We start from the raw sequence: 72,089 nt of genomic DNA, 5'->3' as shown, positions 1-72,089 counted from the left end.
CTTTTTAACCATTAGAACTTATTCAATAAAATTGACATTTCAAATTATAACAATTATAAAAAGAAAACAGCATGCTCTATTGGTTTTGGTTAACACTCACTTCTTCTCTCATTCTTTCACATATAAAGCCTATTGGGTTTTTGTCACTTTTTTTTTGTTTTTTTTTAAACCAGCGTTCTCTTTTTGGTTTGGTTAGCCCTCTCTTTTTCTCATTATTTCACACATGAAGTCTATTGGGTTTTTGTCACTACATGCACAATTGGATGCTGATTTTTAATCAATACATATGCTGATTTTTAATGGGTAAATTGTATTGATATTTGATAGCCTGAAGAGTGGTGGTTTTTCTGGGACATATTATTGCTAGGACTAATAAGAAGACTTGGGAATAGTTGCATTTTACATTGAGGTTGGTCTGAGAATTTTTTTTTGTCAGAATTATATTTCACGGGCTATGTTTTATTGGATTGAATTGTTCTTTTATGTAACAGTTACCATAAAGTTACACTCTATTTATAAGGCATTGGTTTAAGTTTGGATTAGAATATATTTGGGAATAGCTTTAGTCACAAGTAATTTATCTATTGGATGGCTTTGGAAGCCTTTTACTTTGGCCATTTTTTACTTTGTCCATTTAAAGTATATATGGGAGTGCCTTTCTCCCTTTAATAATTAGTTTTCCTAAATTTCAGTTTGTTTCTTTCTGCCATTTTCATGTTGTGTTGTGTCTTTTTGTTGTAGGTCATCAATTTATGGGTTTTCGATATAATCAAAGGTATAAACTCTAAGCGATTTTTTTTGTTTTTTATTATATCTGTTTCATTACTCAAAATTTTAGAAAATTTATTTTTTTGGGGTCTATTACGTATTGGGTCTTTTGTTGGATCTTTTGGTATTTTGTACTTTTTTCCCCCTACACCCCTCTCCTCCTCTTCTCTCCTTAATCTTTCTTTCTTTTGAATTTATTTGGGTTTTTGGTTTATATCCATTTTATTTACAGAGAAACTATAAATTGCAAATGTTTTTTTCCCTTCCCCGTCTCTATCACATTTGTTTTAATCCCCATTGGAATAAAAGTTAACAAAATCATAGTGTATTGCTTTTGTTGTCCCATTGTTCTTCCTACATGTGAGCTCATTTTTTTCAAAATATGATTCAATTGGTAAGAGAAAATATGTGTGCTTATTTTTTATCAAGTGCTTTAGAGAAGATAGTAAAAGTAGATGAGGAAAAAAGGTGAAGAACATGGGAGCAGGTACCACAAGAATTAGCATATTTTTTAGCAGTTAGAAAGTTCATTGCTTACTATGTGATGTGATTTGGAAATAGCCAAACATTAGTTATTTTTTATTTCAAAATGACTTTAATCCATCTGACTTATTCTTTTCAAATCCTTTTAATTTGGCTATTTTTTAGGGTTTTTTATTTTTTATTTTTATAGAGAGTAAATTTCACCATTTAAGCGGTCTTTATATGGGAGTGCTTTGTGGTTAAAAAAATTATAGCAGTGCATTTTTTTTTCTCTATTTTTCTCACTATATTTCGGGTTTATAATTTGCAAAGAACTGTTAAAATGTGATTGGCAGTAGTAGCACTAGGAGGTATACATTGTTTGGTGAGATTGTAGAGCACTAACTAATGTGCATTTTAATTTTAATTTTTTTGAATTGTAGAGTATTGGTTGGTGTCCATTTTAATTTTAATATTTTTATATTGCAGAGTATTGGTTGGTGTGCATTGTTTGGTGTTTAGTTTTAATTTTTGTGGGATTGCAAAACACTTGCTGGTGTGCTTTATCTGGTGTTTAGTATTTTTTTTTTGGGGATTACAAAGCGTTAACATGTGTACAATAGCTTTGGTTTGTGTGCTTTGTTTAGCAAGCGATTTACACTTCAGTGTTGATGTGAAGCTTACACTTTGGTTTTTGTTAATAGAAACCAAATGTCTATAATAAAATTAAAATATATTCTTAAGTTTTATTGGGCGTGCCTTTAGGCACGGGCTATCAATAAAGTTTTATATTCTTAAGTTTTATTGGGCGTGTTTATAATAAAGTTTTATTTTTTCACTTTTCTCTATCCTCACTTAATAACTAGCATGTTATCAATCACCTACAAATCATACAAACTAACTAATCCCTTTTTCTTTTCTTTTTTTTGGTAGGCAGGTCAATTAATTGGTTTGAGGCAAAGGTGGTGTTGGGTATGAGGTGAGTCAATTAATTGGTTTTATGTAATGATTTTTTGAAATGGTTTAGATTTTAGAAACCTATCTTCATGTAATGATTTTTTAAAATGGGTTAGATTTAAATGTGTTTCTAAATGGTTTTGATTTCAAAAATATGAAAATGATAAATGAAATTTATAAATGCTTTCGCTAATTCAATGTGTAGAAACAATTTCAGTTTCTTATAGGTGAAGTTTTAAATCAGAGTAATATTATCATTTTGAATTGATTTATTACCACTGAGTTTCGTAGCACGTGATATCAAAAAAAATTGTTGTCAGTGCCTTCAGGAACGCACAGGAACACACAAACTGCCATAACTTATGGCCATTATAGACACTATAGATTCTGCATCAACATAACAGGAACACACAAACTGCCATAACAGGAATGTTACAAAATGCCATTCATTTTAAAATAGAGGTGACAAACAAATATGATTATAATAAATTAAAATTTTGATTGGATGGGTTAAAGTCAATTTTTTTTTTTCTTCTTCCCTTTACCCCTGTGACTCAACTCAATATATTTTTGTTTCGTTGGGTGAAAATCATCTCTTATTTTGTACAAGAGCTGAACCTATTCTTTCCTTTATTTATTTATTTTCTTTTTTTTCTTTCTTTCTTTCTTTCTTTCTTTCTTCTCCTCTCATTTTTTTTATTTTACTTTCAAAGTGAGGATTGTAAGTTGTGATAAAAAAAATAAAAAAATTATACTTTCAACTTTGCCAATTATTTTGTAAGACTCTATGAACAATGCTGAGATTGGCTCAATGTGGACTAGAAAGAATTTGTAAAAGAAAAACAGTAAAGAGGTTTAGAGTAACAAAAAGCAGTTTTAACCCTATTGGTTGTTTCTTTTTTTTTTCTTCAAATATTTGGCTGTTATTAGTTAGTCATCTTGGAGTAATGAGTGATAACATAAACTTACTTTATGCTTGAAGTAGTTTAAACCTACTTTATACTTTTAATTGGATGATTATGCATAATGGTACCTCATAAGTGAAGAAGAAAGTGGTTTCTCTTTCAACCCTTAATGTTGGTGAAGTGCCCTCTTGAATGTTGTGGGCAAATTCTTGGTGATTGATTTGGAGTATACAACATGTTATCAATCACTTAGAAAGCATACAAACCAACTAATCCATTTTTCTTTTTCTTTTTTTTTTAGTAGGCAGGTCAATTGATTGGTTTGAGGCAAAGGTGGTGTTGGGTATGAGGTGAGGAAAAGCCGTAAATTTCATGTAATGATTTTTTGAAATGGTTTAGATTTAAATGTGTTTCTGAATGGTTTTGATTCCAAAAATATTAAAATGATAAGTGAACCAGCACAATTATTAAAATGGGTTTCTGAATGGGTTTCTAAAAGCAATTTTCATGTACTGATTTTTGGAAACTTATCTTTATTTTGTTTAATTTAGTTCCCCTATGTAACTATTCTGTTGATATGATTTGGAGTATTAATTATGTTTCTCTCATTCTCTTTTTAACTGTTCCGTTTCTCTACTTAATTATGTTTAATTATGTTTCATTCTCTCTCTTTCATTTTTCAGTTATGGTAAGTATCTTTTTTATGTATTTGGTTGTAATCTTTGTTTAAAAAAATAGTACAATTAATTTTATTTAATGAACCTTGGGTTTAATTTTCAGTTTGATTCTTTTTTTGTTGCCTACTAATTGTTATACATAATGCTTCAACTAGAAAATGAGTTATGCATTATCATAGGGATGGAAACTCAAAGGAACATGATCAGCCAAAAATGGATACTTCACACAAGGTAAGCTTTAATTGTTTTAAAATTTAATTTTGTTTGGTTTTACAGCCTTCAAAAATTCTTCTTTCTTATAACAAGACTCTCTTAGTCTTAATAAAGAAAATTATTCGCTCCCCTTACAAAATATGAGTTTAATTCTATTTGGAGGTTTGTATGATTTCGGTCGCTGTTGATTATGTTGTTTCTCTCATCTTCTCTTTCGAACTGTCATTGATGATGTTGATTGTGTTGATTTTCTCCTCTCCTCCTTCAAATTGGCTGATGGCTTTTTCATGGCTGTATCTATTTTTATTTTTATTTTTGGTTGTGTTGGGTTACCATTTTTACGTTGAAGTTCCCTTGCTGACGCTGCTCCTCCTTCGGCTCTCTTCAACTCCCTTCGAACTTGCACTCGCAAGGTAAGACTTCGAACTCACTACTCTTGATCACTGTTGTGTTTTCCCATTTCTCTGCTCTTGATCGCTGTTGTTGGTTTATTATGTTGTTTGGATTTGTCTAATTCTCCAGCTTGAATGAGTAATTTTTGGTTTTGTAGTTTAGGTGCCTGACAAAATGTCTGTGAGTCCTTCATATTGGTTTGGAATTTTAGGAAATTAGGAGACATGAGCATCCTGAAAGAGTTGGAAAACTTTGTTCTTTACCTGCTTGCAAAACTTTTTGCTTTATTGTTGACTATAAACTATGTTCACACCAATATTTTTGTTCATGCTTTATGCAAAAAAAAAATAAACATAAATTTCTATTTCCTATAAACAAAATACTAAAACTAACACATTACCAAACAAAATGTGAGGTACACTCTCTTCAGTTCTCCTTGCAATATTTGTTCCAGAAATGAAAAATAATACATGGAAGTGTAAGGTATGCATTCCTTTTAAGCACTAAATTGTATAGATTCAGTCAGTTTGTTTTTTATTTTTTTGCCAGGAAATAACAACCACTTTTTTATAATAGGAATGCACTTACAAATACTTGGTAGTATGGGATCTGTTACATTTGAGAGGGACACAAATGCCTTGAGAGACAGAAAAGTATTGAGGGATCTGTTAAACTCCAATTCCCTCTCAAAACAAGAATGAAATCAGAATCCAGAAAAGCCCAGAGTGTTGCTATAAAAAATAAAGAATAAAAAGACATCCAGAGGGATTGCCCCCATTTTGGTCTAATAATAACCCTGACGCCCTATAACATCAATGGGCAATTTTGGCCACAATTTTCTCCAACTAAGAAAGCAATATCAGAATAATGGTTCCAGACCTTTCTGTTCAACTCAAATATCAACTAAGAAAGCAATATTAGATTTTGATTTCTGACAAACAAATAAGGTATGTGTACAGTACTTTTGAGATCACATAGTTATGAACAAAAATCAAAGTTCTGCTTCATTCAAACTAGAATAGGCTCCTTTTGCTTAGAATAAACATGTTTATAAACCAAATTCAATATTTTATCACATAATTCTTGACCATATAGTCAATTTTCTGTCAGGAACATAACCCCAATTTAAAACAACATTATGCCAAGAGGTGTTTAAACAATCATCTAAATATCGCTGACCTCTAATTCCGGTTCTGCATGCCAAGCTGTTTTGGAAGATGATGAGCAGAAACTGGTTCAATGAGAGAAGAATAGTGTTTGGACTCGGAGAAAGAGGATGACTTATTGAGAGAGTTCATGAAAGGGCAAAGAATCAGACATTAGTTAAGAATTGGAGGCAAGTAATCTTAGTGACATTTTTTTTTTCTTTTTTCTTTTTTATATGTTGTGACTGAGGAGGATGAACCAGACACTTCCTACTATTTTTGGGTCTCAAAGGTACTGACTCAACACACACACACAGAGTTAATGAAATGTTTGATTCTTTAATGAGAAATGGGTGTTAATTTTTGAAATGGGTGCTAATTTTTTATTTATAAAATGGGTTTTTCTATATTATGAGTTTTGCTATTGTTTGCTAAATACTCATAAATGTCTACGGATCTATAAATACTTCTGAGTTTGCTAAATACTCTTTAAATACTGATATGAATTTTCCTATATTTATTGGGCTTTTTGTGTTTTTCTATTTTTTTCCCCCTTTATTTGGGAGTGGGGATTGGTAAGCTGTGATAAAAAAAATATATATATAGTTTTCGCATTGCCTGTTACTTTTTTAAGACCCTGTAAACAATTGTCCCCTTACTGCATGTTGTTGATTTGTTGTTTTATCCATTGAATTTTATTATATCAGTTTAGTCTTATAGTTTATTTAATTTCAATCTAAATTTTGTTGGTTGCTACCCATGAGCTAACTAAATAGATCCAAAGGGGTTGGTTTGATATTTTGCTTATGGTCATGTATTGCTAACAAATATTCAAAATTAATTTAAGGTTGGAAGCAAAATGAATCTGAATCGGTCTAGGTGAAGATTGAAGAAGGTGATGGAGGGTTACATACACAAAACTGATAGGACTAAATTGATATAATTAATGGCTTTGGGTTTTTGGACAAAATAAATGGGGTTTTTTAGGCTGTATTGATTTGTAAATGATGGAGGAATTAAGTTAGTTAGAATTTGTTGTTGAATTACCAAGTGAAGAGTTTGCTTTTTGAATTTTATTTTATTAAATTCTCTCTTCAGAACACTTCTTTCTTAAATTTTCCCCATAACCTTATGTGATCAATTAAAGGAAGTTCCAAAAAGAAAGAGTTGAAAAAAATAAAACCCAAAGAAAAGATTGATTGATTTTTGTAAATTAATGTTTTTATCAATCATTAATTTGAATCTGTGTTGACAATGTGTTGTGTTTGTTCGTAGTATATGCATTGGGTAACCAATTATTATTTTGCAACAATGTTGGTGTTTAGTTTGAATTGGGTGGTCTATAAAAAACCTTTTATTAGTGCGACAGTGCACGTGTTTGTTTTGAATTGGATAGTCTCTTTTAATTATCATATTGGCTTTTTTCTGTATTTTATAGGTAATATTGACTTATATTGGCTTTTTAAATTGAAGACTAGAAGCGAATGATAATATTAACTCCTTTTTTACAGGTCTACATTTTTTTAAGCTTAAGTTTTTCTTATCTCTCTAATGATTTTGTATTTATTGTTGTATAAACTAAACGTGTACGTCTTTGATTGATGAGTGTTGAAAAAGGGGCAATCTCGAGTGAGCAACAATCTCGATGGCAGAATTTACACTATTTTTGGTTTTATCGTTGACAAACTTTGAAAATGATTGACGTTGTATAAAGTTAACGATTATTTAGAGGCAGATTGACGTTATGTAAATTTATATAGATTTGGTTTGGTTTGAGAGGTAGACATTTGGTGGTGTTTGTTATTTAGATTTTGATCAAGAATACTATTTTCGTATTGGCATGGTGCGCTCGAAAAGGAGAACACCATTTTATTGTTCCTCTTATTTTGAAGTTGTGTCTATAATAAAGGGGATCCTCTTGCTCAAATGGATGTTATCTATTAATTTTTTGTATGTCATGGGAAAACAGAATTTTAGGTATCCTTGATTCTCAATGTTTCTAGCTTAAGAGAGAGTGATAAATGAAAATTATTCAAACAAAACATTATTGACACCGTGCCTTTAGGCACGGGTATACACTAGTATATATATAAAACAGATCAGTAAAATATTTTACAGAAAACACTAAAATAAATAAATAAATAAACTTAGAGAAAAATAAATAAACTCTGATATAAATATATCTGTAAACCCTAGTAGATCGAAATCCCTAGAAAGAGAGAGAAAGAAAGAGATACCCTAAACAACAGTAGTGAGTGAGGATGATTGGCGATGAGCAACGAGAAGCGGTGAGGGAGGATCTGCGGTGACGGAGGAGTGGCAACCGTCGTTCGTTGTGTAAGAGAGAGAGAGAGAGACAGGGGGGATGCGAAACCCTAAACTTATTGGCAACGGCGAAGAGAGAGAGAGAGAGAGAGAGAGAGAGAGAGAGAGAGAGAGAGAGAGAGAGAGAGAGAGTGAAGGAGGATGATCGATAGTGAGCAACGAGCAACGGTGATGGAGGATTGGCAGTAACGGACAAGCGTCAGCCGTCGTTCGTTGTGTGAGAGAGAGGGAAAGACAAAACCCTAAGATCTTGGCAACGACGGGGAGAGAGAGAGAGCGTGTTTTGTGTGTGAGATGAGATGAGAGCACAGTGTTTCAACCAAACCCTAGACGCGCACTGTAACAAGCCCGCGGGGGACCTCGCCACAGCTCGGACTCGACTTTCGTTAGTCACGGTTCTAAGTCTGAACCAAAGAGTCCAAATCCGGCAAATCGTTTTAAGAAAAACAGATTTTTTGAAAGAAGTGCCAAACATGGATTGCTTTGCCAGATACAGAGTCGCCACCTAAATATTTTATTTTGGGAAATTTAGGAAACCCTGACTCGGTGCCAAAAGGCCACGTGTCCGTCATCACCAAAGTTGCCTCGGCTCGGGAACTTGGGTACGATTAGGGAAGGTCACTTCGTGAGCACCCCCACTCGCCCGGTCATAGACCGGCCTCTACTAACCATGATATCAATTTTTGAAAACATTGTGAGTTCTTATTCCGGTTTATTAGCCTAGGTTACTATGTGATGCGCACAGCATACAAATATAGACCGGGTCGCCTGAATTGGAACGAAACATTTCATGTTTGTTTTTGAAAATGGTTTGCTACCCGCAAGTAGGCTTTAAAACATTTGATGATTTATTCCAATTTAAGTAACCCAACCTTCACCCACAGGCATTCAGGCAGTTATATCAGATAAGCACATAGCCTCATGGTAAGCATGCTATTCATGGCAGTCACTCACACGCATGCAAGGATGCTAAAGCATAAAGCTTACCGAGTACTCCAAGCCAAAATAGGAATTCATTAGAAATCATGCATGATCCTAACTATACAGAAATGCCTAATGCAACACATGCAAAATGCAATTATAGCAGGCTCGGCTATTCTAAGATGGCATATGAAATGTTACAACTATCATGTATTCAACTTTGAAATTGAAAGTACAATGCAGTTAGTATGATGCGCCGAGCCCGGTGCATGCAATACAGATGAATGAATGCAAACATGCTGTCATACTGTATGCTAATTTAAATATGCCCTAATCTAACCATCATAAGCGGATAAATAAAAGGGAGAAAGACGTGGGGTTGGAAGACATACATCACAGTCACGCACACTTATTACAGTTGTGCCCTCGCGCAGAGGGTCCGAATAAATATACAGTCCCGAATAAAAGAATATTACAGTCCAAAATATTACAAAATCCTAATTAATTAACAAATTAACTAAGAAAATAAATAAAACTGGCATGCAAGCCAGGGACTGCCTTGCTTCTGATGGATGATGCATGTCCGGGTTGTCTTGCGCGGAAATCCACCGGAATGCCCCAATTAGCCTCTGTTTACACCTGTTCTTGAAATGCGTGCCAAGCCCCAAAAAAGTTGCTGATTCTTCGTTTTGCTGCAACAGAGAGCAGGAAAGGGGCATAGCAATGTATTTGCACAGATATATGCATGTCTCGGTCCTCGTGCCACCAATCACGCATACCGAGGCATGATGGCCGAGGAGTCGAAATGCACAACTCAATATAGGATGAATGCACATGAAGCTACAGCTAAAACCTAACTCCATCATGGATAATCCGGAGTGTCGGTGACTGGGGAATTGAGACACGTTCCGTCACTCGAAGTACGAAACGCACCTCGTTTCCCGTGCCCGGGCTAACTCCTATCCCGAACACGATGCAATATGCATGATATGCATGAAATGCGACTAAGATACAATCCTAACATACACCATGCTATGAAAGTGAGATGCCTCGAAATGCGTGCACACGGGCACGCAAACTGAGAAAATGACAGAATGTGATCTAAGATACAACCTAGTATGCACTATGCTATGAAAATGAGATGCCTCGAAGTGCGTCCACACGGGCACGCAAACCGAGAAAATGACAGAATGCAATCTAAGATACAACCTAGTATGCATTATGCTATGAAAATGAGATGCCTTGAAGTGCGTGCACACGGGCACGCAAACCGAGAAAATGACAGAATGCAATCTAAGATACAACCTAGTATGCACTATGCTACGAAAATGAGGTGCCTCGAAATGCGTGCACACGGGCACGCAAACCGAGGCAATGGCATACACAATGCGAATGACATGAAAATGTGATATGGGCTTATACTAACATGAGTGAGCCTCAGCCACACTCACATAGGATGCTGACGGATGAAAATGAAGTGCCTCGAAATGCGTGCACACGGGCACGCAAACCGAGGCAATGACGGAATGTGATGTAATGACATGAAATGATGATGTGGGCTTATACCAACATGAGTGAGCCTCAGCCACACTCACATAGGATGCCGACGGATAAAAATGAAGTGCCTCGAAATGCATGCACACGGGCACGCAAACCGAGGCGATGACAAAATGCGATGCAATGACATGAAATGATGATGTGGGCTTATACCAACATGAGTGAGCCTCAGCCACACTCACATAGGATGCCGACGGATAAAAATGAAGTGCCTCGAAATGCGTGCACACGGGCACGTAAACCGAGGCGATGACAAAATGCGATGCAATGTCATGAAATGATGATGTGGGCTTATACCAACATGAGTGAGCCTCAGCCACACTCACATAGGATGCCGACGGATAAAAATGAAGTGCCTCGAAATGCGTGCACACGGGCACGCAAACCGAGGCGATGACAAAATGCGATGCAATGACATGAAATGGCATGCAATCATTCTAATGGAATTTCAGCACTAAAATATGGGGGAAAACAGTCCCGAAATGAGGCGAAATGACACCAAATGCATGGAATTGTCCCGAAATGCGAATTTAGGCACCCGAAATGGCCTATAGCTATGCCAAACATGCACAATATGGACATGCAATGCAAAGACAGAAGCTAGACAGTCCCAAAAAAGGCACTTTCACAGTTATAAACATGGCCAAACAGCAAGCATAGGTATGGCAAAAATGGCATGCAAGAATAGGGGCCAAGAGAGGGGTAATGAAGCAAGTGATATAAGAAAAATCCAAACTGAAAAATTCCCTTCTACAACACTGAAGAGGGACCAAAAATATGAATATTTACAGTATATGGCAGTCCCAAAATCAGTATACAAACATGATAGAAATGTGATGCAAAATGAGGCTCAAAAGTGGCTATAACATGAGGTATGCAAAATATTCACCAAACAGCCAAAGACCCTTAATAAAATATGTAGAATGGGCCAAAATAGGACTATTTTCAGAACTGTAAAATGGCCAAAAACAACAGCATGATAGGCTAACTAAACATGCAAGAATGGGGAATAAAAGAGAGATATAACATGAAGTGGCATATGGAGGTCCCAAACCATGAAAGGACCTAAATGAAACATGAATAATGGACCAAAATAAGCACTTTTTCAGAACTGTAAAATGGCCAAAAACAAAAGCATGGTGGGCTGCCATTGCATGCAAGAATGGGGAATAAAAGAGGAGTATAAAGGTAAGTACAACATGGAAGTCCCAAATGGTGTTGAGCCCTTCTTCAATGTTGAAGAGGGGCTCAAAATAAGCCTAATATCAGTTTACAACATGCTCAAAAACAGATTACTCATGGGCCAAAAATAGCATGCAAAATTATGACATATAAGAGGATCAATGAAGCAAGTGCATCATGGAGGGCTCAAACAGGGTTGAGCCCTTAATCAAAAGTGAAAATGAGCTCAAAAGAGGGCCCCTTTAAGTTAGGGCCAGAGCTTGAAACAAAAAGCATATGAGGCTTACAAATGGATCAAGAAAAAGGGTCAAAAGAGGAGAAGTGTTACTCACCCTTGAAGATCAAAGCTTTTGTTGCTTCTTGGATCAATTTGCAGCTCCTTTAGACTTTGAGAAGCCTTCCTTGTTGCTGGAAATGAAGTGGTGATGGTAGAGCTTGGTGGTGTAGAAGAAATGGTGCTTAGGGACTTAGGAATATTCAAGGAAATGAGAGGTATAGAAAGGGATTTGTGTATGGAAGCTTGAAGAACAATTTTTCTAACCCCTACAAGTGAAGCCACCAGCTGGTTATAAGGGCCAAAAAGGGGGTGTAAAGGTGGGGGAAAAGGAGAGCAACTTTCCCCCACAAAATATCCCCCGGATATTGATATTTTCTGGGGGATAAAGCTCCACAGCTATAAAGTGCACAGTGCAAGGAGCTCGGCTGGCCTGTTACTTTTGCTGCAGGTGGCCGGCCGGCCACACCCCCTAGCCGGCCGGCTAGGGGTCAAAAGGGTCAATCAGATTTAGTGGCCGGCCACTAACTGATGGTGTCCTCCTATGTGTGTACATCACAAATATGTGGTTCAAAGTTCGAAAAAATGGGCCCAAGGTGTTCAACATTAGCCCGGAAGGAGGGGGTCAAAAGGGTCAAGTAACATTAATGGCCGGCCACCAACTTTTAGGGTCCTCCCATGTGTGTACATCACAAATATGTGGTTCAAAGTTCGAGAAAATGGGCCCAAGGTGTTCAACATTAGCCCAGAAGTGTGAAAAACAGGCGCCGGAGGGCGTCGGAGGATGTATAACTGGTTGCTGCAACAATTACTGGCCTCCCACCCTTCAGTGACCTCCCTAGTGATAAAACAGAGGTACCTGCCAAAAATGAACGAAAACCGTTGCAAAACGAAAGTTCGGGGGCCAAAACGCGCAGTTCGAGGTCCCGAAAATGGGCTGTTAAGCACCAAAAGTGGCATTCGGCCACGAAGTGGGTTTCTCAGACCCCAGTGTCCCTCAAAAGGGAGAAAATAAGGAGTATGCCAAAAATTAGAGCAAACGGAGATGGTTAAGCGGTCCCGAACCGAGGCACACGGCCAACGGTCCCGAAAAACCGGAAACCGGACTCCGAAATAGGAAAAATGGCCTACGGCCACCAAATGTAGCCTACGGACATTGAGAGATAGTCTACGGGACCTCTCCCTTCCCTCAGGAAAAGAAACAAAGAAAATCGAGCCTGGTTCGCAAACCGAGACAAGGCACAGAAGAGGGTTCGAAAGTCCGGAGGCAGGGCTCACGGCCGTGACTCTGAAGTTTCTGAATAAGCACATTATGCAGTATCACCAAGCGCTCAATCAGTGACATCTGAGTCTTAAGGTCGGTCAAAAATGGGGTGTCTACATGCACATATATATAAGGAGGGGCAAAATAGTAATTGCACATCGGGATTTATACGGGGCGGGGATCGGGATCGGGGTCGGGGTCGGGCCGGGTTTGAGACTGAAACATGTATCCCCGTCCTCGGCCCAAACATCACTGGGGATACATTTTAAAAAACCGTTCCCGGCCCGTCGGGGGTATTTTTCGGAGAATAACAGCTCAATTCGGGGTCGGGGGTTCGGGTCCCCATCGGGCCGGGTTCCGATTGCCATCTCTATTCAACTATTCCTTTATTCAGGGTCTAATTGCTTTTTGAAAGATAAAAGACAAGGTAAAACATAATTATATTTCATCTATTTTTTTTTTTCTTTTTGTTTTTAAAATCTTACATAAATTCATGATATAAATACAATCTAATTAATTTTTGAAATGCCTGCATTAGCCTTTACCCAACAAAGCCCGACACATGTGCTTTGGTGTTGATGTGAAAAGGGTTTGTTTGTGGTGAATTACTTTGCTGCTTTGAACTATTGTTGGATGCAATTGAGTAGTGATGGTTATTGATGTTTGGTGCTGTTGTGGGGGAGTTTGGCTTCCTTAATAAGGACCATTGCTATGATGATTAAATTTCATGGGACATGCTCACTATGTTGCTCACGAGAGGCTGATTGTATTTATTTATTTATTTTTATTTTGATTTGTATCTGTTTGGTTGGTTTCTTACCAACTTTTTGTTAGTGACTTGCATATTGTTATACTTTTGTTTCTTGTTCCAACTTAGTTGAGATAGAAAAGTTACATCAAAAAAAGTTATTTTTATTATTTTTTATTAAAAAAAAATGAAAAGCCTTTGTGTTATATAACACGAATTTAGCTATGCCATTGAAAAGTGTTTTAAGAGCAACCACAGTAGGACTGTTTGTGCGTGTTAGTTTTCAATTTTTTGGAAAGTCTTATTTTCAGCTACAATGGAGCTGCTACGTGCACTATTATGGCATTGATCCCCTGCTGCTAAGTGCGTGGTTGTTAATTGGGACTTCCATAAGTGGACGGTGAGATTGATTTCTTGGATAAGTCGATTCATAGGCTAGATACTAAGTTATAATTTTTTTTTTTAAATAAGTGCACCATTGTAGTGAGTGAGATAGTGAATCCGGAGAGAGAAGGGAAGGAGATCGTGAAAAAGAGAAGAGGGAAATAGAGAGAAAGGGAGAGAGAATTTGAGGAGCTCATGAAACGCACTACGGGTCTTGTTTTAATGATTCGAACCTTTTATTTTGTAGGCCCTTTTGTAGATATCTTCTTTGAAAAAATGTAGATCAATTTGATAATTGTAACATTTTTATTTTATCGTATTTGTTTATAAAAAAATAGACAACATATATATTATTGAAAATAAACTATATGTTTTTTTAAAGAAAAATACAATTTTCGGATCAATCTATTTTTTTCCATGAATAATACATTGAGGCCTTACAAAATGAGGAATTTAGATCATTAAAATGAGGCTCATAATGAGCCCTATGAATACCTCAAGTTTTCTCAAATTTAGATTTAAACTTAAGGAAAACTAAACATAAATGTATTAGTAATACTATTTTACGCGATGACACTAGAAAATAGAAAGAGTAATGTTAGGAGCACAAATTTTTCTATTAAATTTTAATTTTACATTTTGTTTGAATGGCTGAGATTTTTTTTTATTTTTTATTTTATATTTTTTGAAAACGGGAGAACGGTTTTTTTTTAATTTATTTTTAATTTTACATTTCATTTGAATTTTCTTGTTTAAGTCATTTTATATTTGAATTTTACATTTTATATTTTCCCTTATTATATAAATTCAAAAACCCTCTTCACTTACTTGACAATATGTTAAACACATTTTTTTATTTTATTTTACTGTTTTTGTTGAATTTTCTTTTTTTTGGGTCAAAAAATAAGTTTTTGTTAAAGTTTTCATTGCCTAAGTTACAATACATTTGCATAAGTTTTTTCTTGAATGACCGTATCTTTTTTTTTTTCTTTCTTTTTGGGCCCATTATTTTATTATTGGTATTTATTGCAGAGGTGCAATTTTTTAATGGACCTATTTTGAATGAAGTTACTTTCCATACATTTTGGTGATTTTTTATTATAGAGCCAATGCAAATAATGCTTATTTTGAATTTTGTCTGGGAACATTTTGTTTTGCTCTGAAGTCTATTGTGTAGTGTTCTGCTTTGCTTAATTTGATTGAAGGGTTGTGATGGTGAGATAGTGGCAAATGGTTGTGTTCAAGAAATACTGTATGAAGATTTGACACAGTTGATTCTTATGCTATGAATGAGAAGAATATACAAATGAAGCATTGATTCTGATGATTGCTCATCAAAGTTTGTATGCATATTTTTGTACATGGTGCAGCTCAATTCTATAATATTTCGTGTATTTAGAACTAGAAAGACAGGCCCGAATAGTTGTCCTGAAAAATGTATTAGGTCCGAGAGAAGGTTGAGAATTAGAAGAAGTAGAAAGTGATTAAGCATAATATTATATTGTGAATTCAATAGTTTTAAACTACACTTATCGTCAGATGATTATGTAATAGGAAAATAAAGGGCTGCTATCACTGTGGGCATTCTGGGGGATATGTTAGGTGTTTAGTTCTATCATTGCAGTAATCATAGTACATATAATTGTGCTTTATGACTTGATGTCTTCTTTCTTGGTCAGGAGACAGTTGCCAGTAATTCTTTCCATTCCACCAGAACTTGGAAGAATTGCATGATTTTCTGTGAGAGCTGTCATAGGGGCATCCGTCAATGGCAAAGCCCCGGAAGTGACTTATAAACGGTGCATGAGCCCAAATGATTTTAGTTTTTCCACCATTCGTGGCCCAACTATCTCCGTCCCATATAGTTGCCATTAGTTGCATTGGTTGTGTTGGGAAGCCAACTCTATCGCGCCTGTTGTTCTTGAAAACTCGAATGAGATATTCATCAACAAAATAACTGTTGGGGGGAAAGGCGATTAACAAAATAAGTTAGAACTCTAATAGATTGTGATTTATGGAGTGTGATATCATTTTCAATTTCGATGTTTTTGTTGTTTTCAAAAACAAAAATAATGGAAAGTTTGAAAATATCAAAATAAATGAATAAATAAATTTCATCTTTGTGTAGACATATTTAAAAGACAACTTAAAAATGTTTCCTTGAAACAGGGTATTTTCAATTTTCATATATAATGATTTTATTTCTTTTGAAAATAGCTCGCTTTCAGAAGCAGTTTGTGGAATAAGTTTATTTTTCAAATTGGAATGCGTTTAGGTAGTTACCTTACACTATTTGATGTTGGTTCCATAGGATTTTGTAAGTATGGAAGTCTGCGGTTGGATCAAACCATACATGGATCCTCTGCTCTCTACCCCCTTTTCCTTTTAAAAAGACATTCGTCTGAACTCTGATGGGCTTCCCTTTTCTGTTGCCCAAGAACTCAAAATCCAATTCACTATCTTCCGATTTCAACTGCCAAAAGAAAGAAAGAAAAAAAAGGATTTACATTATGTTATCAATGACACCTTTTTAGTAGGAGTTTCTTGCATTGGATCGACTTTTTTTTTTTTTTGGTCAGTGATAACCTATGCCAAGGAGCACGGATATATATGTAAATGTGAACTTGCATAGAAGGCTGTTACGACTCCTCCAGAGTCATTGGCTGGTAGCTTAATGTTCATATGGTAGAACCCAAAAGTATAATTCAACTTGGATTTAATTCCAGATCCTGGTTGGTGAACAAACATCATTGTCACAAAGAATAAATCTTGGCTCTATATATTATAACTTGGTTAACAGCTGAAATTTGAACACACTTTCGAAATTTGCTATGAACTAAGACACAATCTATTTGAAACAAGTTAATGAGCTTTACTCTTCCATTATTTGTTTGTTTGTTTTTTCTTCGCATTTTAATTACAACATGGGATATTTTGGTGATTGTACGCTTAGAAAAGCTTGAAAATAGATGTGTTATTCTATAATTTTTCTTTTTGGATGATTATTCAATAGTCCTAGAGTATTCTATAATTTTCCTTTTTTTTTTTGATAGAATGTATATTTGGGGAAAGAAATGGAGATTATGAATGAGATAAATCGAAAGTGAAAAATTTAGTAAATTCAGTTTACATGGCACCTGATATGTAATTTCAATAATAAGGAAATACCACTATGTAATGAGTTGGACTTATCAGATAATTTTAATGAGTGACAAAAAGTGGGGTAAGAGACGACCACTGGATTCATTGAGAGAGAGCCCGATTTCTCTGCCTTGATGCAAATGGCAAGATATGTTGAGCCCGATTTCTCTGCCTTGATACATGTATAAGACTTGATCTATGCAAAGTAAATTTTTGTAGCTAAAATTTGTACATATAAAAGGCTCTGATCTATCAAAATTGATGATAATGATGAAGAGGTTGAAGAGTGTGGCAAAGAGGTCGAAGAAGTACTTGGAAGAGGCACATACAACTCTGTTTTATTTTTAATTTTTTGATTTTTTTTTTGTGTGATGATGATGAACGGATAGGATTTGGTGATTATGTTGTTGTTAATGAACAAATAGGATTAGGTACATGTTTGGGTATGATTTGGATTGGTGTTTGTGTTTCCAAACTGGTGAGCAACTTTGTGTTTGTGTTACGAAGGTAAGAATGAAAGGAGATGTGAAGTTGCTAAAAACTTTATTGAAATATTTAGGTGGGTTGAAAGAGCCGTTTTTTTTTTTTTTTTTTTTTTTTTTTTTTTTTTTGACTCATTTTGTAGTATGGTATACAGACTAATCCTTGGGTTTGAAATAATAATTCATCCTCATGAAATGGTTTTCAAATGGTTTTTAAGATATTCTTAAGTGATTTTTCGAATGGTTTTCAATGTTTCATTGTGTTGGATTTGTGTTATTATTATTATTATTTTTATATATTTTTGTTGATTAGGTTGTGTTTCTAAGATTTCAGTTTCGATTTGTGTTTGTGTTTCTAAGATTTCTGTTTGGATTTGTGTGATTAGGTATGCATTCAATGGAACCACAGAAAAAGTTGGAAACAAAGCTTAAGAGACACAAAGCATTGAAACAGAGCATTGAATGTTTCTTTTCAATCAAAGCAAAAGAGACCCATCAATTTGGGTTTGTGTTTCTAAGATTTGGATTTGTATTTGTTTTTCTAAACCTTAAACTGATGTGTTTGTGTTGGATTTGTGTTTTTAAACCTTAAACTGATATGTATTTGGATTTCTCTTTCTTTTTTTGTGTTCTGTTTCTTTTTTCATTTTTTTTTATTTATGCATCTTTCAATTTATATGGGTTGGTGTTAAGTTATGTTATGTATTTGGGTTGGTGTTTCTAAATCTTAAACTGATATATATTTGTTTTTTTTTTTGTGTTGTCAGGCGAGGGTCTTGACATTGGTTTGTGGGGATTGTTGACATTGGTTTGGGTCTTAACATTTTCTTTTTTATTTTTTTTTCTTCAACCCGCATGTCTCTCATGGGTCATTATTTTTGTTTCATTTTATTTTATTTCTATAACCCAATTTAAATTTTCACTCATAATTAATGGACTATTTCTTCATCCCTGTTGAAGACATGGTGAATAAATTGAAAAGAGACAGAGTAAGAAAAGAGATAGTGGTCGATTTTCTGAATTGTGTTGCGCATTCAAATGCTTGGCCACTATCACATCTTTATTTATTTTATGTGCTATTCAAATTGTGTTGATATATTATTATTATTTTTCAATTGGAATGCAAAATGTGTTGATATATTATTATTTTTTTCAATAAGAATGCAAAAAAAATATGTGAAAGACAAACCCCGCAAAGGACTGATGGCTACTTCTTCCTACCAACAAATTGCTTGGATTGTTAATGGTATTTATTTATTATTTATTATTTAGTAAAATACGTAAAAGATCTTAGATTGTTTAGATTGAAAACATGCAAATAGTTTAGATTGAAAATAAATCAGAAATTTAATATTTAAATTTATAAAATTAAAAACTCAATAGTTTATTTTGTTATAAGTATTAAATTTTAAGTTTTTTTTTGGGTTAATTTTTCTTAAATTTTAATGATACCTATAATTATTCAAACAAAATTGGCTTATGTGTGGTGGTAGCATACATTGTTTCTAATATATTCATGTTCTCCATGATTAATTAAATGTTGAGGATGCATTAAATTAATTAATTAATTGACATTATACGTAGAAATTATAACTACATTTTAATCCCAACATTATTTACGTCGTGCCTTCAGGCATGGGTATACGCTAGTATATATATATAGCAGATCAGTAAAATATTTTATAGAAAACACTAAAATAAATAAATAAATAAATTTAGTGAAAAATAATAAACTCTGATATAAATATGTCTATAAACCCTAGTAGATCGAAATTCCTAGAGAGAGAGAGAGAGAGAGAGAGAGAGAGAGATACCCTAAACAACAGCAGTGAGGGAGGATGATCGGCGGTGAGGTACGAGCAGCGGTGAGGGAGGATCTGCAGTGACGGAGGAGCGGCAACCGTCGTTCGTTGTGTGAGAGAAAGGGGGGAGGTGAAACCCTAAACTTCTTGGCAACGGCGGAGAGAGAGAGAGAGCAGCAGTGAGGGAGGATGATCGACGGTGAGCAACAAGCAGCGGTGATGGAGGATCGGCGGTAACGGACGAGCGTCAGCCGTCGTTCGTTGTGTGAGAGAGAGAGAGGGAGGAGGTGAAACCCTAAGATCTTGGCAACGGCGGAGAGAGAGAGAGAGAGAGAGAGAGAGAGCGTGCTTTGTGTATGAGATGATATGAGATGAGAGCAGAGTGTTTTAACCAAACCCTAGACACGCACATATATATAAGGAGGGGCAAAATAGTAATTTCACATCAGAGTTTATACGGGGCGGGGATCGGGCCGGGTCCGGGACTGAAAGATGTATCCTCGTCCCCGGCCCGAACATCACCGAGGATACATTTTTAAAAACCGTCGCCGACCCGTCGGGGTTTTTTTTTGAGAAATAACCGCTCAATTCGAGGTCGGGGGATCGGGTCCCTGTCGGGCCGGGTTCCGATTGCCATCTCTATTCAACTATTCCTTTATTAAGGGTCTAATTGCTTTTTGAAAGATAAAAGACAAAGTAAAATATAATTATATATCATCTTTTTTTTTTCCTTTTGTTTTTAAAATCTTACATAAATTCATGATATAAATACAATTTAATTAATTTTTGAAATGCCTGCATTAGCCTTTACCCAACAAAGCCCGACACATGTGCCTTGGTGTTGATGCGAAAAGGGTTTGTTTGTGGTGAATTACTTTGCTGCTTTGAACTATTGTTGGATGCAATTGAGTAGTGATGGTTATTGATGTTTGGTGCTGTTGCGGGGGAGTTTGGCTTCCTTAATAAGGACCATTGCTATGGTGATTAAATTTCATGGGACATGCTCACTATGTTGCTCACGAGAGGCTGATTGTATTTATTTATTTATTTTTATTTTGATTTGTATCTGTTTGGTTGGTTTTTTACCAACTTTTTGTTAGTGACTTGCATATTATTATACTTTTGTTTGTTGTTCCAACTTAATTGAGATAGAAAAGTTTCATCAAAAAGTTATTTTATTATTTTTTATTAAAAAAAAAATGAAAAGCCTTTGTTTTATGTAACACTGAGAGGATAATTTTTGGTAAAAATTAGGCCGAGCTAGGAGATGGTCATAGTGGCCCACAATACAAAGGGCTGAGTAAAAAAGGCCGTAAAAGTTACTCCGGCCCAAAAGAGGTATGGAATTACTCTATAGAAGTTACTTCGGTCCGGAAGCAACTTGAAGTTAGACCGGTCTTGGAGTTATACCGGTCTTGGAATTATACCGGTCGCGAATCGTTAGTTCGGTCTAAACACACCATGGTTCATACAAGGAAGAACCGAGATAAGGTGTAATGAAAGGAAGAACCGAACTAAGGATGGTTCGGCCTACTCTGTGGCTCAGCATAACCAGGTTTATCTCGGTCGTATGGTAGTTCGGCCATGACAAAAACCATCCCACTTGGTTTAAGCAGTGGGGGGGGGGGTGTAAAAGGATAAGCATTATCCTTAGGAGTACGAATCCTAGGAGGACTCTGCATGGAGAAATAAAAGTCCTACTAGGATTGTGCCATTCGAAACCTATAAAAGCTCACAAACATCACCTTGGAGGAGGTAACACAAAAAAGACAACACACAATTTTGCTTTCTGAATATATTGAGCTTTGTCTACTTGTCAAGTTTGCTGACTTAGGCATCGGAGAGGTTTCCGGCACACACCCGCCGGCTAGCTCACGTTTGTGTTTTCAGGTGACAAAGCGACGTTGTACGGAGGAACGCGGACTTAGTCAACAGGATTATACGAGGAGAATTATTTCCTTCCCGTACAATTGGCGCCGTCTGTGGGAATAACAGACAGAACAAAACCTCTTGATTAAAGCTTCTCCCCTTTACAATCAATGGCACACATTGAAGAATTGCCGCAGTTCGCCGTCGACGGGCTAACTCTAGATGGGGGTGCAAGGCATGAAGGATTACCTTCTGTCCCTCCCATGGCGGACTTGGAGCCCCAACGACATAACTCCAGGAGGGATGCTAGGGGAAGGCGAAATAACAGCCCCCATCACTCTCGTTCACAAAGTCCTGACAGGCAACGACGGAGGATTGACCCTCAACCTCTAGAAGACCGCGTGAAAAAGCAAGATGAATTGATAAGAAAGATGGCGGCGGACATGGAGGCCTTGAAACGCCAGATGAAGAAAAAAGAAGTGGCGATAGGAGAGGGGCACAAAAACAAGACGCCTCCTCGCCACTCAGAAATTCGTAGTAGGAATACTACACCCTCACAAGGAAAGAGTAGAAGCCTTAGGACAAGCGATACTCAATCATGGTCTTCCAGAACTCGTCACTCCAGGTCTGAGAGGACGAGGTCTGAAAGATCATACACTGAAGGAAGCATATACTGGCCCTCTCATTCGCATCAAACCAGATCTAGACAGACAGAATTACCCAAATCATCCGACTTACGAACCGTGCTCGAAGAGAAGGCACGATGCAAGGAGGATGCCAGGGCAAGGGATCCACACAGAGTTTCAGCCTTACAGCGGTTGGCTCCTCGGACGCATGGAAGCGTCGAGGTTGGAATGCCAATACCGTGTCCTGCCTATGAACCGACGGACAAGGCATTAGCAAGGCTGCAGACTTCACCGTTTGTTCCGGCGATTGAAAACGCGCCTCTACCATCAGGCTTCCTTCAGCTGAAATTCACTACATATGAAGGGAAGACGGATCCCTACTCACACTTGAGCCACTTTCGCCAAGTCATGGCTGTATACAAGCGAAACGAGGCCTTAATGTGCATACTCTTCCCATCAAGTCTTGGCGACCTAGGCTTGACTTGGTTCGAGAAACTTCCAGAAGGCAGCATAGCCTCTTGGGCACAATTGGCAGAAGCCTTCATGACAAGGTTCCGAACAAACACTAAAACCCCGGTGGAGATCGACCAGCTACTCTCCATCGACATGGGCGATAAAGAGACCCTGAGATCCTACAACAGTCGCTACTGGGAGACATTCAATCAGATTGGGGACTGCCCCACCAATCTCGCCATTGCACAGTATAAAAGAGGCCTTCCAGTTGGGAACAGACTGAGGGACTCGATCACCATGACGCCACCCCTCACTATGGAAGCCCTGATGGAAAGAGTGCATCAGCACATCAGGGTAGAAGAGGATGGCGCACGTGCCAAAGCAAAAACCAGTGCGACCGCAGTACCAGAAAAGAAAACCTCAACAAAGGTCAATGCAATAGATCGTCAGAACAGAAACGGAACGTGGCAGACGAGATAACGGAGAAGACCCGGATAAAAGATGGTTGAGAATCCGCACTGCCATAACCACGGTGTTCAAGAAACCGATATATCGGATTCTGAGCGAAATAAGAGATGAGCCTTTCGTCAAGTGGCCAGCCAAACTAGGAGAAGCCCAGAAGGACTATGACGAAAAATCGCGGTGCACCTTCCACAAAGAAAAGGGGCACCGAACTGAGAATTGTACACCATTGAGACAGCACCTGGAGGAGTTGGTGGCGGCAGGTCACTTGGACAAATACATTGAAGGAGGGACGCAGCCAGCCCCCCAGGATCACAATAACCCCAACGGAATGCCAATCAACGCCCCACCTCAAGGCATTATCAATGTGATACATGGAGTCTTTGAACCTGAGCGTATATGCGAGCTCAGGGGATCGATCAAAAAGGCTGAGCACTTTAGAGAGGTGCTAAGTGCCCAACCTGCCATCAAGAAGGGGAAAACAGAGGCAACAAACGTCATGTCTTTTTCGAATAAAGACTTGGATCGAATATACTGTCCTCACAATGATGCCCTGGTCGTCACTCTCCGAGTCAAGGATTTTGACGTCAAGAGGATTCTGATTGACCAGGGTAGTTCATGTGAAATCATGTACTACGAAACATTTAAACAACTGAAGCTGCAAGACAAGGACTTGGCGCCTGCAGTATCTCCCCTAATTGGATTCAACTCCATGCCAGAATGGCCCGTCAGAAAAATAATTCTTCCAGTCAGAGCAGGAAGCGTAACAAAACAAGTGGAGTTCTGGGTATTGAAGGTCCCCTCCACTTACAACATCATCCTGGGCAGGACATGGCTGCATGCCATGCGATCGGTGGCATCATCTTACCACCAAGTAATGCGGTTTCCCAACGACACCGGAATAATTGAAGAAGTCTATGGAGATCAGATCATGTCAAAGCAATGTTTCGCTACAGTGAATGGCAGCCGCGCTGCCAAAGGATATGTTCATTCGGTGGAAGAACCTGAAAGCAATGGACTATTCACGGATGTCGGCAAAGAGGCTGATCAGAAAGCAGTGGAGGACTTGGTGGAGGTAAAAATAGATAAAAAGAACCCGGATAAGTTCTTCTTGCTCGGCTCGTTGTTGTCCAGCACTGAGAGATTAGAGGTCTTGGAATTCTTGACCTCTAACATCGAAGTGTTCGTCTGGACATCCTACGACATGCCAGGCATTGATCTAAACTTCATCAATCACCAACTCAACGTCCACCCATCCGCCAGGCCAGTCATTCAGCGCACACGCAGATCGGCACTTCACCATGCCGAAATTGTGGCGGAAGAAGTAGGTAACCTGCTGGAGGCAGGAACAATTAGAGAAGTGCACTACCCAAGATGGATCTCCAACACGGTCGTAGTGCCAAAGAAGAATGGCAAATGACGTGTCTGCGTCGACTACAAAACAGTCAACAAGGCATGCCCAAAAGACAGCTTTCCTCTACCACGGATAGATCAACTGGTGGACCTAACGGCGGCGCACAACCGACTTAGCTTTCTGGATGCATACAGAGGCTACCACCAAATCGCCATGCATGAGCTAGACCAGGAGGTTACATCTTTTACAACTCCAAGAGGACTATACTGTTACAAGGTCATGCACTTTGGCCTGAAGAACGCAGGGGCAACATTCCAACGGATGGTCACCAAGATGTTTGAACCATTGCTAGGCAGAACAATGGAGGCATACATCGACGACTTGGTGGTCAAAAGTAAGGATGAGAATGACCATCTCAAGGACTTAGGGGAGATGTTTGAAATCTTGAAGAAACACAAGTTGCGCCTCAACGCTTCCAAGTGCGCATTCGGAGTAAGATCTGGCAAATTCTTGGGCTTCCTGGTGACCAACCGAGGTATAGAAGCAGACCCCTCCCAGATCAAAGCAATCCAAGATTTGGAGAGACCCAATTCTGTGAAAGAAGTACAGCATCTCACCGGCATGGCGGCCGCACTCAACCGATTTATCAGCTGGTCGTCAGACAGACTACGACCATTTTTTCATGCCTTAAAGGCCAAGTTTGAGTGGGATGAAGAATGCGACCAAGCTCTGGAAAGCTTGAAGGAATATATGTCTTCCCTACCACTGCTTGTTACCCTAGTACCTGGTGAAGAACTCTTCTTATACCTGGCGATCTCTCAGCACGCAGTTAGCGCAGTGTTGGTTCGTGCAGAAGGAATCTAACACTTGCCCATCTATTATGTCAGCAAGACGCTGCTGGGAGCCGAAACAAGGTATTTGTCACTGGAAAAACTGGCATTAGCCTTGATGATGGCCTCCAGGAAATTGGCACACTACTTTCACGCCCACACCATAGTCGTCCTCACAGCTTTTCCACTAAAAGCTTTGTTTGAGAGGGCGAACTTTTTTGGGCGAATTTTGAAGTGGGCAGTAGAGTTGGGACAATTTGACATCAAGTTCCAACCCAGGACCGCAATAAAAGCCCAATCTTTGGCAGACTTTGTCACAGAGTTTACACCTGGAAGTCATCATATCTGCCCAGTCGACCTAACTGATACAACCGAACTGGGGACGGAAGTTGATGCCGGAATAGTGCAACCCCTAGTAGAAGGTACTCAGTCAGACCCCAAGGTAGACCAGACTAAAGACAACAAGGAGGAAACAAACCAAGGTTCACCAACAGTACAATCAAATGGCGAGGGGCAGACAACAAGCATGGACCTTGAAGAAAACACCATTCTTGACCCCACGACATCATCTGACCCCTCCACTTGCTGGAAGTTATTCGTTGGTGAGATGTGGAAGCTCTTTGTGGATGGAGCATCCAACCGGCATGGTGCAGGACTCGGCATAGTCCTCATCTCACCAGACGACCTGGTTGTAGAGCAAGCAATCAACCTTGGCTTCCCAGCATCAAACAATGAAGCGGAGTACGAAGCGCTTCTCGCAGGACTCAAATCAGCATATTACATGAAGGCCACCGAACTAATGGTCTACAGCGACTCACAGCTGGTCGTAAATCAAATTTCTGGCGACTATGAAGCAAAGGATGATAGGATGGCCAAGTACCAAGAGTTGGTTAGAACAGAGATCAAGAAATTTGAAGTAGTAAGGATAGAACAAATTGGCAGAGAGGAAAACAGCAGAGCAGACGAACTAGCAGGCTTCACCTCAATGGCAGATTCCTCCATACCTCATCCACTACTAATCGACTACCTACCTAGACCAAGTATTGAAGAACTAGAAGCAGAAGAGGTATGTTGCGCAGAACTAGGCCCCTCTTGGATGGATCCCATCATCCTGTTCTTAAAAGACGGCATCCTACCAGAAGAGAAAAAAGAAGCCAACAAAATAAGAGCGAAATCGCAGCGATTTTGGCTTTCCCCATCCTTGGCATTATACAAGAAATCATTCTCAGGACCTTACCTAAAATGTGTTCACCCCAGCAAAGTGGAAGCATTCTTGTTCGAAATACACGAAGGGGTGTGCGGAAGCCATCAAGGAGGAAGATCGCTAGCTTACAGGGCCATTTCACAAGGATACTGGTGGCCATACATGCAGGCAGACTCAGAAAAATATGTGAAGAAGTGTGAGAAATGCCAAAAATTCACACACCAAATACATCAACCAGCCAGAGAACTCCTACCATTGACTAGCCCATGGCCTTTCACAATGTGGGGCTTGGACATAGTAGGACCACTTCCAACAGCATCCGGCAACAGGAAGTTCTTTCTCGCGGCAACAGACTACTTCACAAAGTGGGTGGAAGCAGAAGCATTGGCATCAATCAAAGAAAAAGATGTGAAGAAGTTCGTTTGGCAGAATATCATCACTCGTTTTGGCATACCAAAAGCCTTAATTTCAGACAATGGCACTCAGTTCGACGGCAGAATCTTTAGAGGCTTTTGTGAAGAATACAAGATAGAGTTCTACAATTCTACACCGGCATATCCTCAAGCAAATGGCCAAGCAGAAGCATCAAATAAAGTCGTCTTGGATGGACTGAAAAAAAGGTTAGAGAAGGCAAAAGGTAAGTGGGCAGACGAACTTCCTCATGTTTTATGGGCTTATCGCACCACACCTCGACGATCAACAGGAGAGACACCATTCTCCTTAGCCTACGGAATGGAAGTAGTAATCCCACTGGAAGTTAGCCTCCCCACAATTCGAAGCGAAAACTTTGATCCAGACTTAAATGGAGAAGCCATAACATTGGAACTCGACATTGCAGAAGAAAGAAGAGAAAGAGCACTAGTACACATTGCTTCATACCAACGAGAGTTGATTAGAAAATACAACAAAAAGGTACATCCAAGACAATTTAAGATCGGCGATTGGGTACTGCGCAAAGTAATGGGAAATACCTTGGTACCAGGAGATGGCAAGTTAGGGCCAAACTGGGAAGGTCCTTACAAAGTGGTTGGGTTAGCAGGCAAAGGGGCATACCACCTAGAAGACAAGGACGGCAAAGCAATTCCTAGGCCATGGAACACGGCCAATCTCAAGTTATTTTACTTTTAAGCTTTACTCTTTTAAACATGTGTAATTTCTTTTTCTTCAATAAAACAATCGATTCTTTTCAGCATGAGTTGTTCTTTGTAAAAGTTAGCTTTAGTGAAGATAGGAATATTGCAAACATATTATTCTAAGTTAGCTGGAAAAACTAACTTAGAGGTTGGTTGGAATAAACCAACACCCCTCCTAAGCCCAGGATAAGGATCCAGGCTGCAGGACGTTTGGTCGGAATAACCAAACATTATTCTAAGTTAGCTGGAAAACACTAACTTAGAGGTTGGATGGAATAAACCAACACCCCTCCTAAGCCCAGGATAAGGATCCAGGCTGCAGGACGTTTGGTCGGAATAACCAAACATTATTCGAAGTTAGCTGGAAAAAACTAACTTAGAGGTTGGATGGAATAAACCAACACCCCTCCTAAGCCTAGGATAAGGACCCAGGCTGCAGGATGTTTGGTCGGAATAACCAAACATTATTCTAAGTTAGCTGGAAAAAACTAACTTAGAGGTTGGCTGGAATAAACTAACACCCTTCCTAAGCCCAGGATAAGGATCCAGGCTGCAGGACGTTTGGTCGGAATAACCAAACATTATTCTAAGTTAGCTGGAAAAAACTAACTTAGAGGTTGGCTAGAATAAACCAACACCCTTCCTAAGCCCAGGATAAGGATCCAGGCTGCAGGACATTTGGTCGGAATAACCAAATATTGTTCTAAGTTAGCTAAAAAAAAAAAAAAACTAACTTAGAGGTTGGCTGGATTAAACCAACACCATTCCTAAGCCCAGGATAAGGATCCAGGCTGCAGGACGTTTGGTCGGAATAACCAAACATTATTCTAAGTTGGCTGGAAAAACTAACTTAGAGGTTAGCCGGATTAAACCAACTCTTTGGACTCTTCAGCCAAAGTATGGGCATGGCTGAAGATTGGTTGGCTGGATTAAACCAACTCTTTGTACTCTTTAGCCAAAGTAAGGGCATGGCTGAAGAGTGGTTGGCTGGATTAAACCAACTCTTTGTACTCTTCAGCCGGAGTAAGGGCATGGCTGAAGAGTGGTGGGCTGGATTAAAACAGGGGAAGGAAAATGGATTTGCTTACCAGATTAAAGAAAAGGGGACTGGAGATGGAAACAGTAGCAGCAAATGAAGAGCACGAGCTTGATAGTTGAAGAAGTAGAGGCACAGAGAGAGAGAAGACGAAGAATAGTGTAGATGAATGATTCAAAGATGAAAGGGTTGTTTTGTGAAAAAGACAAAAGGCAAAAAGGGCGGGACTGTTCAAATTTTTCGTAGTACGAGGGCGGCGTGACAGCTGCCCATAGCCTATCACAGCCTGCCACGTGTCATTGGAAAGGGAAGCGTTACAGTTACTGTGATTGAAGAGACGTTTTGACCGAACAAGCAGAGCATGGAGTGAAATAAGCTCGGTCGGAAGGCTAAAGAGTTTTTTAGCTCGGCTGGAGAAGCTAAAGGGTTTTTTTAGCTCGGCTGGAGAGGCTAAACGGTTTTTTAGCTCGGCTGGAAAGGCTTAGAAAGCTTCAGCTCGGCTGATAGACAGGTAATCCCAATCATGCTGTGCAGATGGAATTAAGGGGCAATTGAGAGGGTAATTTTTGGTAAAAATTAGGCCGAGCTAGGAGATGGTCATAGTGGCCCACAATACAAAGGGCAGAGTAAAAAAGGCCGTAAAAGTTACTCTAGCCCAAAAGAGGTATGGAATTACTCTATAGAAGTTACTTCGGTCCGGAAGTAACTTGAAGTTAGACCGGTCTTGGAGTTATACCGGTCTTGGAATTATACCGGTCGCGAATCGTTAGTTCGGTCTAAACACACCATGGTTCATACAAGGAAGAACCGAGATAAGGTGTAATGAAAGGAAGAACCGAACTAAGGATGGTTCGGCCTACTCTGTGGCTCAGCATAACCAGGTTTATCTCGGTCGTATGGTAGTTCGACCATGACAAAAACCATCCCACTTGGTTTAAGCAGTGGGGGGGGGGGGGTGTAAAAGGATAAGCATTATCCTTAGGAGTACGAATCCTAAGAGGACTTTGCATGGAGAAATAAAAGTCCTACTAGGATTGTGCCATTCGAAACCTATAAAAGCTCACAAACATCACATTGGAGGAGGTAACACAAAAAAGACAACACACAATTTTGCTTTCTGAATATATTGAGCTTTGTCTACTTATCAAGTTTGCTGACTTAGGCATCGGAGAGGTTTCCGGCACACACCCGCCGGCTAGCTCACGTTTGTGTTTTCAGGTGACAAAGCGACGTCGTACGGAGGAGCGCGGACTTAGTCAACAGGATTATACGAGGAGAATTATTTCCTTCCCGTACAAACACAAATTTAGCTGTGCCATTGAAAAGTGTTTTAAGAGCAACCACAGTGGGACTGTTTGTGCGTGTTAGTTTTCAATTTTTTGGAAAGTCTTATTTTCAGCTACAATGGAGCTGCTACGTGCGCTACTGTGGCATTGATCCCCTGCTGCTAAGTGCGTGGTTGTTAATTGGGACTTCCATAAGTGGACGGTGAGATTGATTTCTTGGATAAGTCGATTCATAAGTTAGATACTAAGTTATAATTTTTTTTTTTTTTAAAACAAGTGCACCATTGTAGTGAGTGAGATAGTGAATCCGGAGAGAGAAGGGAAGGAGATCGTGAAAAAGAGAAGAGGGGAATAGAGAGAAAGGGAGAGAGAATTTGAGGAGCTCATGAAACGCACTATAGGTCTTGTTTTAATGACTCGAACCTTTTATTTTGTAGGCCTTTTTGTGGATATCTTCTTTGAAAAAATTTAGATCAATTTGATAATTGTAACATTTTTATTTTATCGTATTTGTTTATAAAAAATAAGACAACATATATATTATTGAAAATAAACTATATGTTTTTTTAAAGAAAAATACAGTTTTCGGATCAATCTATTTTTTTTCATGAATAATACATTGAGGCCATACAAAATGAGCAATTTAGATCATTAAAATGAGGCTCATAATGAGCCCTATGAATACCTCAAGTTTTCTCAAATTTAGATTTAAACTTAAGGAAAACTAAACATAAATGTATTAGTAATACTATTTTACGCGATGACACTAGAAAATAGAAAGAGTAATGTTACGAGCACAAATTTTTCTATTAAATTTTCTAGCAAACACTCACATGGATATGAGACCCATATCCAAATGAGACCCACACACATATGAGCGTTTGATAAAAAATTTGGAATCTCAAGTATTTTTGCAAATCATAAATGGGATTAGATTGTTTCTCGTCATGTAGTTTCAACTACTCTAATATGAGATTTTTGATTGATAATAACACCATTCAACTACTCTAATATGAGATTTTTGATTGATAATAACACCATTATATATCATTGTCATAGTTAATATTTACTGAGGATGAACGGCCCATGAGCCCTATATTAAAGAAAAGGAATAATATTAGAGACTTACATTTGACATTCTCAAATATACCGTAAATGATCAAGCAAGAAAGTAGAGTTTCACATAATTGAATATACAACAAATAAAAAATTGATACCTATCATTTCATATCATTGTAAGTGAAATTATAAAAATTTTATTAAGGTTTCAAATATTTAAAAAAAAAAAAAAAAAACTCGCTAGAAGTTTCATTATGATATCCAAGAGGTCCATTATTGATTCCTTTAACTTCTACTCTCGCCTAATTATTCAAACGACAATGCTACGTAGCTCAAATTTTGTGGCTCAAAAGTGGCTCAAATGGCCAAAACGACGTCGTTTTGAGTACAGAACAACATAAAAATGGCCAAAACGATGGCCAAACGTTTTGGCCATTTGAGCCACTTTTGAGCCACAAAATTTGAGCTACAAGACATTTTCTTTATTCAAACCCACGATTCTCTCATGGTCTATCCTATAAGTCGCATGTATAACGTTCTACAAAATAAAATAAAATAAAAAAGTAAAAAAAGAAGGGTTTCTACCGTACCAAATTACCAGTAGTTGAATTTGACATTCAAATGGGTCAAAGAAAATTTCATCACCATATTTTTCAGACTCAAAACATGAAAAATGAAGTCATTGAATTTTTTTTTTTTAATGACAAATAAAGAGTCTATAAATACCCTAATCTTGTCGAAGAGAATTCATTGCTACTTTGGAATTTTTATTATTTCTATCTCTCTAGTTTCTATATTATAACTACATTTTTTTTATTTATTATTATTCAAAGCTCTCTAAGAAGTCTGTAAACATTTTCTCATATTGTACCCACCTTCTCTCCTGAATAAATCTCATGGAATGAGCAAAATTACCTTTGCAACCTCCAACTTATGGTGATCTAATCACTATTCTTAGCATTGATGGAGGTGGAATAAGAGGGATTATCCCAGGGACAATCCTTAACTTTTTGGAGTCTGAGCTTCGGGTAGGATAAAGGGTTAAGTATATTTTACTCTTTCAATTTTTATTGAATATCACTTTTATTTTTTTATTTTTTTCTTCTCAACTTTAAAACTGCATAGTTGAACTACTCACACTATTATAAAAACAAATAAAGATCACATTTTTTTTGTGTGATATATATTATTTAATCACTCCTTTTAAGTTTTATTAAGGGCAAATTACAAACACCCCCTTGAGGTTTGGTAAAAATACAGATTCCCCCCTGAGGTTTGAGAAATTACAAATTACCCCCTGAGGGTCAAATTTTCATAACAAATTAGGAGAAATTAGGGGGGAATCTGTATGAAAATAAAAACCTCGGGGGGCACTTTGTTATGGAAATATAAACTTCAGGAGATGGGATGTAATTTCTCAAACCTCAGGGGGGAATCTGTATTTTCACCAAACCTCGAGACGGGTGTTTGTAATTTGCCCTTTTATTAAAGTGTGATATTTGGGAGTGTGATTAAAAGGGGTTATTTTTAATCATACTTTTTAAGTGTGCTTAATAACATTTAGATCACACTTTTTAAGTGTGATTAAAAATATTTAGATTACATCTTTTAAGTGTGATTAATAACATTTAGATTACACTTAAAAATATTTAGATCAAATCTTTTAAGTGTAATTAAAAGTATTTAGATCACGCCTTTTAAGTGTGATTAAAAATATTTAGATCACATCTTTTAAGTGTGATTAATAACATTTGGATCATATCTTTTAAGTGTGATTAATAACTAATAAAATCTGTGATAAAAAAGGATTTGACATATTTGAAAAATAATCAATATTATTTTTGTATGCACATTTGAATAATGTAACACACGTTGTATACTATACTTTTGTACGAGTAAGAAATAATCTTCTCGTATAATCCTGTTGATCAAGTCTGCGCTTCTCCAAACGTCGTCGCTTTACTCCCTGAAATACAAACGTGAGCTGGCCGGCGGGTGTGTGCCGAATACCTCTCAAATGCCTAAGTCAGCAAAATAGACAAATAGACAAAAGTTCTATATATTCGAGAATCAAAGTTGTGTTACCTCTTCCAAAGGTTATGTTGTTAGCTTTTATAGGTTCCGCATGGCACAATCCTTGTAGGACTCTTATTCCTCAATGTAGAGTCCTACTAGGAGTCACACTCCTCAAAGATAATGCTTATCTTTCAACACCCCCTCACTGCTTAAACCAAGTGAGACGGTCCTAGCTTGGTGGTACGACCAAACGACCAGGCTAGTATTGTCATGTGGAAATGACAACTCAGACCGAGGTATGCCTTAGCTCGTCCCTTCCTTTATCTGTTTGTACCTCGGTTGTGCCCATTGAGACCGAACTAACCTCAGCAAGCTTCCACCGCGTCAACCAGAACGAGGTCCATCAAGTGAAAGCACCATACCGCAGCTTCGAATACCCTGACCAAGCTAACTATCTCTACTCCGGCCGTGGTGACTGTGATTATTCTTGGACCGAGCTAACACATGCTAGGTCCCTTCCACACCTGGATCGAGCTAACACCTGGACTGTGGCTCACTTACTAAGCCCTTCTTACTATGGCCCATAGAATGGCCCATTACCCAGCTCAGCCCGATTTACTCATAAATTACCCTCTCAATTGCCCCTTAATTCCATCTGCGTAGCATGATCAGGATTACCCGTTTCCAGCCGAGCTAACCACTTTAGTTTTTTAACTGAGCTAAACTGTAGCCTTCAACCGAGCTAAATTCATATCGGGCTACATTTACACCGAGCTACTTATCTGTCCGGTCAAAATGTCTTTTCAGCCGCTGCAACTGAATCGCTTTCTATTCACTGGATACGTAGCTAGCTTCTATTCGTCAAGTATAGCTGTCACGCCGTCTTCGTACTTCGCGAGATTTGAACAGTCCTGCCCAATTTTCACTTTCTCTTTATACAACACTATCCGCACTACTTTGAATTTCATTATCTCTTTTCTGACTAACTCTTGGTACTTAGCCATCCTTTCATTTTTTGCTTCGTAGTCGCCTGAAATTTGGTTTACCACCAGCTGTGAGTCACTGTAAACCATTAGCTCAATAGCCTTCATGTAGAGTGCTGATTTTAGTCCTGCCAGAAGCGCTTCATACTCCACTTCGTTGTTTGATGCTAGGAAGCTAAGGTTGACTGCCTGTTCCACTACTAGGCCATTTGGTGAGATGAAGACTATGCTGAGTCCTGCACCGTGCCTATTGGACGCTCCATCCACAAAGAGCTTCCACATCTCTCCAACGAACAGCTTCTAGCAAGTAGAGGGATCGGATGATGCCTTGGGGTCATGAGTGGTGTTGGTATTTTCTTCCAAGTCCACGCTTACTGTTTTGTAGTCCACGTAGACACGCCATTTTTCATTCTTCTTTGGCACCACTACTGTATTGGATATCCACTTGGGATAGTGCACTTCTCTGATAGCTCCTGCCTCTAGAAGGTTTCCCACTTCTTCCTCCACTATCTCGGCGTGGTGGAGTGCAGATCTGCGAGTGCGCTGTATGATTGGTCTTGCAGTTGGGTGGACATTCAATTGGTAACAGATGAAGTTTGGGTCAATGCCAGGCATGTCATACGGCGTCCAGGAAAACACTTCGATGTTAGAGGTCAAGAATTCCATGACCTCTATTCTCTCGGTGCTGGACATAGATGAGCCAAGAAAAAAGAACTTTTCCGGGTCCTTTTCATCTATTCTTACCTGTACCGAGTCTTCCACTGCCTTCTGTTCAGCGGCTTTGCCAACATCCGCAAACAATTCATTGCTCTTAGGTTCTTCCACCATCTGAACAAACCCTTTGGCAGCTCGGCTGCCATTTACTGTGATGAAGCACTGCTTGGACATAATTTGGTCTCCAAAGACCTCTTCAATTACTCTGGCTTCGCTGGAGACCCGCATTACTTGATGGTAGGTTGACGCTACTGATCGCATGGCATGTAGCCATGTCCTTCCCAAGATTATGTTGTAAGTGGAAGGGACTTTCAATATCCAGAATTCCACTTGTTTCGTCATGCTTCTTGCTTTGACTGGGAGGATTATCTTGCCAACTGGCCACTTTGGCATTGAGTTGAATCCGATCAGGGGAGATACGGCAGGTGCCAAGTCTTTGTCCTCCAGTTTCAACTATTTGAAGGTTTCGTAGTACATTATCTCACATGAGCTCCCTTGGTTAATCAAAATTCGCTTGACGTCGTAATCCTTGACGCGGAGAGTGACGACCAGTGCATCATTATGAGGGCAATATATCCTTGCCAAGTCTCTGTCTGAAAAAGACATGATGCTCGTGGCCACTGTTCTCCTCTTTTTAATGGTAGGTTGCGCACTTAATACCTCCCTTAAGTGCTCAGCCTTCTTGATCATTCCCCTGAGCTCACGTACTCGCTCAAGTTCGAATACCCCATGTATTACGTTTATCACACCTTGATGTGGGGTGTCGATTGGCATTTCGTTTGGGTGATTGTGGTTCTGGGGAACTGGTTGCGTCCCTCCTTCAATGTACTGGTCCAGATGCCCAGCTACCACTAACTCTTCCAGATGCTGTCTCAACGGCGTGCAATTCTCAGTGCGGTGCTCTTTTTCCTTATGGAAGGTGCACTGAGATCTTTCATCATAGTCCTTTTGTGCCTCTCCCAATTTAGCTGGCCATCTGACGAAAGGTTCATCGCGTATCTCACTGAGAATCCGATAGATCGGTTTTTTGAACACCGTGGTAATGGCAGTGCGGACTCTCAACCACCTTTTATCGTGGTCCTCTCCGTTGTCCCGCCTGCCTCGCCCGTTTTTGCTTGGACGTTCTACCGCGTTGACTTTTGCCAAAGTCTTTTTATCTGGTATTGCAGTTGTACCAGACTTTTTTTTAGCACAGGTGCCATCCTCCTCCACCCGAATGTGCTGGTGTACCCTCTTCATTAAGGCTTCCACTGTGAAGGGGGGCGTCATGGTAATTGAGTCCCTCAGCCTGTTTCCAACTGGAAGACCTCTTTTGTATTGCGAGATTTGTTGGGCAATCTCCTCTCTGGTTGAAGGTCTCCCAATAACGACTGTTGTAGGGTCTCAATGTCTTCTTGTCGCCCATGTCAATGGAGAGTAGCTGATCGATCTCTACTGGCGTCTTGGTGTTTGTTCTGAACCTTGTTACGAATGCCTCTGCCAATTGTGCCCAGGAGGCTATGCTACCTTCTGGTAGCCTTTCGAACCAGGTTAAACCTAGGTCGCCAAGGCTGGATGGGAATAGGATGCACATCAAAGCCTTGTTTCGCCGGTATACTGCCATAACCTGGCGAAAATGGCTAAGGTGCATGTAGGGGTCTGTCTTCCCCTCATACGTGGTGAATTTGGACTGAAGGAAGCCTAAAGGTAGGGGCGCATTCTCAATTGCCGGAACGAACGGCGAGGTCTGCAGCCTTGCTAATGCTTTGTCTGTCGGTTTGTAAGCAAGACGCGGTATTGGCATTCCCACCTCGACGCTTCCATGCGTCCGAGGAGCCAATCGCTCAAGGGTTGAAACTCTGCGAGGGTTGCGTGCCTTGGTATCCTCCTTCCATCGTCCCCTTTCTTCAAGCACAGTCCGTAAGTCGGACAATCTAGGCAACTCTGTTTGCCTAGATGATGTCTGGTGCGTACGTAAGGGCCGATAGGTGCTTCCCTCAGTGTAAGACCTTAATGTTCTCGTTCTCTCAGACCTGGAGTAACGAGTCCTGGAAGTCCTTGATTGAGTGTCACCTGTTCTGAGGCTCCTACTCTCTGCCTGCGATGGTGTGGTATGCCTACCACGATCTTCTGAGTGGCGAGGGGGCGTGTTACTTTTGTGCCCCTCTCTTGTTGCCACCTATTTTCCTTTGATCTGGAGTTTCATAGCCTCCATGTCCGACGCCATCTTCCTTATTAACTCGTCTTGTTCCTTTACGCGATCCTCCAGAACTTGAGGATCGACCCTCTGTTTCTGTCTTTCTGGACTTTGAAAGCGACGGGGACTATTAGTCTGCCTCCCTCTTGCATCCCTCTGGGGGTTCTATCGCTGGGGCTCTAAATCCGCCATGGGAGGGATAAAAGGCAAACCTTCGCGCCTCCCTCCCTCTGGGGTTTGTCCGTCGATGGCGGACTGCGGCAAATCTTCATTGTGCGCCATTGCTTTCAACTAGCGAGAAAAACTTGATCAAGAGGTTTTGTTCGTTCTAGTCTTCCCATAGACGACGCCAATTGTACAAGCAAGAAATAATCTTCTCGTATAATCTTGTTGATCAAGTCTGCGCTCCTCCAAACGTCGTCGCTTTACTTCCTGAAAACACAAACATGAGCTAGCCAGCGGGTGTGTGCCGGATACCTCTCCAATGCCTAAGTCTGCAAAATAGACAAATAGACAAAAGCTCTGTGTATTCGAGAATCAAAGTTGTGTTACCTCTTCCAAAGGTTATGGTGTGAGCTTTTATAGGTTCCACATGGCACAATCCTTGTAGGACTCTTATTCCTCCATGTAGAGTCCTACTAGGAGTCACACTCCTGAAAGATAATGCTTATCTTTCAACACCCCCCTCACTGCTTAAACCAAGTGAGATGGTCCTAGCTCGGTGGTACGACCAAACGACCGGGCTAGTATTGTCATGTGGAAATGACAACTCAGACCGAGCTATGCCTTAGCTCGACCCTTCCTTTATCTGTTTGTACCTCGGTTTTGCCCATTGAGACCGAACTAACCTCAGCAAGCTTCCACCGCGCCAACCAGAACGAGGTCCATCAAGTGAAAGCACCATACCTCGGCTTTGAATACCTTGACTGAGCCAACTATCTCTACTCCGGCCGTGGTGACCGTGATTATTCTTGGACCGAGCTAACACATGCTAGGTCCCTTTCATACCTAAACCGAGCTAACACTTGGACTGTGGTCCACTTACTAAGCCCTTCTTACTATGGCCCATAGAACGACCCATTACCCAACTCGGCCCGATTTACTAATAAATTACCCTCTCAACTTTGAATCATAACCACATATTGAATGGAATAATATCATACATTTCATAAATTGAATTAAATGTTCAAAAGTATATACAAAGGAATTAAATAAAAAAAATTTAACTGTGCTTACATATATTAAAAAATGAAAAAACTTAACAAACTAAGTTATTTAATTCTTTGACCCATATTTTGCATCTCTCCAAGAAATTTCTGACCTGAAAAATGAAAACACAAATTAATTCAGAAACCGCAGAAGCATATGAATAAACTAACTATTTATAGAGACTATTCTAGTCTTACAAAAGATATAGTCGGACTTTTTCTCATCACACCGACTCTTCATCTCCTGCTTCAATAGAAAAAGAATAACTACTTTGATTGAACAATCAATTCTCATGGAAAAAATGGACCAAATATCTTTAAGACAGCTGAGTATGAACCATGACTACAAGGCAACAATGCTCAGGAGAAGGAACAGGGTTATGTAAAACATTTTATCCGTACCCTTGAATATAGGAAAACTCATGTGTTAAAAGATTTCAGTAGTAAACTCATCATCAGACATGAACATGCGGACAAATTAATAGCCAGAAGAGAATTGTATGGTTAATAAAACCTTATGCAGCTAAGGAAATAAAAATATCAAGCTGTTAATAAAACCTTATGCTCAAATATAAACCAAATCTACATGTTCATATGTATGGTTAGGTATTTTCATCTAACTGATGATGGTGTGAGTTCAACACAATATTGACACCTATAAAGGGTTGCCTCATAGGATGGGGTATATACCCAAAAGAAAAGAATCTACACAGACCAGGAAGAGGGACAAACAAGGAAATCCAATAAATATACCAAAATGAAAAGAGGGGGGGGGGAAACTAATATGAAACTTACCAGGTGGAACTATAGCAAGTGCTAATGCATTACTTTCTTCTAGTTCGGCAGCTTTAGGATTTGTTTCATTTAAACCCTGCACTCAAAATGTGCAAGAATCATGAATATAAGAATCAGAACAACAAACCCAATTGCAATTAGAGCAAAAGGAAGCTCCCATTACTGTGAATCCAAATTTGATCCAATTAGAAAATCCAATTCAACCCAAATACAACAATTCCCAGTTTAAGGAGATTACACAATAATTAATTTTAAAGTTACTTACCAACAGATCCTCAGTTTGGTCAGTTGATATCAACGGTGGAACTTCCTCCTTCTCAGGCTCAGGCTCAGGCTCAGGCTCAGGCTCAGTCTCCTATTGTGTATCTACCAGTGTTTCTTTATCTTCAGCTTCTTCAACTTCTTGTTGTTCACTTTCTTCAAGGCAGCTTGCACTGGTTCTTCACTTGTCTCCTCATACTCCAATATTGTTATTAACAACCAAATCAACACAAATATTCCACAAATAAACAATGTCAATACCCTGCTTATTCTGACATCAACATTCAACTTACACAAAATTTACAAACCAACCACAAAAACTAGGCCTCATTTTAACACAAATACTTTGGACTAGGAAGGACAAGCAAAAAAAATATTACAAATTGGTCAATAACATATTGTAAACAACTGTGCTTCATGATACCCACATCCATGGTAGCAAACAAAAAATTCCGAGCACATGATGCCGGCACTTGAAATATTGGAACATTATATGTTGTGATGTAGTTTTATGTAAAAATAAAATAAAACTAACAGAATTACATTACATAGTGCTTGAACTAACAATTTGCCAACAAATTCTACCAGTTGATGTCTGGACATTGAAATATCATAGGAAATCAAACCTAAATGCTCCAGTTTATTTTGCAGGTTTATTATTAATTTGGGTCACTCTAATCTAAGTCTTAACAAAACATGAAATAGTTCATATTCATCTAATGCAAGGTGGATATACAAGAGACCAACACATTTTAAAATAATGAAGACCTTTGCTAACATATAAAAGTCATGTTGACTACTTTTTGGTCACATAAATCAATGAATTATATAAAAAAATAAAAAATAAAATAAAAATCAAACAAAATATTTTCAAGGATCATAGAAATCTAAGTTTGGCTTAGGCAGTTAAGAAACCAATCACATATCAATAAAGAATCACCATGAGGATTGATAAAAAATTATAACAACTCAGCAACTAACATTAGTAAGATAACAAAAAAAAAAAAAAAAAAAAGCCCTATTTGCTAGAGCTAAAATGGTTCCAACTTTCAAGACAATTTGATTTCCTTTGCTCTTATTTCTCAAAGAATCAAGATATGAAAAGACCTAGAAGAGACTAAACATTCAAAATAAACTTTCTATTTTCAGATTATGAAAATTGAAAACAAAACCAAGCTGAGTATTAAACCTTCCCTTCATTTATGGAATTTTAAGATGTACACCAAGTAATAATTTATTCCCATGGTATGTAGGGGGTTGCATCAACATGTTTAGACTTTATATAGCGCCAGGAAAAGTTTGATGATTTATTCTGACATTTTCACATTGTCATTAGTTGATGATTCCTTTTGATTATGTTTTATTAAATTCTAGTTTGAGACTCTAATATACTAGATTGAGCAGTGGTTAAAATGGTGAAAACTGATAAGTCAAGAAAATGCATATCTACAATTTACAATTATGACTAACCCTATCTAAACTGATGTTTTTGGTTTTGTGCCATTACAGTAGCATGCAATTAATAGAAACCAATGCCGCAAGGTCTAACATAGACTTGGTTTTTCAGCTGACATGAAAATAAAAGTAACAAACAATTATATTAGCAGACTTGTAATAGTATAGAATTACAAAGATCACCTCAAGTCTTTAGTTCCAGTGGATCTAGTCTATCAACTATCATAACATGACGTCCTCTAGGGTATGATAAATTTAACAATGTAGCAATGCAATATGTACCAATGTAATAAAAAAATGCAAGCAAAATTAAACTAAAAATGGAATTAATTCCTGGAGATGTTTTGATAAACTTGATGTGTATTTAATAAGTTGATAAAGGATCTAGAACATCCATATTAAGATTAGGAACAATACTATTGAGAAATGCTGCAGCTGTTTATGAACCTATTTCCATGCACCATCATCTGGAAAATCAATCGATATCTAGAGAGAGAATGAAAACAGGACCTCTGTTAGAGATCTAAAAGGACCTATAAAGCAATTAATCTCATCATCTAACCTACACAAGCACACAATTCAGGATGCAATACGTGGAAATTTGATATTTTGCCTATATGTGTGGGTTCATTTGAACACTTGGGGTTGTTTGTTAACACTTCCTTTTTATGTTTTTTTTTTCATTTTCATTATATAATAATAATAATAATAAAAACTTGTTTTTTTGTTTTTTGTAAACAGGAAAAGGAAATTGAACAAACGACCCTTAGTCTTTAGTATTTCATGCCAGGGTGCACTTCATCGTAACATTGGTTTGTAGAAGTAAAAACTAATTACAGACACTTCATTTTCAAAAAAATTAATTCCAAACAAATGATAGCTTATCTTATGGCTTTCGTCATAAGAAGAAATCTTAAATTTTCTAAATCAGAGAGCTCCTGAAGCCTATTCTTGAGCATAGGAATCCCACTCTCAAAGCATAAATTAACAAGATACATAAATTAACAGAACAAGCATAAAACTAATAGCATAGCTGTTTCCAGAGGAAAAACAAGCACAATTGATACCCTAAGAAGGTTGCCTCATGCAATTCATCTGAAAACAATGGAGCTAAAATAAAGTGGTCACCCTTTTTCAATTGCACTAAAGATAACATCAGCATAAATGAATCCACATGCTTGGACAGGCCCTCAAATCAATGAAGAAACATAAAAATATTTTGGATTTGCTCAGTAGAATTAACACTCACAGAGCACTGTATTGAAATTTGGTTTATCCAACATAAAGAAAGAAAAAGAAAGAAAGAGAAACAAAGGAAAAGAAAGAAAGAAAGAAAGAAAGAGAAAAAACCTCATCCCTGATGTTCAAATTAAAATTGAAGCTCACCTTGCATGATAATATCTCAATTGTACAATCTTCATCTGTTGGGGTCATTTCAAAGTTCAAAAGTTTAACTCTTGGCAAGGTACACCTGTATAGAAGCTAGCAGCGGGGCAAAATAGAAAAAAAAAAAAAAAAAAACCCAGTAACAACGGCAACCATAGGCCAACTACGTAGCACTAGCACTAAGCAACACCAGCACTAAGCAACACCAGCACACAGGTCAGCAGAACAGCAGAACTATATCTGGCTAACACCACTATAACATATCAACACCAGCACTAGTAGCATAAACAGCAAACCAGAACCAGCAACAAAGACAACACAACGTAAACAGGTGCAGACAGCACAAAAAGCACATACAACATGTAGCCAACAACACAGACAGTTTTCTTAAGCAATTTTCTTAATTTTTGCTAAATGTTTAATGAAATTATTACATTTTCAAAAAAACAAAAAAACATGAAAAATATACTTAAAAGACAATACGATAGGACAATACTTTATTGAAATGTAAGGGACAAGCATAACAATTGTGGTACTTTTCTTGTTACATCTAATTTGGATTTAGGTTAGTCTGTTAGAACAATGGCAAGTAAGAGCAGCTCATACTCTTATTGAGACCAAATGACCTATATAAAAAACAATTACAGAAAAATTCATTATATAAGAACTGCATAATGGTTATTCACATCTCAAAAATAGTCTAGATTTTCTACCAACATCAGCAATCAAATTTACAATAGAGTCAATAAATTTTTATTACAGAAAAAGAACCTTACAAATTTTCTGCTTCAAAAATATATGGTAGAGGCATAGCAGATAGCTGACTGTGATTCAACTTCAACCTTTGACACTAAAGTTAATTGATAAGAACCATAGCAAATTAAAAATAGAAAAGGGGCTAGGCATGTTGGCCCATTCAAACTTTGTAGCATAGCTCCATTACAAAAAGTCATACTTGCCCAAAACTTCAATGGTTAAATCACATATGCAAATGAACATCTAAGTGATCTTGCATAGTGGAAACATACCAGAAAGTTAAAAACTGCACTGGGATAGGAGAAAATCTTGAAAAATACATGCTTGAAACACAGGGCAAAGAAATAAGTGTAATGGAAAGAGCTACACACAATTTTCTTTTTTTTTTTCTTTTTTTTTTTGTTTGAGCACTATGGTGATAGAAAAACTGCTTTAAGCCCATTTAGAGAGTACACAAAGCAAACAAGCAAAGGATTCACTTGTCAAGTTTAAATTATCATTTTTACAAACAATTCAACTGATTAATTCTACATACTTGTTACCCATTAATCTTTAAAACATCTTCAGATTTCTTAGGCTACTAAAATAAAATGTTATATGGGAATTGAGATCAAAACCCAATTGCATGATATGCACATTAACAAAGACAACATGTAGAACATAATCAAGTCCAACTGATATGTACATATGCAAGCAAACCCAGATGAACAAATTCAGATTTCAAGTGAAAACAAAAAGTGAATCAAACATCTGCAAAAACTTGAAGAAACCCAGATGCAGAATAGGTACAAGAACGATTAAAAAAAAGAAAATTTTCATTTTTGCATACCACATGAAGAAACCCTTAGTCTTTTCCCCTTTCCCTCCACTTTTCTAGTAACCAAACAGTGAGTATGCCCAAAACCTAAAATGAAAAGATCAGAATACAAGCAAACAGACAAAAATAACAGCAAAAGCAAGACAGATAATTTCATTGTCTCCCATCTTTTCTTTTTGCATACCACATGAAGAAACCCTTAGTCTTTTCCCCTTTCCCTCCACTTTTCTAGTAACCAAACAGTAAGTATGCCCAAAACCTAAAATGAAAAGATCAGAATACAAGCAAACAGACAAAAATAACAGCAAAAGCAAGACAGATAATTTCATTGTCTCCCATCTTTTCTTTCTTTTTCATATTCTTAGCAACCAAACAGAGGTAACAAAACATAAACTAAAAGGTTAGAGATCAAAATATATTTTTTTTCCCTCCATTTTCTCAGCAATAAAACAGATTCATATTCACATAGTAGATGAGAAAACAAAAATATTGAGTGAAAACATACTTAGGGTTTTGGCAACCAATCTTCCAGAAAACAGCATAAGACCACTGATTGACTTGAAATGCCTCATCGACATCCTTGCTGTTCAAGAGATTGATTGCAAGCTTGAGGCCCTCAGCGACTAAGGAGGAGAAGAGGAAGAAGCTGAAGGAGATGACTTCAAAGACTAGAAGCTTTTTGCCGGTGTCGCAGGCGGAGGACCTTTCAAGGCTATGTTGGTTTGGGGTGATATGTAACGCCCTCAAAAAAATACATAAAACCCATCATTTTAGACATGCCATGATATAAGAGAAATCAACACTTTTCTATTCATCAGAGTAGTTCTTACAACAGTATTACATATTAACAACAAAAGCAAATGCCCTACGGGCTTACAGCTTTCCAAGTCAACACTTGGTTACAAAAAGAAGAGTACTAACTCTATACAAAATAAGCCCTTGGCTTGATATACATGTAATACAAACAAAATAATCAAAAAGAGTCTTCAACTCCCATAACCATCTAAGCTATGTCCTTGGAGGTGGCATGCTACCTGTACCTGAAAATGATGTCCCATAAAGGGTGAGCCAACGCTCCAGTAGAGATATGCTAAACACAATATGAGCAGTAACTAAGATATTAGCAATTGATAAATGTTTGACTCTCATAAACCAATTCATACACCATTTCCATTACATGACCACTGTGTCCATATTTCATTTCATTTTCCATTTCTTATTCAATTCTCAATTCACAACCATGGCTCAGAACCTGGCCAAACACTCTAAATGAGATAATAATTTATATTAAACATTTCCCATTTCACAATAGATAAGCATACTAGCTGTATCACCATCTCAACAGATAAGCATATGAGCTATATCAACACTTCCATAGATAAGCATATGAGCTATATCAACACTTCAACGGATAAGCATATGAGCTGTATCACCGGAGTCCATCCCCTATCTTCTCCCAAACATTATCCAGTTTAGAGGTCCATCCCCTATCTTCCCCTAAACCGTGGAGTACATCCCCTATCTCTTCCCACACAACACAATGCATAGAAACAATTATCATATACATCATCAAACAATACATAAAGTTAATGTATTCTTTCAACTGTCATACATGATGACACATTCCATTGATTAGTTTTAGTTTGCCTAATCATCATGCATTGCCTACAACAATTAAGACTACCCTCCACTGGTAGCCCAAAGCAATTATTTCTAAACAGATAATAAATGCGTCAACAGATAATTCATTCATATTTTCAAAAGTGAGCGATTAATAAATCCAACTTCACTAATCCATCTCATAATGAGCCAATTTCGTTATATTCAACTCAATTCCATATTTTCTCAACACTTGTCATTAATTACACTAGTGACCCAAAAATGCCCAAACATGGCATTTCCCCTTTGATTCCCAATATTGATTCCAAGAGTCCATATATTACCAACAACATCAATATACTCATTTTGAAACCCAAATACGTATTTATGGTCCAAAATAAACAAAGCCCTCTTTTCAAAATTATACATTTGAAACCCTAATTTCCAAAACCCAAAACCATTTATACAAAAAAACTCAATATCTAGGTCAAAACCCATAAAAGTGAGTAGGAATCCGTACCTCAAATTCGAAGCCCAAGGGAAGGAGATGAAGAAAACCAAAATGCTCCAAACTCCAAGATCCATTGATCAAAACGAAGCCCTCGACGATCAACACAACTTTTACAAAGGCCAAAGGAAAGGGAAGCACTCTAACTAGATCAAACCCTAGAGAGAAAGGAGTTTCTAGAGAGAGAGGCTCTCAAAATCGATTTTGGGAAAGTAAGAGAGAGAGAGTGAATGTAAAAAAGTGATTCAAAATTGCCTAACTGCCTTCTGATATACGACATTCCCGCTCGAGCGTAGAACAGGACGCTCGAGCGTCACGCACAAAAATCTAGACACGCTCGAGCGCAAGAAGGCCCACTCGAGCTCCAAGACACAAGAATAAGGTACATCCGCTCGAGCGCGAAAACCAGTCTGCTCGAGCGTAGATTTCCCCCTTCCCGAACTCACACAAAAAATGTACTACCCGCTCGAGCTCCAACAAGCCCGCTCGAGCGCGACCCGCTCAAGCGCAGGAAATCCGCTCGAGCGTAGAAATCACACCTGCAGAAGTTTTGCACAGCACCAAAATACTGGGAGTGTGCAATATCCGCTCGAGCGCTAGACGACCCACTCGAGTGGAACGACCAAAAACCTGGCAACAAGATTTTAGACCAAGGCTCAACCCACCTGCTCGAAACATGCCTAACATCCTAAAACTCAAACAAATGGAATCAAAGGATGACAATAAGATAGATACAACTACCAACTCCACGGAACCAAAGTCCGGAATACAACAGATATCGAAAGGGAAAACCGGGATTGCTATAACCTTCCCTCCTTAAAGAATTTCGTCCCCGAAATTAAATACAACTTTTTTTTTTTAGCAACAAGATTTTCTCAATTCCCAACATTATTATAAATGCAAAATTTAACAACTCGACCCATTTTCAGACATTCCATCTCAATTCAAGAGGCAATTTACCACATATCTCAATATGTATTAACAACATGTTTTCCTCGAAATTCATTAATTTCTACATACATGTTTCACAATTCTATATCATATTCCACATTCATGATATATCTCCATTTCTACAATACATTCAACATATATAATTTTATAACAAACTTCCAATTTAAGGCAAGTTCTACAATACTTCCATAAAACAAAACATTCACAATGTTTTACAGCTTGAGACATATATAATGCTCTTAAGGTTCAATAAGATTACAAAATTTCCAAAGCATGATTACATGTCAACAAACAAGTCTGGATATTTCTCGCGGACCTCCAACTCACGTTCCCAAGTGGTTTCCTCCACTCCGTGATGTTTCCACAAAACCTTCACTAAGGGAATGGTCTTGCCACGCAAGACTTGATCCCGCCTATCTAAGACTCGAACCAGTCTCTCTTCATACGAGGCATCCTTATCTACCTCTAAGTCGATCCAATCTAACACATGGGACAAATCCAGCTCATACTTCCGAAGCATACTCACATGAAACACGCCATGCACTCCGGACAACTGCGGTGGCAAAGCTAAACGATAAGCAACCTCCCCAATCCTCTCAAGGATCCCAAAGGGACCGATAAACCTAGGAGATAACTTCCCACTCTTCCTAAACCTCATCAAACCTCGCCTAGGTGATATCTTTAGAAAGACATGGTCACCTATCTCAAAAACCAAAGGTCTCCTCCTACGGTCGGCATAACTCTTTTGGCGACTCTAGACTGTAACAAGCCTCCTACGGATATGTAATAACCCGACCCTCGTACATGTTTTCTGATATATTTTCAGCCATTGTTTTGTACTTTTAAAATGTTACTGTAAAATCCCATGAAAAATTACGGTTAAGTAAGTGAAATTTATGTTTATGGATACCTATCTGTTTCACAAGAAAACTATCTATCACCATTAACACGTTTGAATTAAAAATTAGAAGCCTTAACGGCTTAATTATCTGAAATTGATTATATATTTGTGATCAGCATAATTTTTATGTAATATTAAGCATGTTTACGAAATTTCACTTTCGGAATGATTAAACGATGGAATTTTGTCCTATATGCCTTTATATAAGAATATAGAAAAGTCTAAGTCCTTGGAAGCTTGATCAAGAACTTGAAATATCTCCTGGAGAGGAAAAACGAAAGAAGAGAAAAGGGAACAAAGGCAAGGTTCAACAAGGAAGGGAATTGGGATTAAATTAGGAGGATCTTTGAAATTTTTAAAGCTCAAGGTATGTTAAATTTATTGTACATGAGAATTCCCCTTTTAATTGTGAAGAAGGGTTTGTTAATTTCATATGTATATTACTAGGGTTGTAATAGAGAGTTGTGTGTAATTTTTGGTGTGATTACCAAGTTATGCTCATTAATTGGTTGTTTTGAGAGCTAACTCAAGTGTTGTGTAGGACTTATATCTCAATCTTTGTTTTCCATGTCAAACCCATGAAAGTATATTTATGTAATGTAGGATGTTTTAATAAACATGAGGAACTTGAATTAAAAGATGGAATTGAGAAGGGTTGTGACTTGAGTAAGCTTCTAATCATGTTTATTTTGTGGTGTTTAAATGATGATTCATGTTATAGTGAAGTAGGGTCAATATATTGTATGAATTTCATCTTGGTTTGCATGTAAATTGAAGTGGTGTAGCTAAATTTTGAGTAGAAGTCGAGCTGCCCAAAACAGGGGTCACCACCGCACGTGCAGAGGTCATGGCCGCACTTGCGGACAAAGAAGAAAAAAATTGGAATGCATACTGTCTACGGCCGCTCGAGCGGAGGGGGAGGACCGTACGTGCGGTGCATGTCCGCTCGTGCGGAGGGTCCGGCTGCACGTGCGGCCCAGGTCTGAAAACTTTATCGCTCAGTTTTGCGTGCTTGCCTCTGTGGTATTTTTAGAATATTTTTCTGATGATCTTAAGATGGTTGTAAATGCAATTGAAGTGTAATGACTCAAGAAATGGTTTAATCGGGAAAAAGGAACTAATGTGTGTTATCTATGTGTGTAGGACACACTACGGGAGGAACCACCGCTCCGCAACAACACTGTGAGTAATAGTAGTAACGAAGTACCTTTATTATCGTTAATAATTATTGTTATGAACGTTATGTTCATTGCAAGAAACTATGTTAATATGTGTGCTACTCGGGAAACAATGTGAAATTATGGAAACATCGGAAGTCTTGTGAACTATGAACCTATGGAAACATCAAAAGTCTTGTGAACTATGAACCTATGGAAACATCGAAAGTCTTGTGAACTATGAACATATGGAAACATCGAAAGTCTTGTGAATTGTGAATTTATGAGGCCGAGGGCCGACTTGTGAATTTATGAGGCCGAAGGCCGAGGGCCGATTTGTGAATTTATGAGGCCGAGGGCCAATGTGTGAATTTGTGAATCTATAACTCTGTTAGGCCGAGGGCCAATTTGAGAAGTTATGAATCTATTGGCCCGAGGGCCAATGTGTGAATTTGTGAATTTGTGAACCTGTGAGGCCGAGGGCCAAGCTGTGAAATACGTTGTACTTATTAATAATTATGTTCATTCTGGAATAATGATTTTAGTGTAACTGTGAAAGCATACCGTTTTGCTACTAATGGGCCTGAGGCCGATCAGTTATAAATCATCGAAGTATGGATATTTCTGAGGGATCAAAATAATTGGATAAGCTATGTGCATTTGTATGAGTCTGAAATAGTTCTGTTGTGTTACAAATGGACCCGAGGTCATTCAGAACCTACGATATGAATGCAAAGGTTTAACGTTATATATGCTCTCTGTAATAGTATGAGTCTTATTCTGCTATACACAAGATAACTGTGTTAATCGGTAACTAAGTCATGAGAAGTTTATGTGCACTATTCCATAATGGAATTCTTAAGGAATTAAGGTTATTCTGTTTTTGTTTATCCGTTTCGGTTATGCTACGTTATGACATAATATGCATTGTTCGGTCCTTATGACTTAATGATTTCTGGTATGGAACAAAGTGCTGTACGGAACTAAGTGCTACACTTTGGTGGGAGCTACCTCTAGAATCCGTACGAGCCACCTCTTGAGTCCATACATATTTATGTCTGGGCCGATAGGCCGTTCTGTTATTTCTGGGCCAATAGGCCGTTCTGTTAATTCTGGGCCGATAGGCTGTTCTGTCATTTCTGGACCGATGGCCGTTCTGTGTATTATAGGGCTTAATGCCATTCTGATAAGGGCTTAATGTTTAAGGACCAATGTGTAAATGTGTGAATCCACCAGGCCAAGGGCTAATCTGTGATGTTGTGAACCAACAAGGCCGTTCTGAATATTAGTACATAATCAGATTAACTACCTGTCTTTTACATTATATATATACATTGCTTTGCATTGTAGTTCTAGTTAAACATTGGGTTATCTAAGTACTATTATTCACTGAGATTGTCTCACTCTGTATTTTGGTCTGATTCTGTAGGTAGTAAATCTGGAGGTCAGCCATAACCCTCGATGCTTATCTCCCTTTGACAACCTCTGTGTATCTAAGCATTTGGGTGAAGTCTACCCGTTTTTGTGGAGTTGCCAAGTTTTGGCTTATTCTTTGTTTGCCTATTATATGTTGAAGTTTCTAATGTTTTTGTTATATGCCCCAAACAAGGGGCGGGGTTGTATGTGTATGTAAATATTTATCATCTGATTCACTGTTTGTGATCCTGGCATGATAGTGGTCGCTCAATGGATGTAGTTTCTTTTTATTTTATGTTATTTTATGATATTTAATGCTTCCGTTCAGGCCCCATATGTATGTATATCAAATTTAATGTCTGTTTCCGATTAGGTCATGCCCAAACTTTTAGGGGCGGGTTTGGGGCGTGACAGGATAAGCTCAACTTTCTCCGTCGTCTCCCTAACCAACTCCGGACCCAACAAAGGTGCATCACCCACCTCGGCCCAACAAACTGGAGACCTACACGGTCGGCCATACAAGGCCTCAAATGGTGCCATATCGATACTCGATTGAAAACTGTTGTTGTAAGCAAACACCACCAAGGGCAAGTGCCTCTCCCACGTCCCACTAAAGTCAAGGATACAACCTCGAAGCATATCCTCAAGGATCTGAATAGTACGCTTGGACTGCCCGTTAGTCTGAGGATGAAAAGCCGTACTAAAGGTCAACTTAGTGCCCAAGGCACTCTGCAAACTCTGCCACAACCTAGCAGTAAAACGAGGGTCTCTATCTGAGGCGATCGTCACCGGAACCCCGTGCAACCTCACTATGTCCTGAATATACAAGTTAGCAAGATGATCTACCGAATCTCTTACGCGCATAGGAATGAAGTGCGCTGACTTAGTCAACCGGTCTACAACCACCCAAATAGCATCACTACCCCGTTGAGTCTTCGGAAGACCTACAACGAAGTCCATAGTGACATGCTCCCACTTTCACTCGGCAATAGGCAAGGGTTGCAACAAACCCGCTGGCCTCTGATGCTCGGCCTTCACTTGCTGACAAGTAAGGCACTTCAATACGAAAACAGCCACATCTCTCTTCATACCCTACCACCAGAACTGGCGACCCAAATCCCGATACATCTTAGTGCCTCCTGGATGCACCGCAAGGCGTGAATGATGAAACTCTCGGAGTACTTCCTCTCGGCAAGACTCCGGCACGAACAAACGGTCTCAGTATCTCACACTCAGGTCGGGATACACCGTCAAACCTTTCTCAACCTTCCCACTGGAGATCTTCTCTCGGAGGGATTCTACCTTAAGGTTACCTCGTTGTGCCTCTAATACTCGGCTCACAAGTGTAGACTGTGCAACAACAGAAAACAAGGCCGCAGCCTCAATGGATTCGCCTAGAAGCAAATCAAACTCGCCAAGCGCACCCAACATCTCCCATTCCCGGATGGCTATACAAGCTACATCACTAATGGATTTCCTACTAAGGGCATCAGCCACAACATTGGCCTTTCCTGGGTGATAGTGCAACTCAAAATCAGAGTCCTCAATGAATTCCATCCACCTTCTCTGCCTCAAATTCAAGTCTCTCTGTGTAAAAAGATACTTCAAACTCTTATGGTCCGAGAACACCTCGAACCTCTCACCATAAAGGTAGTGCCTCCAAATCTTTAAGGCAAAAATCATGGCTGCTAACTCAAGATCATGCGTAAGGAAATTCTTCTCGTGTATTTTCAACTGACGTGAGCCATAAGCTACCACTTTCCCCTCTTGCATCAACACACAACCTAAACCCTCTCATGAGGCATCGCAATAAACCGCATAACCCAACCCTCTCTTCGGAATAATCAAAACTGGAGCGGTGGTCAATCTAATTTTCAGCTCTTGGAACGACTTTTCACAAGTCTCACTCCATATAAACTTGACCCCTTTCCGCGTCAATCTAGTCAATGGTGAAGCTAGCCTGGAGAAATCCTTCACAAACCGGCGGTAATACCCAGCTAATCCCAGAAAACTCCGGATCTCAAAGACACTCTTAGGCTGTGCCCAATCTTGCACTGCCTCAACCTATCAACAGACACTCCTTCCCCGGATACCACATGGCCTAAGAACTTAACTTCTCCTAGCCAAAACTCATATTTTCCAAACTTGGCATACAGCCTATGGGCTCTAAGCAATTCAAGCACCACTCTCATGTGCTCATCGTGCTCCTCCTCAGAAGGTGAATAAATCAGAATGTCGTCCACGAAAACGATTACAAATCGATCTAAGAATTCCCGGAAGATCCTGTTCATCAAGTCCATAAAGACTGCCGGTGCATTGGTAAGCCTAAATGGCATCACCAGAAACTCATAATGGCCATACCGCGTATGGAATGCCGTCTTAGGAATATCCTCCTCCCTGACCCTCAACTGGTGGTAACTCGATCTCAAGTTTATCTTAGAGAAACAACGGGAACCCTTCAACTGGTCAAACAAATCATCTATGCGGGGCATAGGGTACTTATTCTTAACCGTAGCCCGATTCAACTTTCGGTAATCGATACACAATCTCAAGGCACCATCTTTCTTCTTAGCAAAGATGGTCGGTGCTCCCCACGGCGAAACACTAGGGCGGATGAAGCCCTTATCTAACAATTCCTGGAGCTGAATCTTCAACTCACTCAACTCGGCTGGGGCAAAACGGTAAGGTGCCATAGAAATCGGTGCCGTGCCGGGCACTAAATCAATAGAGAACTCTATCTCTCGGTGAGGTGGCAAACTAACGAGATCCTCGCGAAAGACATCCAAATACTCACAGACCACCCTCGGCAACACAATCTGGGTCTCATCACACTCACTACTCAAAAGGCTAGCAAGAAGACCACTAAGCTCACTCCGCCCTTGCGGATCATACACTGGTGGCAACACACTACCAACCCGATCCCCCAAGAAATGGAAACACTCCCCGCTCAAGGTACAAACTGTGACCCTCTGGCAGTAGCAATCAATGACAGCCCGGTATGACGATAGCCAGTCCATACCCAAAATAACATCAAAACCCTTCATGGGCATAACAACAAAGGGAAAAGGAAGCCTATGGTCGGTGACCTCTATATCACAACCTCTACATCCGTGTTTCAAAATCAATTCACCCCTAACAGGTGATACAACACATATAGGAGATGCTAATAGTGCCAACTCCAACTCCAACACAGATGCGAATGCCGCAGATACAAAAGAATGAGATGTACCCATATCAATCAACACACTAGCAACCGAGTTGCAAAACAGAAAGGTACCTCTCACAACTGATGGAGCCGGTACTAGGTCGTGCGCGGTAACAGCATACACGTGCCCTGTAGGCCCCTGATCCACGACTACAAATTCCTTCTTGGATTTAAATAATTCAAAGCACAAAAGAATTTCACTAAATAGGACACGGATGAGCTACAAATGCAAATGTGTTCATCACCCACCAAGATTCAAACCACCGAGTAAATGAGCTTTAGCTCTAATTTTAGAACCTGGTTCGAACCTTCAATCCAATTCTTAATCAAAACCCTCAAGCCTCGAATTCGGGTACCTTGAATTGGTGTGAATTTGCAACTAAGATTTCATTAACTAAAAAGAAAATTTAACTTAATCAATTCAGCAAATTGTCACGGTATTTGACCAAAATTTTGACCAATGAACCAGTGGATCCATACCCAATATGTGTGAGAATCAGGAAACATATCAAAAGGATCATAGCCTTATCAACGGTCAAAAAATGACTTGATGTAGCACCAAAAGAACAAAAGAGAAAGAAAATATGGAATCAAATCCCAAATTAATATATCAATATTCAAAATCATATCTTAGTCCAATAAAACCCATTACATAATGCTACCAATGCCTTTTTGATCCCCATAAGTAATAGAACAACATGAGAAAAAGAAAATAGGAGAGGGTCATACCCTTTCCAGTTTGATGCCAATAAAGCCCCAAAATTCCCCTGTTTAATGTCAAACAGTGAGCAAAATGCAGAAAATAATTAGCCCCAAATAAAGTTTACAACTTGATAAGATCAGAACTCACCAAGGATCTTCTAACCTGTTGCTAGAGTATTTAAAGCAGCCTTCCAAATTTCATCATCTCATTCTGCTATTAGGCTTGGAACAAGCTGTAAGGATTTCAACTATCCCAAAAAATAATTAGCCCCAGCAACCGATTCAACCGCCCCACATCGAACTCATCAGCACACAAATCAAGCTCCCTCTATTCATTGGAAACCCTACTCATACCCTCCAAGCTCTCAATCTCACCTTTTCCATCCTCCACCATCGAATTCAACCCCCTCAATTCATACCCCAATGTCGAAAAAAGAGAATTAGGCAAAAAATCACCGTAGTGGCTTCGAAAAACTGGACCAATGTTGACCACATCTAAGGTTTTAGCTTCAAAAGATTGGGTAGATGATCGGAATTGAAATGCTTCGTAGTTGTGGGAGTGGATCAATTGGGCTTGAAAAGGGGTCATGAGAAGGAAGAATAGAAGGAGAGGGAGAGGGAGAGGGAGGGAGAGAGAGAGAGAGAGAGAGATTACGATTTGGGGGAATTGTGGAGTTGGGTAGTGGGGAAGAGAGAGGAGGTGACGAAGGCCTCACGCATGAAAGGGCGGAGGGGGGTTTGGCGGCGGCCAGAGAAATTTGAAGAGAAGAATCAATAACAAACATACCTCAAGCATCAAACTGAGATTTTTTCCGGATCGAAGAAAAGAGAAGAACGAAACCCTTCCCCTTCGAACCATCAATCATCACCATTGCCGAACCAGTCTCGCCGCCGAAGAAAGCACCGTTCCAGGTCGAAGTCTCGCCGCTGCCGAACCAATCTCCCCTTCAAACCCTCTATATTCTCCCTTTCTTCTCCGTTTAACAACTTAAAATGTCCCTTCAGAATCCATTTGAAGCCAAAAGTTTGTATTTTGACAAACTTTCCTTTTTTTTCTTTCTAATATATTCTTGGTGATCGGTGCCTTTTATTTTATTTTGGCGCCTATTTTTTTCATTCCTACCATTTACGACATAAATTGTGCGTAATAAAAAATAAAATATGTTTAACTACCAACATAGGTCTGCTGTGTAGAGTTGATATATTAACGGCATGTCATATGTACGTTATAAAATTTTTTATTATTTATAGTTAATATTATAAGTCATAAAAAAATTATCATTGTTAGTATTCACGACCTACGTAATAGACACGTCGTGATTGAGAAATTATTTATGACATGTAAAAAAAACAAGTCGTAAAAGTAAAAAATCACAACTTGCATTTACTGCATGTTGTTAATATGAAGCCGTAAAAATCCAATTTTGTTGTAGTGTACTTTTCCTTTTGATTAGAAGTAGCCAAAGAGTTAAATGTATTTTGATTTTTTTTTTTAATATGTGTTTTGGTGTTGAGGCTTTTTTTTTTTAAAAAAAAATTGAGAATTGTATATTTTATATAAAAATCAAATTGAAATATTTTATACAATCACACTTATTTAGGGAGTATGATTAAAAAGTAGTAATGTATATATAATCACACTTTAATTAGAAGGTATGATTAAAAAATATAGAAATAATCACACTTTAATTAGAATGTGTAATTAAAAAATATATATAATCACACTCATTTAAAAAGTGTTATTAAAAAATAGTAGTATATATATAATCACATTTTAATTAGAAGATGTGATTAAAAAATATATAAATAATCACACTTTAATTAGAATGTGTAATTAAAAAATATATAAATAATCACACTTATTTAAAAAGTACGATTAAAAAGTAGTAGTGTATATATAATCACACTTTAATTAGAAGATGTAATTAAAAAATATATAAATAATCACACTTTAATTAGAATGTGTGATTAATATATATATATATATATATATAATCACACTTATTTAAAAAGAGTGATTAAAAAGTAGTAGTGTATATTTAATCACACTTAATTGAAAAGTGATATAAAAAACAAATATTATCACACTCAATCAAATTAAGTGTGATTAAAATATCAATCTAATTTTTTTTATTATACTTCCAATAAAAGTGAGATATATTTTTTTTTGTCAAAGTGTGATATTTAACTATTTTTGTAGTAATGACTTATCAAAAACGGAATGTATGTAAGGAAATGTTACATGTCTGATGGCCTTTTCAAAATGAATGTAATGACTGTTGTACCCTCTGGTATTAATAAAAATATATCTTCTTCTTATTTGTTTGAGTCTTCAAATTTATGGCATGATAGATTTGGACATGTTAATTTTGAATTTTTGCATAGATTAATTAATATGGAATGTTTACCTAAATTTGACATTGATTTAAATCATAAATGTGAAATTTTTGTTCAGGCAAAATTATCCAAAACTCATTTTCATTCAATTGAAAGAAGTACGGAACCACTTGAATTAATTCATAGTGACATTTGTGATTTTAAATCAATTCAAACTAGAGGTGGGAAAAAGTATTTTATCACTTTTATAGATGACTATACTAGATATAATTATGTTTATTTAATTCGAACCAAGAATGAAACTTTGAAAACTTTCATTCAATATAAGAATGAAGTTGAAAATCAACTTGGTAAGAAAATTAAAAAACTTAGAAGTGATAGAGGTAGTGAATATGAATCACCTTTTAGTAAATTTTGTAAAGAATATGGAATAATTCATCAAACCACCGCTCCTTTCTCACCTCAGCAAAATGGAATTGCTGAAAGGAAAAATATGACTTTAAAAGAAATGATGAATGCCATATTAGTAAGTTCTGGATTATCTCAGAACTTGTGGAGGGAAACAATACTTTCTGCTAATTATATTTTAAATAAAGTATCCCAAAAAAAAGTGAATCAAACACCTTATGAATTATGGCATGAGAAAGTACCATCCTACAAATACTTAAAAGTGTGGAGGTGTTTGGCTAAAGTGGCTATTCCTAATCTTAAAAAGACTAAGATAAGTGCTAAAATTGTATTGCATTTTCATTGGTTATGCCATGAATAGTAGTGCATATCGATTTTTGATTAATAAGTCAAAACATTCCGAAATGCATGTAAATACTATTATTGAATCTCGAAATGCATCTTTCTTTGAATATGTGTTTCCAAATAAAACTAGACAAGAGACTAGTACTGATAAAAGATCTTATGATGCTATTACCAATCATGATCAAGAACAAGAGCAAGAGATGAATCAAAATGAGAATGAGGAACCCATGCGTAGTAAACGTGCTAGAACCTCAAAATCTTTTGGTCTAGATTTCCTAACATTTTTGTTAGAAAATGAGCCTTAACTTTTAAAAAAGCTATGTCCTATCCTAAGGCTCCTTTATGGAAAGAAGTTGTAAATAATGAAGTTGAATCCATCCTGCAAAATCACACTTGGGAATTAATGGACTTACCACTAGCTTGTAAACCTCTTGGATACAAGTGGATTTTCAAAAGAAAAATAAAAGCAGATGGATCAATTGACAAATACAAAGCAAGACTTGTGGTCAAAGGTTTTAGACAAAAAGAAGATCTTGATTACTTTAACACATACTCACCGATTGTTAGAACAACAACCAGTAGAATGCTAATTGCTATTGCATCGTTATACAATCTAGAAATTCATCAAATGAATGTGAAAACCGCTTTCTTAAATGGTGCGTTGGATGAAGAAATTTACATGGAACAACCAGAAGGATTTTTTGTTCTAGGAAAAGAAAAGAACGTGTGTAAATTAGTTAAATCATTATATGGTTTAAAACAAGCGCCAAAGCAATGGCATGAGAAATTTGACAAAGCAATGATGTCAAATGGATTTAAAATTAATGAATGTGACAAATGTGTTTTTATTAAAAACACAGACAAATGTTATGTAATAGTATGTCTTTATAGGTAGTAATAATGACATGATTAAAACTACCAAGAAAATGTTGAATAAACATTTTGATATGAAGGACATGGACATTACTGATGTAATTCTTGGTATGAAAATTACCAAAATATCAGAAGGTTATGCTTTGTCATAATCACATTACATTGGGAAGATACTTGACAAATTTAGCAAAGATGATGATCATCTTGCTAAAACACCTGTGGATGTTAATTTGTTTCTTTCTAAGAATGTACAAGAAAGTATTTCTCAATTAGAGTATGCTTAAATTATTGAAAGTTTAATGTACTTGATGAATTGCACTCGCTTAGATATAGCTTATGTAGTAAGTAAATTAAGTAGATATACGAGTAATCTAGGAGTAAAACACTGGAAAACTATTATAAGGGTTCTAAGATATCTTTGATTTACTTGTAATATTGGGTTAAATTATACTAGATATCTAGTAGTACTTGAAGGATACTGTGATGTAAATTGGATATCGAATACTAGAGACTCAAAATCCACCAGTGGGTATGCCTTTACTCTTGGTGGTGCGGCTGTCTCTTGGAAATCTTCCAAACAGACTTGTATTGCTAGGTCTACTATGGAATTAGAGTTTATAGCTTTAGATAAAGCTAGAGAAGAAGCAAAATGGTTTCGTCACTTCCTTGAAGATATTCCAATGTGGCCAAAACTGATGCCTGCTATATGCATATATTGTGATAGTCAATCAGCAATTGATAGAGCACAGAGTCATATGTATAATGGTAAGTCACGACACATTCGTTGTCGACATAACATTGTGAGACAACTACTCTCTAATGGAATTATTTCCATTGAATATGCGAAGTCTAAAGACAACATAGCGGATCCACTAACCAAAGGGTTAGCAAGAGAGTTAGTTAAAAATTTATCGAGGAGAATGAGACTTGAGCTTATTAAATAAGAGTTACCACAACGGCAACACAACCTAGTTAACTGGAGATTCCAAGATCTAGGTTCAAAGGGACAATTGAGTTATGTATGACTTGTAAGCATCACTGGGAAGTCAAACTCCTACCCATTTCTATGATGAAATAGTGATGTCTGTAGCGTTTTAGGTTAAGTAAAATTTTAATGATTCTTATATTTAGGTAAACCTAGTGGAGTATGGCAGGATACTCTTTATAAAAATCACCTACGTAAGTGTGAACTGGGCCGGTTTTATGAGATTTGTGAAGGGCTACAATTCTCTAGTGCACGCATGAAAAATCAGGTTGTTCAGGGCCAAAATAAACATAATAGTGAGAACTAAACTGTGTGTGATAATATGTTGTTGTAGTCACACCATTTTTGACCGCCCTTAAGACTTGGACGCCACTAATGGTTTACTTGGTGATGAGAGTTGTGCAGTGCAAATGCTCGATTTCTTCGGCAAGGAGAGCGTCAAATCCCAACCCCACAACCCCTTTTTGGACCAAAGATTTTAGATCTTGAAACCCTCTCTTTCAAAATATTTTTAAAAAAGTTTCTACGATGTTCTGACGCTCGCATTTTGTTAAATGTCGCGCTTTTCGGTAAACTGAGCAAGGACAAAGTGAAAATGAATGAAAGAGAGGTGAATTCTTTGAAATTTTTTTAAAACATCTTGTTTAGGGGTTTAGACTTGAAGAAAGTAAGACGGGAGGGAAGAAACCAAGTTAGGGAAGAAGATGGGCATGAACTGTTAAGAGAGAGTCAAGCGACCCTCGGTAAATCAGGCCTATCCATTTGTACACTTGGATTTCAGCTATGAGGATACCACCGTTGGAAAGAAGACTTCCGGGGCTTCATTTTACACTCAATAATCTCCTAAAACCAAGGTCAAATGAGGGAGATATGGCTGGTTGAAGTTAGGCATCAATCCGGTTGGACTGAAACTGAGAAGTTTTCACTTAAAGAGGGATATCTCTTAGCACACATGGAATTTTAATGTGAGGCTTCCACCATTGGAAATCTTACTTCCGGGGATTCAATTTGCACACAAGAATGACCTGCAAAGGAGTCCATATGAAGGAGTTATGCCTAGTTAAAGTCGGGACCAGGGACTAGTTTTTGCTGCTGGCCTCTATGGGAGTGTGCCAGCCAAAAATTGAGCATGCCAGCCATATGCCAGCCAAAAATGATCCTTGTCGGCCACAAAAAGTGGCCGGTCGGCCAGAAATATCCAGAAAGCTCAGAAATGGTAGATATTTCTCCTCCAGCTGTCCTACATTGCTCCAGATATTTCTAGCTTGATATTTTCGACCAAGGCTCCTCTTTTTGCTATATATGGAGGCTATATCTCTCATTTTGAGAGGTTGGCAAGTTTGGGAGGCTCTCTCTCTAAAATCCCTCTCTCTCTACAAAATTTTGTAAGCAAAATTTCAATCTCTCTCTCTAGAAGCCTCTCTCTCTTCTTGTTTTGTGCCTTAAGCTTAGAATCCTCTACACTTTTGCAAAGAGACCCTTAACCAAAGTTGATCATCTTTGGGATGAGGTAGCTTGGGACTTTGTTTGAGCTCCAAAAGGTGGTTTTTAGCTCAGAATTGGGGCTGTTTTGCTGCTGTGCTTCAAAAGTAACCTCTTATCCCTTTTAAGCTCTTTGTGCACTATTGTTTTGCCATCTTTCTACACTGTTTTTGGGATGGTTTTGAACTGAGAAAATCTCTGGTTTTCAGTCCTAAAAATGGTGGTTTAGGCCTATTTTGTGTTAGGGGGTTGTCTCTCCCTTTTGTTCCTTAGCTTGTATAGTTTTTTGTGCCATCTTTCAACGCTTTCAAACCAAAATTTTTGACCCTTTTTACCACTGAAACTTAGAGGTTTTTCAGTGACAAAAACCATATTTTGAGGTCCAAAATGGGAGGGGGTGGCCTCCCCTCCTAGTCTCTTCATGCCATGCCTTGTTAGCATTACAAAGTAGCCTGTTTTTGTCGCTTATGTTAGCTTAGTTCAAGCATGTTTTTGGCTATATTTTGCCATGTTATAACTCTATTTTGGGCTGGTGTGAGCACCCCTTGTTTGCTTCTTACACTTGTAGTGTAATCTTGCTTACTAGCTTAACATGCTTAATGAATTGGCCTATCATTTTTGCTTGTGTTAGCTCTATCTCAGCATGTTTTTGATCATATTTTACCATGCTTTAACTCTGTTTTGGGCGGTCTTGGTCACACATGCTTTGCTTTGTATAGCTATAGTGTAAATGGCCTTAACTAGCTTTGAGTTTTAGGACCCCTAGCATGCTTTGCTTTTGATGTTTCCATGATATGGCATCATTTAGCATATGATTTCAGAGCATATATCTTTTCCAAGCTCTTGCATGTGTCACTCCTTCATTGCTTCGAAGAGTTAAGCTTTGTGCCTTGCTTGCGAGCAAACATGTGCGCATGATTTTCTTGCCTTTTGTGCCTAAGTTTCAGAATGTTTAGGCCACTGTTTTGGCATGTTTTAGGTCTGTCCAAAGCTGGTTTGGTCATTTGATCATTGCATAGCATGCCTTTAGTGTAATGCTTGTCACTAGTTTCAATGCCTTTGGCCCTTAACATGTTGTGCATGCGTTGCTTGCATGGTTTTGAGTCACTTTGCATATTATTTCAGTGTTAAAATATATGTCATTGCACTCCATTGTTTCAATCTTTCATTTGCTTTGAAAGTGGTCTTGAGCCCCTTGTTGGCTTGAGCATGAAATTGAGGCACTCATGCCTAATGGTTTTAATCCTCTCTTGAGGGTTTCTACTAACCAACAACATGATACCTCTTTCATGCTCAAGGCACTTGTGGCTTAGGCCATCTTTCCAATTAGAGGACTTTCACATTGGACTTAATCGGTTAAAGGATTAATCGGTAATGTAAAATGTGTAAACAAAATGAGCCAAGTAAAATATGAACAAGATAAGCATATTTTGTTGCATTGCATGTGTTTGGATCTGTCGTTAATCCAAACACAAGAAATGTGGGACGTTTCATACTCAAAGTGATGAAATGTGTCACGTTTCTTGGTCACCGACACCCTTGATCACGTATGATAGGGTGAAAGCTCTTTGAGTCTTATGTGTGCATCCATGAAGCTTGTACAAGCTTGGTTTTTGGGCCATCATGCATTGAGACACTTGGTTGGTGGTTTGAAAGTCGAGCGCCACGTTCCTTTGAGCTTTAGAAATGATGATGAGTGTGACAGTACATACGTTTCCTTGCAAATACATTGTTGTGCCACTGTTGTTCTCTGTTGCAGCAAAACCAGAAGCCTAGAAAACCAGGTGGCTGACCGGCCACTTGAGGTAGCCGACCGACCATTTTCACTAGCCGACCGGCCAGTGAAGGTGGCCGGCATCCACTTTTTGTGGTCGACCGGCCACCAGTCTAATTTTGTGCAAAAATTATCCTCTTTTGGAGCAGAAACAGTTTGGAGGTTTGGTTCAATGTCCAGAAACCAAGACACGTGCAAACAGAGGCAATTGACAGCAAAGTAATGGATTTTCGAGCAGACGCAAACCGAGCATACATTTCTCCCTCCCCTCGAGGCCATTTTACTGCTTTACTTAGCTAGTTAATTTACCGATTTTCTAATTAATTAGTTAATGTGCTTAGCTAATTTGAGTCATCTCTGTAATATTCTAATTAGCTTAGCATAGCTAGTTTCAATTCAATTATGTTGTAATAATTAGCTTAGCTTAGTGTAGCTTAGCTTAATTTTTCAGACCCTCCTTTGAGAGGGCGTATATGTTGTAATAAGGGTACGTGTGTGTGCATGTCTTCCAACCTCACTTCTTTCTTCTTTTTATTCACCCGCTTTCGATGGCTAGATTAGGGATATTTTTAATTAGCATATCTTATGCTTTGCATGCGTGCATCATTCATTTGTCTTGCATGCACCGGGCTCGGCGCATCATTCAAACTGCATTGTAATTTCAATATTTATTTGAATATGTGTTTCAAAGCATGTTATCAAGTGTTGCATTCATATGCCATCTTAGACAGCCGACCTATTTAGTTGCATTTTGCATGTGTTACATTAGGCATTGTTGACATAGTTAGGATCATGCATATTTCAAACTAGTTTCCTGTTTTGGCTCAGAGTACACTGTAAGTGTTTATGCTTTAGCATCCTTGCATGAGTGTGAGTGTTTCCATGTTAGCATGCTTGTCATGAGGCTATGTGCTTAAGTGTTTAACTGCATGAATGCCTATGGATGAAGGTTTATTGCTTGAATTGGGACAATTCATCAAATGTGAGTTTTAAGCCCACTTTGCGGAGTGACACATCATGTTGTTTTAAAGCCCACCTTGAGGGTGGCAATTCCATGCTTTAGCCTACTTAAGGGTAGCAATTCCAAACCATTTTCGAAAAACAAACATGAGATGTTTTGTTCCAAACCATTTTCGAAAAACAAACATGAGATGTTTTGTTCCAAATTCTTGCAATTTAGTCTATACTTGTATGCTGTGCACATCACATAGGAAACTAGTCTAATAACCGGACAAGAACACATTTGTTTATAAAACAACATATCATGTTAGCAGAGGCCGATCCTTTGATCGGGCGAGCGGGGGTGTTCATTTCAGGACCTTCCGCTCTCGTACCCAAGTTCCCGAGTCGAGGCAACTTTGGTGATGACGGACACGTGGCCTTAGGCACGAGTCAGGGTTTCATAAATTTTCCAAAATAAAATATTTAGGTGGTGACTCTGTAATCTGGCAAAGCAGTCCATGTTTGGCGCTTTTCGATTCAAAATTGATTTTTCAAAACCAATTGCCAGATTTGGACTCTTTGGTGATTTATCAGTCTTACATTGCACTTTGTAAGATTAGATTCAGAACCATGACAAGAGTCCAAACTGTAGTAGCACGACCCCAATTCGTGCCCTCTCCAAAAGAGGGGGCGCGCAGAGAGAGTTCGGGCGGTCTACAGTTTCTGGCGACTCTGCTGGGGATTTAGAGAACTTGACTCGAACATCACGATATGTTGTTTTGTTTACACTTATGTGTTTTTTTGCATTGTATTTGGATAGGGGCGCCTAAGTCACAGTGTTTGCCATCTGCTATTCTTGAACGGTTTGTTGGAGGCTTGCTTAGAAAATCGTGCCATACGGCTGACCAGTTACGGGCTCTGCCACGATGGGAACACAAACCTTGGTTTTGCCGAGGCACCCTATTTGACCATTCGATCTAGTTGCATATCGGAAGCCATAGAGACCATTCCAAACTAGGACAGGTTGCTTACCCGAATGCAGGATTGTTTAAAACCGCATTCGTGCGTAATGAAACCCTAGCTCCTGACAAAAATAGGACGGGGTAACCCTACCCCATCATAGGGGTGTTTTGGCTCTCATTTAACTGGTATGTGCTTTATAGTGAAACTGTACAAGGATGTGCATATCAGTTGCCAAGTTGGTATCTATTTTGGGGCATAATTCAGTAGAGAGTGCAGTCATTCAGCTATGCTCATATCCATTCTAGTGAAACCGGGCTGAGATACTGTCTATTTTCTCTTTTGCAAGGTAGTCCTGGAACTATAGCTTCAGAAGGCTCCAATATCCCCTGGGTACACTGGACTTGTATCAATAAACTTTGTCAGGTCGGAATTGGTTCAGAAGCAACTTGTGTTTACCTCACCTCCACCGGTTACGAGACAAAGGAAGTTCAGGTAGAATTCACCAGTGTAGTTTCTACAGCAGTCACCACTTAGTTCACCCGAGTTTGGTTTGGTTTGGGAATAGTTGTCTGCATTCAGCTAAGCACGAGATCAATCACCCACTCCCATGGCTCAATATCCCCCAACCAGTGTGGAAGAACAGATACAACACCTGCAACAGACAATCGAGGCACTGCAGCAGGACGCAGTCCGTTAGGTTGAAGTCACAGCTCGTCAGGCAGAAGTGATAACCTGGCTACAATAACAACAACCACAACCGACCGCGGCTTCTGCATCCCATGCACCTCCCACGGGTAACCTGACACCTGGAGCCACTGCCTATGCTGCTAATGTCCAAGAGACTCAGGGTAATCCGGCGGAGCCAATCCCAGAACAGGACTCTAAAGCTCCTGTCTATCAACCCCAAGCTCCGTTTGAATTTGGGGTTGACCCAACCGCACTTAAGGTCAATAAACTAGAGAATTTATTCAAACGAGCACAAGGAGTGAACTCTATCCCGGATTTAGAGGACAGGTATACTGAATTTGCAATCACTTTACCGGAGCGGTTCAAGATGCTGCATATTGACCGCTTCGATGGCTCTGGAGACCTAATGGTGCATCTCCGCTTATTTTCTGATATCCTAAGGCCAATGGGTTTGACCCCAGCCTAGAAGTTGTCACTATTCGGCCGAACCATGTTAGGGATAGCCGCAATTTGGTATGTGAAATTGGAGGACTCTGTGAAACAGAACTGGGAAGAGCTGGCTGAGGCCTTCATTGCTCAATACTCCTACAACACACAGATCGAGGTCACAATTCGTGATCTCGAAGTCACCCGCCAAGAGCCAAATGAGGGTTTCTTAGAGTTCGTAACGAGATAGAGAGCGAAGGCCTCGATGATGACTACAAGACCTTCTGACAAAGATCAGATCAGGATGATTGTTCGGATTTTGCATTGCAAGTTGCTGCAGAGGATGATTGTTCTACATCTGTTTACCTTTCCAGACCTTCATGAAATGGGGGTTCAAATCGAGGATGCCATTAGACAAAGGATCTTTGTGGAAGATAATGAGCCTTTGAAGAAGAATATTGTTCACAATTCCAATGCTACTACTGATGGTAGCACAACTGCGAAATGCTCAGAAGTAGATACTATCACCACTTCCCTCAATGGCCAAAAACCAACTACTTCAACTCGGCCCCAAGCCCGGAATTTCTATCCTCTTTACATGAGTCTCTCTCAAGCTTTGAAAATGCTGCGAGAAGAAGGGCACCTAGAGCTCCTAGAACCTCAACCCCTTCCAAATCCTTTTCCACCAAGATATGACCCAGCTAAATACTGTGCCTATCATTAACAATACGGTCATGATACGAATCGTTGCATCCGCCTCCGTCATAAGATTCAAGATCTTATTGACGAAGAGACCATAGCTCCACCTAAAGGACCTGGGGCTAGTTCTAACCCGTCACCTCTACAGCTCAATCTAATCCATATACTGCCATCCACCTATGACCACAGTATATACATCACCCCAGCCCATCTACCCAAGTCTGGGGTGTTTATCTCAGACAGCATGGACTTGTGTATGATGAATGCACTCGAACCGTAATCATCTCAAACCCGTGAACCCACTACTTCTGAGCTGATAAGAATGATTGAAGATCTTCAGAGAACTGTGGCAGATCTGGCCTTTGGGATATTGGCTCCATCATCGACCACATCGCATGCCAAAAATTTCATGCCAAAAGGTTCTCCAATCTTGGGGCAAGCTGCAATTGAAAATGGCCAACCTGAGGCCATCTCAGATTTGGGTGGTGGCATGTTGACAACAACTGGGCTTCGCTCTGATGTAGCGACCCAATCCCTTGGCAAAGTAGAGGCAAGTGGTAAGAACAAGGTAGGGGTACGCATTGATCCCCATGAACACCTTCTGTGGATTGTTGAGGCTTTGAAAGTCGAAGGACTGAACAAACAACAAGTGCTCGCAGTTGTTGCAAAAACTGTGGATGACACTTTTACTACTCATGGTGAAAGCATTTTGAATCAAGGGGCAAGCCAGGAAAAGGGATGCCGTACCAGAAACACCCCTCTCAACTTCAGCTCTAATCCTACACTCGGAAGAGACCAGCAAACCCAGTCAGCACCTGTCAATCCTTTCGCCAGTATATCCAACCCGACCACCCCACAACCAACAAAATATCCACCTCAGGGTCAGAGGACTTTTACCCCACTCTATATGTCTTTATTAGCGGTCTGGAAGGTCTTGATCAGAAAGGGGCATTTGAAGCCCTTGGAACCACGCCCACTGCCAAATAACCTCCTTCCATCACATAACCCGGCCAAGTATTGTGCCTTCCATCAACAAATCGGTCATGACACTGACCTTTGTTTTCATCTTCGCCATGAAATATAGGATTTGATTGACAACGAGGTCATCGTCGCACCAGGCTTTACAAAGTCTATCAGCACTGGATCAGTGAACTTGGGGGATAATGTGACTATGTGATCGGGGGAACGAACAACCTGCTGATGGTGCTCAGTTTACTCTAAATATGGTGGATGACACGCACTGTTTTGAGCATTTTGCGAATGCTGGTTATTTTACTTTCTGACTTGGGTATTGGGTCAGTCTTGTTGTGTTGTATTGAGTCAGTCTTTTTTGTACTGAGTTAGTCCAGTTTGTCTTGTTGTATCGAGTCAGTCCTATTGTATCAGAGTCAGGTGATTTCGGGGGTGTTATCTCGGACATCACTATCTTGTTTTGTGTTTGTCTTTTACACTCTTTCTTTTGAGTCTGTTCCTGTCTTGGAGCCAGTTGTGCCAGAAGATCTGAATGAAACGACAGTACATTTTCACCTACCTTTATGTGCCTTGAAATCATTGCATTGACCTAAGTTTTTCAAAACTTTTTGAACACTGTGATAAAAACAAAGAAGGAGGAATTCCTCTAGATTTGCAAAATTTGATCAAACGGAGAGAAAGAGAGGCATGCTAAGCCCTTAATGAATGAGATCATGTTTGTTAATGTGAGTATTGAGAAGAATCCTGGCTTGATCAAGATTGGTTTCGCATTGTCTTTAGCGCGAGCGACTAGTCGCTTTCTTAAAAGATTTCAAAAAATACTTTGCGTGGTCCTGCGAAGAGCTGTGTGGAATCGCTCTTGAGATTATGCAGCATAGGATCATTCTCAGTCTCGATACTCGTCCCCTTTTACTTTCAAACCTGGAACCTTGATTCAGAATGTTCAACGGTCAACCACAATGTGAAGCTTGTATGGCTAGATTTGAAGAAGCCCATGAACTAGGGGCAATAAGGTCCTATGACATTAAAGGAGGCCTGCCGAGCCATAGTTGAAGCAGCCCTTGAACTAGGGGCAAAAAGGTCAGATCAAGAAGATCAGATGTTATCAAAGGAAGCTTGCAAAGCTGGATCAGAAGTAGCCTTTGAACTAGGGGCAAAAATGTCAGATGTGTTCAAAGATTCAAAAAAATGGGTTATTTCGCCAACCATTGAAGACTGGCAAGAAAGCCAAATCTGAGAAACAGAGAGCAAGAAGTTTTGTTGAAGGACAATCGAGCTCCTATCCACAACACTAGGGGCAAATTCAGACCCGATTGGATGGACTCCTACATCATCAGTGAACAACAGCCATTCTCCTAGATTAAGATGGCTTCGAGATCTCAAAACCGATCAACATGGGCAAGTTAAACTTTTACCCTTGAGAGGCTTGCTGGGCCGAAAACTTGGAAGGGCAATCCAGGCAAAAGTTAGAGCAGAGAAAAAAGAAGAAGAAAAGAAAAAGAACAAAAATGAAAAAGAAAAGATGAAAAAAAGAAAAGAAATAAAAAGAAAAAAAAAACAAAGCTCGCAAGGTTGAAAACCCAGAAGGGCGGCCTTGGCAAAAATTAGAGCATAAAAGGAGAGTGTCAACACCCGAGTGCACCTTAACCTGGACCTGCGTACGGCCTGATTCCCATGTTTGGGATACGTAGGCAACTTCATCCTGAAGTCTGGCCCTAATCAATTTCAGCATGCTTGGCTCATCCATGTTGATTGGTTTATCCTTGTTCAACTCGGCTACCTTGTCCATGTGAAGTGGCTCATCTTCATGATCATCTTTATTCAGACTCAATCATCCTACTCTGTTAGAAGATTTAGCTGCAAGACAATTCAAATTTCAGATCTGAGGTTGTGCATCTCAAGAGTAGATTCCGTGTTGGTCGAGCAATGGCCATTGGCAAAAAATAATTTTTGAGGATTTTTAATGAGGTTGACTAATCCTCTAAAAAATTACTCCATTTTTTCAAAACTAGACCATCTCTTGGACCCAAAAAAAGAAAATTTTTAGTGCTCATAACCTGACTTGCATGATTTTGAATCAGAAAATCGAACAAGCATGTTAATCTAACTCTCATATTGGTCAAAATTGTTTTAGTAGAAAGCCAAAACAAAAAAAATGGTCAAAATGATGAACTAGGGGCATAGTTGAGTCAGGTTTCCTGTTTTTTCCCGTTGTCAACATACTTGCTAGAAAGGGCACTCTACTCGCCATAAAAGGGCACAGCTGGAGCTAACAGCAAAAGGGCCAAAAGCTCTTTCATCCTCCAAGCAGCGAGGTATCAAGCCAAGTGCGAAGCACAAACTATAAATGGAGCGGGATGTTTGGTTCCTTCATCCGGACGATCACACCCAAATTGGCGTCTGACCCGGAATGGGGACATAGAAAACATGATTTGTTTGAGACCAATCAATTGTGTACCTGGTCGGTGGGACATGCCGTAACTCACCTCGATCAAGTTAAGCCAGAGGCATCGTCAACCGATGTTAACTGCAGATCTATTGCACGTTTAGTTACACCACAACCCCTCTGTGGGAAAGCTCACTGTTGTGAGTGAAAGAAGGAGAATCTAGTAGACTACTAGGGGCACGAGCTCACAACTTCTTGTTTATCCATCAACCACCCAGGGGAGGGATAAAAAATAAGAGAGATTGAAGAATAGAGAGATATGCGTTGAGAGAAAAGTGAGAAAATGGCTTTTTAGAGAAAAAGAGATTGAGTGCCAGAGTGATGTGAGAATCACAAATGAGAAAGGGTGGGAAACAATGCCCGGAGAAACTGGCTCGTCATGAACTGAGGGGTCTCTTGCCATTGGAACACATCTGAGTGTTGTGTGTGTGTTTTTGTTTGTCTCGATTCTTGTTTTGAGTCATTTCGAGTGTCAATAAATGTGTTTAGGTTGTTTTATCTTTGTTTTCCTTTGTTGAGTCATTTTGATTGTGGTCGGTCGTAGGCTCAATACCCGGTTAAGAACTCATTTCTCAATTTCGATTAAAAAATAAATTGTTTTGTGTTCAGAGTGCTATGCCATTCTCCATATTTGTACAAAACAAGATTTGTTCTTTCATAAAATTGTAGGGTTCAACCCAGGTCATATGAGAATAATCGAACCAGGACCCATCTGAAGCTATCTGGGTTCCAGACTGCAAAGCAAAATAAAAGAGGGAAAATGTGGGGCATCTGAGTTTGTTTCAACTTCAGTAAGTTCCGAGATTGCATTCCATATGCACCTCCTCAGGCCTTGTCAATGCTCTGAAGTGTGAGTGTGCCTCTACCTCAAGTTCAAGATCAAGCCTGCTTCGAGCCAGAATGGCGATCAGAAGTGCTCTCCCCGAAGACCAGTCCCTGCCAGAGGCATCTTGGCTGTGTTTGCAATGAGTTCCTAGGAGATCAACTGCGACGGTGAAAACTAGAGTTCGAATAGCGATGCTTAGGACACAAAGGTTCAGGATTTTCAAGACTAAAGTCTGGTTTAAATACCCAGGGGTGTATCCTCGGCTTGAAATCTGTATGGCAGCCCCATAGATTGAGGTAGCGTGTATGCGCCTCAATTCTGGATACTGAACCAACCTAGTCTGTCACCCCGTTGGAGAATAGGGAAAGTTGTGAATATGATCAGGAAGACAAGCGGCATTCGTGGCTTCTACATGCAGAGGTTACTCATCAGTATTTCAGGACCTTTGTACTGTGAGTTGAAGGTAAGAGTTCGAAGAACACAAGGGGAGATCCCCGTCAGAGTAGAGCGGTTCATTGCCACTCGTTGCATGAGGTGCTTTCTAAAGTACCGCTTTGTGTATTTATTGCCTTTTTCTAAACAACATGCACTACATTGCTTGTACCATATCATCACACTTATTGCATTTATTTACATTTTATGTTGTCTTGTATCACTTATCCTTTTACGCTGAGTAGCGTTTAGGATCATTGTCTGCCGAGACTTTCTCAAGATGCGTGGAACGCGCTCCTGATTGTTCTTTTTGAACCTCTTCTCACAATTTCAGCGTGGTTAGAGTGTCCATTTCCTTACACGATTTTAGCGTATTTGGAATTTATCTTACGTTGTGTTGAGCGCGCTCCTGATTGGTTGTTTTTTGACCTCTTCTCACGATTTCAGCGTGGTTAGAGTGTTCTTTTCCTCACACGATTTCAGCGTGTTTGGAATTTATCTCAGGCTACGTTGAGTGCGCCCCTGAGCAGTTGTTTTCGAACCTCTTCTCACAGTTTCAGCATGGTTAGAGTGTTCTTTTCCTCACACGATTTCAACGTGTTTGGAATTTATCTTAGGTTGCATCGAGTGCGCCCTTGAGCGGTTGTTTTCGAACCTCTTCTCACGGTTTCAGCGTGGTTAGAGTGTTCTTTTCCTCACACGATTTCAGCGTGTTTGGAATTTATCTCAGGTTGCGTCGAGTGTGCCCCTAAGGGGTTGTTTTCGGACCTCTTCTCACAATTTCAATGTGGTTAGAGTGTCCCTTTCCTTACACAATTTCAGCGTATTTGGAATTTATCTTAGGTTGCGTCGAACGCATTCCTGAGCGGTTGTTTTCGGACCTCTTCTCACGATTTCAGCATGCTTAGAGTGTTCCTTTCCTCCTCTCACGATTCCAGCGTGGCTGGAGTCCGTTCCTCTTCTCATGATTTCAGCGTGATTAGAGTGTCTCTTTCCTCACACGATTTCAGCGTTTTTGGAATTTATCTTAGGATGCGTGGGGTGCTCCCCTGGTTGCTTTTCTTTCGACTTCTTCTCACGATTTCAGCATGGTTAGGGTGTTCCCTTCCTCACACGGTTTCAGCGTGTTTGGGATTCGTTCTTTCTCCTCTCACGATTCCAGCGTGATTGGAGTATGTCCCCCTTTTGCATCTATTGCATTATCTGTTACATCATACCATGTTATCGCCTGCATCCTTTTCTATGTTAGACATGGTCTGTTTTGTGTCCATGCCTTTTCTAGGTAAAAATGTGGTTTGGCCGGGCGCCTTATTCACTTCATCCATTGCATTGTAGTTTGTTTTGCTGCATTTGGTATTTAGGATCACGATCTTTCGATAGCAGATCATTCCTCACTTATATCATACCTTCCAAATACTTGTACTTTTTTTCTTTCTACGAAACACATAGTTTTGCATGTGCTCGCACCCCTTTCACGTTAAAACATGGTTCGGTTATGTGTAAGCATCCATGCTGCGTTGAGGCCAGTATTGAGGATGTAGGCACTTAGCTTGTGTTAGGCGTTGTTCAGCTCG

The 72,089-nt window shown here is 38.9% G+C and overlaps 3 long non-coding RNA genes and 2 pseudogenes across 3 annotated transcripts; all 5 read right to left on the bottom strand.

Moving 5' to 3' along the window:
- Positions 1–15,747: 15,747 nt before the first annotated feature.
- LOC145816061 (xyloglucan endotransglucosylase/hydrolase protein 2-like) lies at positions 15,748–37,705 on the bottom strand (annotated as a pseudogene).
- Positions 37,706–37,943: 238 nt separating this feature from the next.
- On the bottom strand, positions 37,944–40,081 carry LOC114298335 (uncharacterized). Its single transcript, XR_014358538.1, has 3 exons — positions 39,070–40,081; positions 38,805–38,880; positions 37,944–38,122 (listed from the first exon to the last, which is right to left on the bottom strand). It is a non-coding gene; the product is annotated as an uncharacterized LOC114298335 (long non-coding RNA).
- An 851-nt stretch (positions 40,082–40,932) lies between these two features.
- On the bottom strand, positions 40,933–43,566 carry LOC145816047 (uncharacterized). The gene is made up of 2 exons (XR_014358539.1): positions 41,907–43,566; positions 40,933–41,006 (listed from the first exon to the last, which is right to left on the bottom strand). It is a non-coding gene; the product is annotated as an uncharacterized LOC145816047 (long non-coding RNA).
- A 10,237-nt stretch (positions 43,567–53,803) lies between these two features.
- Positions 53,804–54,890, bottom strand: LOC114317778 (uncharacterized). The gene is made up of 3 exons (XR_003648722.2): positions 54,706–54,890; positions 54,067–54,166; positions 53,804–53,983 (listed from the first exon to the last, which is right to left on the bottom strand). It is a non-coding gene; the product is annotated as an uncharacterized LOC114317778 (long non-coding RNA).
- On the bottom strand, positions 54,104–54,689 carry LOC145816195 (uncharacterized; annotated as a pseudogene).
- Positions 54,891–72,089: the final 17,199 nt, after the last annotated feature.

Source organism: Camellia sinensis, unplaced genomic scaffold, assembly GCF_055761805.1.
Source record: "Camellia sinensis isolate YWXY unplaced genomic scaffold, ASM5576180v1 Unanchor3, whole genome shotgun sequence".
Classification (NCBI taxonomy): domain Eukaryota; kingdom Viridiplantae; phylum Streptophyta; class Magnoliopsida; order Ericales; family Theaceae; genus Camellia; species Camellia sinensis.
This window is presented reverse-complemented; position numbering and strand designations above follow the sequence as displayed.